At 39.8% G+C, this 61,306-nt stretch overlaps 1 protein-coding gene across 1 annotated transcript; it reads right to left on the minus strand.

Moving 5' to 3' along the window:
* Positions 1-29,106: 29,106 nt before the first annotated feature.
* Positions 29,107-60,464, minus strand: LOC306968080 (alsin-like). Its single transcript, XM_079563346.1, has 39 exons — positions 60,314-60,464; positions 58,125-58,285; positions 56,369-56,578; positions 55,345-55,535; positions 55,031-55,063; positions 54,753-54,947; positions 53,490-53,590; positions 52,989-53,197; positions 51,183-51,270; positions 48,534-48,691; positions 47,929-48,094; positions 47,761-47,857; positions 47,615-47,692; positions 46,401-46,628; positions 45,378-45,549; positions 45,103-45,298; positions 44,925-44,990; positions 44,630-44,786; positions 43,004-43,135; positions 42,687-42,815; positions 40,847-40,917; positions 40,705-40,771; positions 40,345-40,523; positions 40,185-40,250; positions 38,886-38,984; positions 38,646-38,810; positions 37,206-37,317; positions 37,043-37,120; positions 35,123-35,256; positions 34,895-35,050; positions 34,696-34,810; positions 34,475-34,626; positions 33,097-33,201; positions 32,652-32,831; positions 32,347-32,392; positions 32,192-32,253; positions 31,972-32,121; positions 31,803-31,899; positions 29,107-29,494 (listed from the first exon to the last, which is right to left on the minus strand). Exons 1-39 carry the CDS (start codon positions 60,331-60,333, stop codon positions 29,456-29,458), a joined length of 4,860 nt encoding a protein of 1,619 aa, XP_079419472.1. The 5' UTR covers positions 60,334-60,464; the 3' UTR covers positions 29,107-29,455.
* Positions 60,465-61,306: the final 842 nt, after the last annotated feature.

The following is a 61,306-nucleotide window of genomic DNA, read 5'->3' on the forward strand; positions in this document are numbered from 1 at the left end:
TGTCTTGTTTCACAATTACCATGTTTTTTGGCCTATGCTGGAGTGCCATAGAAAAATTATCAAAGGAGTGGTTTCAGTTTTGTTATTATGTTGATCATACAAGCACATTAGATTGAGATTTAGCTTTTACGTCACGTCTTTTCAACTAACATTCAAGGACGCAGCGCCAGATTGAACTGCCTATTCGACCGCTCTGACTCACCTCAGCCAATGTCATGTTTTATTATATTTGTGAGGCTGGAAAAAAGATCGATCATCGAAATAGAGGCTTGCTGCAGTTCTTTCAGGTGTGTCGGTGCCGCAGTAGGCCTATTGTCGCGGGATGTGACTATGTTCAAAACACATGAAGCAAACAGAATAATTATTACTTATGTAACAGTGAGTGGGTGAACAGCGGTGAAAAGGTGGTTTCTGCTGTTGAGTCTATGTGGCCTCAAGACAATGCACACAAACAAAAAGATTTGCATGTTGTAACGGCACATAAAAATCTATCTATCTATCTATCTATCTATCTATCTATCTATCTATCTATCTATCTATCTATCTATCTATCTATCTATCTATCTATCTATCTATCTATCTATCTATCTATCTATCTATCTATCTATCTATCTATCTATCTATAGCTATATCTATCTATCTATCTATCTATCTATCTATCTATCTATCTATCTATCTACTGTATCTATCTATCTACTGTATCTATCTATCTACTGTATCTATCTATCTATCTATCTATCTATCTATCTATCTATCTATCTATCTATCTATCTATCTATCTATCTACTGTATCTATCTATCTACTGTATCTATCTATCTATCTATCTATCTACTGTATCTATCTATCTATCTATCTATCTATCTATCTATCTATCTATCTATCTATCTATCTATCTATCTATCTATCTATCTATCTATCTATCTATCTATCTACTGTATCTATCTATCTATCTATCTATCTATCTATCTATCTATCTATCTATCTATCTATCTATCTATCTACTGTATCTATCTATCTATCTATCTATCCATCCATCCATCCATCCATCCATCCATCCATCCATCCATCCATCCATCCATCCATCCATCCATCCATCCATCCATCCATCCATCCATCCATCCATCCATCCATCCATCCATCCATCCATCTATCTATCTATCTATCTATCTATCTATCTATCTATCTATCTATCTATCTATCTATCTATCTATCTATCTATCTATCTATCTATCTATCTATCTATTTATTTCTTTGTGAAAATGAAGTTGAAATTTATTTTATGCTAGTTGTTCTTTTTATTTCAAGTAACGGTTTACCTCTATCATAATTTTACTTTAGCCGTTAGCATTAGCCGGCAAACACAGCAAATTATGAACGATTCAGATTTTTTTCAGCGTTGACCCTTCACATTTAGGTGAGATCAAAGCCGAAGTTACAAATCATTAATGAATGGACAGACCTTCTAAGATTTTACTTTAGATACAAATTAGTGTCTAAAAGTGTCATGAGCTAAATGCTAATGCAACTCAAATTCAATCAAGTCAGATACACATCCAAAGGCCACTAAACATCATCTTATTATACGTAGATGATAAAGAAACCACAGAAATTATATAAATGCCATGAAACTGAAAAAAATAAAAATAAATTGCCTCTTTGGCAGGCAGCCCTTCCATAAATACTGAAAGTTTCAAACAATATACACAGCATCTTTCAGTCGCTCTTAAGACCTTTGTATTGCATTATGTTAGACCTGCAAGCCAATCCCACTTGCTAATAATCCACTAGCATTTTAAGCAACATACTTTGTCATAAATGCTTTAAGATGTTTCTACATGTTGCTTCTGTGGCAGTAAAAAAAAAAAAAGTGAAAGGGCAGGATAGCAGTAGCTTTGTGATTTCAATTCAGGTTGAATTTGCCTTCAGAAAAGATTATCCAATTCACGGCGGATGGTGTTTTTGTCACGTGACTCACAAAAAAATAATAATTATTATGTCCCCAAATGCCTCACCTCATAAAGGCTTCTTCAGGTAGAGTCATGTTCTCCTAAACCTAGGACAGGCATAAAAAAAATGTTGCAATATGTTTTCCCTCCATCAAACTTCGATTAGACATGCAGATAACAAAAACATTGGCAGTGCATTGTGTGATAGGCCACTTGCGGCAGAGGTGGCAGTTTATAAGTAATGAAGTTTTAAAAGCCTGTAATGTTGAAACCCACAACAGGAATGTGACCCTTTAAATTTGATTCCAAGCGGGTTTGAGAAGCACCTCTTCCAGGAAATATCAAGTGAACCCAACGCTGTCAGTCCTGTCAGTGTCTGTAACCGGACCATTTTAATTTTCTTGAACAACAGCTCAACAGGTTATATTTGCATAATGTTCTCATACAATGGTGATCTTCATCCCGAGCTGTAGATTGTGAGGATGATGGGTGCGTGTTTTTGCCGGTGCAGGAGGCGAGGTGCGAGGTGCGAGGTGTTTTCTGTTTTTGTAGGCGTGAAGCTCAGCCTCATAAAGCCCTGTGTTTGTGTTGTGACCTCATGCTCCTGTCTCTGACTTCAGACCGTCTCCTGCTGTTACACACACAAACACAAGACTGGGCTGTGAGTGTAGGAGCGGGTCCACTGCCTCATAAACATCGCTTTAAGGTTTTGGGAACTGTAACAAGTCCTTTTCAAATGTTACACAAAGAGGTGGAGTGAAAAGCCAAAGCAAACTGCCTGACCGAGAATGAGTCACCGCAAAAGAAAGGCCACACGTTCTAATATTTCGTTGGGCTGCCTTTTTGTTTCAAGGAGCTTCTGCATTGTTAAAAGCGTTATTTTTTTAACCGAGATCTTGTATTGATGATGGGAGAGTGTGATCACAGCACACACAACCAGCACATTCCAAAGATTCTCAATGGGGTTAAGCCGATAATTGTCTCATGCTCCCTGAACCACTCTTTCATAATGTGAGCGCGATGAATCCTGGTGTTCATCTTGGAAAATGCCCGTGCAGGGAGGAAGAAGTCCACTGAGGCAATGTTCAGGTAGTCAGATGTTCTAAGTAAATGGTTTGACTCGAGGAGAAAGTGGCTAAAGTAATAGTAAAAGTGTTCCCTGCTTATTCACTGCTTATTAACATTACACTCTATGATCTTCAGAACACACAACACATGTCATACAGAAGGGTGTGTCCGTCAAGGGAATATTTCCAGGTGTTGGGGGGGAACACATGTCTAAAGAGCTCATACGGATTAAAAGATGTAAACTATTTTCATGTACAATAAGCAAGCAAGTGCTTTAATTTGTACTGTACAATTGCGACTGAACGTGCTGCCATTGTGGGCCGACCTGAGCAGCTTGTTTTTGGAGGTCGGGGAAACCGGACTACTGCCTTCAGTCTCCTCTGATCCTCTGAAACCGTGCAGCGCCTCCTGGGTTTGATCCTGTTTCAGAGCATGGCGTCCTGCACTGGTCACCTCCTCTACCTCCTCTTTCTCCCGCGCATCTTCTCCTCGTTTGTCCCTTTTTTGTTCCCTGTAGCGCCTCCTGTGGCGCCTCTACTGTGCTGCAGGTGTGTGTGTGTGGGGGGGTGGGGGGGGCTCTTGGTGCCTCGTCAGTGTTTCAGAAGAGGAATGTGTGTTTTCAATTACATACTAATCTCTGTTGTCATATATGAAGTCCACTGGATTCATATTATATAAAGAGGGTCTGCAGATGATTTTTAATGTTGACGTTTTTCTATTTTGTGTTTTTATGGAAAGCACTTTGGTCTGCCAAGGTGTAGTTGTAAAGTGCTATAGAAATAAGCTGATTGACTGATGATGTCACAGCATGGTAACAGCATGGTAACAGCGTGGCGACAGAAGCCAAATGACTGTCAATGTTAAGATAAGAAATTTGTTTTGCGTTTTATACACTCAGTCTGGAACATTCAGGGTTCTGGTCAATATGAAACCAACAGGTCCACACAGGTCTATACAAATCATGTACAATAGGTTCCCTCATGGGGCCAGGATGCCTTAAAGGGGGGTATTATGCAAAATCAACTTTTTCAAGCTTTACATCATATTATTATGTCATTCCCTCATTAAAAACATGCCTGAAGTGTTGCCTTGGCACATTCACGTGTTTTTGAGTAATCTGTCAAAACTCTGATGGCAGCCATTTTAGGGACAGGTTTGCCTGAGTCCTCCTAGGAACGCCCCCACCTCCTGGAGACGCCTCCGAGCTTTCGTCACCAGCCGAGTAACCAACCACTGCTCCTCAGCAGAACCCCCTCCCCACTGATGCCATTTTGAGAGAGCAATTTTATACAAGGCAGTTATTCTAATTTACTGCATTTACAGACCAACAGAAGGTTTGGTCATCATTGTAGTGTGATATAGACTGGTGCTATGTGATTGAAAAAAGCATAATACCCCCTCTTTAAAAAGTACTTTCCTGGTTAAAGAAAGGTCAATCAGTGTCGCTGGCTTATCCTACACTGACCTTATTTCAAATGTTAAAACATAAAAATCAAGGCTTGGGAGCCCAAAAAAAAAGGTTTTGATCAAATGTTGACTTAAAAAAAAAGAAAGGAATCATGATTGTTTGGTGATACAGTTGTTATAAAGTCATTGTGAAACTTACTCAGAATGTTTTCTAAATGTCTTTGTGCATCTACACACCATGACCTGCACTGAGGTCATCACGTGTCACATTCAGGGTATGATTCGAGTGTGCGTAAATGACAGAGAGGGGCGACCCATTAGCGGGACGCATTTCCATCGGCACCTGGGTGACAGTGACACCCCTGAGGTCATATCCCGTCGCCATCCCGCGTGTGTTTGGACTGAAGATTGAGTCCGGCATTCCTCAACGGGACGCCAAAGAGCTCACAGCATACCAGTGATGCAACTGTGACAAAAGTGACAAATGCAAATCCAGGGCAATTATAAAGACGGCGAAAGTAACTAGATGTTTCACTCAAGAATTTGAGGAATGTTCTTGGGCTGAGTGTGACCGATTTTTCAGAGGTTTTGCGATTTGTTTTGCAATCGGTGTTTAAGTTCATAAAGACGACGCTCAGAAACACATCCAGAGCGGTAACATTTGGGAAAACTAATACAAACAAGAATCACATGCATTTCAGAGCATTTTTATAGATTCCAGCCACAAGGTTAGTAGGTTCCTTTTGTTGCTGCGACAAATGTACCTATAACTCACCACAGCCTTTGTGATTTTGATTTTCAATTACGATATATCTTGCAGGCCAATTAGTGCTGTGTTTTTTTGGTTAAATATTGAGTTTCTGAGATAACAGGCATGTTCTAAAACCTCTACAATTAGAGTTCCTTTCCTAATTAAAGCAGTACTAAGTAACTTGCTTGCCTTAATAAATCCTTTTCGTAGTCCCTCTGGGGGCAACACAAGTGTTAATGGGATGACTGTGGGGTCTTTCATCTCCCCCTGGTGTCTCTGGCCAGAAAACCACAATTGCAGCTTCCCTGCCTCCGGGTCGGAATCACCAATACACACTAATGGATTCACGAAAAAGAAGCTAACAGGCTAACGGGCAAAACTAACTGCAGGCTAACACCACTTAAACAGTATTTACAGCCAAGTTTGAGGGAGAAAAAAAATGTCTCCATTGTGTAATTGGATGTACAATATCCCTCTCTCCCTTTGTCTTTTCTGTCAGCGTAGTATTTACTCTCACGGACAATTAATGAGTAAAAAACATAACATGCTACGACACCTGCAGTGGCGCTTATGGCCTCTCGGGGCAAGAGTTACTTAGTTCTGCTTTAAACTAACAACAAAGTGGCAAAAGAGCGACAAAACCATGCCAGAAAAGCAACAATAACACAATAAAAAACTAAAGCAAGTCATATAGTTTTAAGTTTTTACAGTTTATTATGTGTTTTGTGTTTCATGTTGCACGATCGAAAAAATCTAGTTGCGAGCCTGTTCATAACCATCGCTAATTAAACAATTCTAATAAAAGCCACAAAAAAGTCACAAAAGGGAATGAAAAACTGATGAAAAAAGCGTCAAAAACACATAAAAAAAAAGAGCTATAAAAAGCTTCAAAATTGTGATAAAAACATGGCGACAATGTGACAAAAAAGTTACAATCAGTTATAAAGGTCTTAGCTTTCAAATGAGGTGTTACTATAAGTTTTTAGATTTGGGTAAAGCCGAACTGGAGAAAATGTGCAAGGTTAACCCCTTAACTCCCACCTGAACCGAGCACATTTTCTCCAGTTTGGCTTTACCCAAATCCAAAAGCTTCTGGAAAAAAGCTGTGAAAATAGCAACAAAACTGAGACAAAAACAATGATGGAAATGTGACAAAAAAGTGAGAAAACATCGACAAAAAAGTGACGAGAAATTGATGAAAAAGTGGCAAAAATGTCACAAGAAATTGACAAAAATTGACGACAAAATGACAAAAAAAATGACAAAAATGTGACAAAAAATGACAAAAAAATGTGACAAAATGTGACAAAAAAATTACAAAAATTTGATAACAATTTGACAAAAAAATGACAAAAATGTGACAAAAAATGACAAAATGACAAAAAAGTTACAAAAATGAGTTGAATACCTGACAAAAAAATTATGGAAAAAAAATCTGATGACGTGAGGAAAAAATCCTCTCGGTTCAGGTGGGAGTTAAGAGGTTAAGAGGTTAATGGAAGTTGTGATAATGTCAGTAATGTTTGTGCTCATACAAGTCAAAGTAGCTCACCAGTATTGTCGGGTAAACACATTACTTGAGCACAGGCGTGTGCTGCTCCTGTCTGTGCAAAGATGAATGCATTTTTAATGAGCCGTGGCGTATAGCGTTTGCCGCTTCCTGGAAATTAACCAGGGAGCTCTTCGTGTGAAATGGAAGACGTCAGACCGAAGACATGACATCGTTCTGTTACAGATGACCAACAACAACCAAAGACACTCATTTGGAGAGCAGATGAAAATCGCAAATATGATACATTAGTTTCTCAGAAGATGCGAGTCATGACTTGGCAACAATAACAAAAACAAACCTCAACGATACACTTCTCCAACGTGATTTACTTAGTTCACTTACATGTCTTTTTAATTCAAATTCTACCTGAGCGTTTATTCACAGTTCTGTTTATTCACCCAAAACTGTCATCAGACGGCAAAGTGAAAAACGTGACGATATCAACTTGTTCAGAGAATTTAATCATGGCTTTAATGGGAAGCACGGTGGACTTCACTGGAGCTCCTATTCCAGAGTCATATTAACAAATTTAATCATGTCGAATAAAGGAGGAACCATGCAGAACCCAGAACTGTATATTCATTTGACCTCATGTAATCAAGTTAGGCCAATTTCGAATAATTTTTTGTCTACAACATCGGCCAAGAGACGATCAGTATCAGCATGGTCTAATCCAATCACTATATTGTTTAATGGCTCTCCCAACTTTTCTATTTAGGGAGACACGTGGCACGCAATCCTAGTTTTCTTCATGCCAGGCCCGTGACTCTGTTTACACATTGAGGCGCCTGTTTAATGATGCTCCAGATCTTTATACTTTACTTTTTGACGTGCGGCTGAAAACTATATAGCGTTCCCGAATACCATCTATGCATTATGTATATTATAGTGCTGCAATATTTAGGAGGTCGACTTAGCAATTCAAGTATGACCTTCTTTGTGGAGACGACAGCTGGGCAATGACCACAATAGATCATGTCAATAAAATCCAACAAGGCGAACCCCGAAATGACAATGCAGTGTCCATTAGTAAAGTGATGAATAACAATACTTAACATGCTATTATTAAGTCAGAAATAATGTGTTCTTCTTGTCATGCATCGTCCTCTCATCACTTGCTCAGTCGTCCATTTAAACGTGATCAATAATGCATTTGTGTAAGATTAGACATTTACAGACTACAGGCGAGCCAGATGTCTGACGGTGCATTCGAGGGAGCTGGGGATTCAGAGACACACACAGATGCCGTTTACTCTGACAACAAGGAGGTGTTGTCAGTAAACTGCCACGTTCGCGTTAGCTTCTTGCCGTGTTAATTGAACGTGTAGCTCGAGTGTTTGCCGCCTGGACTTTGCACCTTAACCTTCTGGACAAGCACCACGCAGTTAGTTTTAGGGCCGTTCCGCTTTTAATATAGCATTTGAATGCAATTAGTATTTACAAATTGTTAAAGGGGCTATATGCAAGTTAGCCATTTTATACTCACTACTGCCACCTCAGGTCATACTTGTAACTGCACCATTTTAGAGTTAGAGTTGTGGTGAATATGTCTGGGCTCATTCTACACCTCAGGACATGGTTGAAACATGTAGGGGAAGGAAAATACTTAATTTCAACATTTTTGAACTCCCTATAGTCCCTTTAAACGGCATTGACAGTGGAACATGTGTGGTGTTTGTTTTAAAGGAATGACAATTCACAAGGCAGTTTATTAAAGGGGGGGTATCATGCAAAATCGAGTTTTTCAAGCTTTACATCATGTTATTATGTCATTCCCTCATTAAAAACATGCCTGAAGTGTTGCCTTGGCACATTCACGTATTTTTGAGTAATCTGTAAAAACTCTGATGGCAGCCATTTTAGGGATAGGTTTGCCTGAGTCCTCCTAGGAACGCCCTCACCTCCTGGAGACGCCTCCAAGCTTTCGTAACCAGCCGAGTAACCAACCACTGCTCCTCAGCAGAGCCCTCTCCCCACTGATGCCACAGACAGCGTGTGGAGGCGGCGTGTCGGAAAGGGTCAGAGGTTCTTAAAGAGACAGGGGCCTATTTCAAGACATTCACTACAGCCATTTTGAGAGAGCAATTTTATACAAGGCAGTTATTCTAATTTACTGCATTTACAGACCAACAGAAGGTTTCGTCATCATTGTAGTGTGATATAGACTGGTGCTATGTGATTGAAAAAAGCAGAATACCACCTCTTTAAATATTGCCACTTTTTCTCTCATCTATGCGTAGCCCTACATGTAAACAGGTGACATTAAATTTGTCTGTACACAGCTACAGCAGTCATGACCGAAAAAGGTCAAAATTGCAGATACAAGCTTCAGAACCCCTGCGCAGGGTGGCGGGGCACTCGTAGAGAGAGTGTGATGAGCTCAGTCATCCGGGAGGAGCCTGGAGTAGAGCTGCTGCTCCTTCACGTCGAGAGGAGCCAGGGCTCAGGCATTTATTCCGGATACCTCCTGTTCTCCTCCCTCAGGAGATTTTCCCGATGCGTCTCATTGGGAGGAGACCCAGGGGAAGACCCAGGGCACACTGAGGGGACCACATCTCTGAGCTGGTCTGGGTCAGAACATCTGGAGGAAGTGTTTGTGGATATATGGAAGTCTGGGCATTTCTGCTCAGCCCCAGAGAAACTGAAGAAAATGGATGAATGAACAGCCACAGCTTTTGGAAGCATACACTGTATACCAGGGGTAGGCAAGCTTGCATTGAGGGGGGCCGATTTTCTTCATCACCAAAACACCAAGGGCCGATCCTCAACATTCTAGCCTAAAGCAAAGAACTCTTTTCTGCAAATGCCATAGTTACATCAGTGGTTCCCAAGTCAGGACCCAACGTTACCCTCGGATGACAGGCCCAAATAACCCAAATATTTGTCATATATCGTACAAAATATTGTGTTTTTATTGAACAAGCAGTAAATATGCCTTTAAAACTGAGATTCCATGCAGTTTCAGATGGAAAATATTGAAAAAAAAAGTTCCCCATAGACTCACGACCAACTGAAAAGGGTTCCACGATCCACTTTAGGGTCCCAACCCACCAGTTGAGAATCACTGTTTTACATGACATACTGTAGGACCAAGTGGGATATTCTGCCAGGGCATTTTTAAAATAGTGACACTATTTCTTGCATGTTTAGAGTGCTGTAAAAGGATCTCTTATTTGCATAATAATGTTTCTCAAAATCATCTTGATTCTGTCCTAGACTCTGGGCTGGAGGGCCAGATTTGGCCCGCGGGCCTGACGTTGCCTACCCCTGCTGAACGCTGTATCTTGCAAATGCATTCAAAATAAATCTTTTTCTTTTCCTATCGATTCTAAGTCATTTGGATGTCCTGATCTTGTGTTTAAGCTGCGTGCGGAGCGGCTTGTGTCTCTGCCGCAGAGACAAAGGTCCATTGTGTCTGTGTCGCTCGCTCAGTGTCTCGTGTGTGAAGTGAAGTTAAGGAGGCGACACTCGACACCACAGACGCTGAATAATGAGCCGATGTCGTGGGAACGCATCGTTAACTCCGTCACAACAGTGGACGAGAGAGACAGGCCTTTTTGTCCAGCCGGGCACCTGTAAAGGTATTGATATTGCAATTAAATATGACATTTATGTTTTAGACGCAAGATTCAGTTCACTGTGCACATTTTAATCTGGCACATAATGTCAGATAATCCAGCTCCAGCTACAGTGTGCACAGAGAACATGGAAACAGTGGTTATTAGGTCTAACTTGTATCTAAAATAGCACTTCAAGAAATTGGGTGAATGGGTTTGGATAAATAATGGACCATTTAGAGGTAGTTTTATCGCTTCCTATACTCATTTATTTAGTAATTACTAATTATTATAATATAATACTAATTATAATTACTAACTAACATCTACCACATCCAGGTACTGACTAAACCCATGTACTTTCTAAAGTTTTACACTTTAACAGTTGTAAGAAATAGAAGGGCTAGAGTTGAGTATTAATCCAATCCAACTTAATGCACAATGTATAATCTTTTATCAAATAGTTATTGCTAGTTAATTGATCATCCTTTTGAAAAATACTTTTATTCATACCTGAAAACATTCTATTATTATTTTACAAAGCACTACTCAACCTCTGTTAATGGATCAGAGCAGAGCTGTATATATGTGACTGGCCTATTGTACAAAAATCAATGCAGGAAGTGCCACACACATAGTTTCACCCAACACCCTTCTCAACCTTCACCTGACTAACTACTCACAGAAAAGTATTTAGGGAAACTATAACAATCTGAATGGTTCATAAAGATTCCTCAATGCAAATCTAAAATGTATTTAAAAAATACATCCAATCACAATAATTCCCCCTAAGAGTTTTAGGAAACGTCCACTCGGGGTCGGTCCCTGATCCAAGAAAGGTTGTGTTGACTTTGGCATTTCATTTGGCAAAGACAGAGCTTTGACAGATGCGCTGGGACATAAAGGACAAGGCCAGGAAGTAAAACCCCATTAAATAAGGTCAGCCTCAGAACAGAGGGACCTCTGATAATGTGGCCATACTCAAGAGACACTGGTTTTCAAATCAATAGCAGATTAAGGCGTCTGTGCGTGACTGAGCGGTGCACGCGCCATCTACAGGCCTCTAGTGTAACAGCCACGGCATTTTGCCAAAGCTCAGCTGCCACTTACAAACAGAGCACCATTGTTTTCAGCCCAATGACAACAACCACAGGAAATGTGTGAAGTATGTTGACGAGGAATATTTGTTTCTTTGCGAGTAGGGTTGTGGAGAAAAACATGAGTTGTAGTTGCAGTGGTGGTAGTAGTAGTACATCATTGTCCCTATAAAAACATTTCCTTTTGTTTTATTTGATGGCTATAGAAACAATGCAGAAAATAGAAACAACTGATGAGGCTGTATTATTGGCAGTGAAACATGTATTACAATGTGAATATGAAGATTATTTATCCCACATGAATGTTAAATATAACACATATCACAATAAAACATCATTAACCTCTTAAGCCCCGCCTTAACCGAGTGTCAATAGGTCTGGGCTCATTCTACACCATAGGACACTTCTGGAACATATAGGGGGAGGAAAATACATACTTTTAACATTTTTAAACTCCATAAAGTCCCTTTAAATAAAAAGACCTAAACCTGTTAAGTTTTACATATAACGTGTCTGGGTTTGAGATCGGCAGAGTCAATGATATTTGAAGTACTTTCACTTCAAGTCATTTTGAACTTTTACTTGAGTAATTATTAGGGCTGTCAATCGATTCATTGTTTTAATCACGATTAATCGCACTTGTGAAATTAGATTAATTAATTGTGGTTGATTTTTCCTCTTATAATTATATTCATTTTTAAGACTTGTCCAACATAAAACACTTACATTTAAAGCATTTGATTATTGATTGCACATTTCACTAACCAATTATTCATAATTATGGGAAAAGTCCAACACCTTCTAACCAGGATCTCTTCAGCCCTTTCTTGGTCGCTCGCCCAAGGCCTAATAAGTCTCATTATAGATACATTTTCTTTGGTGTTGAACATTTTGGACAGAATTGGCAAACTTTTAGGTTCATACAGTAGAGCATAAGGACAAAATGAAGATAATTTTTGTTGAAATAGGATAATTAGTAGATGCATAAGTAGCTTGGAGATTAAAATATAAAGGAGATAAAGATTGGAGACTCCTGGCTTACAATATGTAGTTTATACAAGTGCTTTGTCTGGCAGGTAATGTGCTCAGATACAGAAGTGTGTCTGGTCAAAACATTTGACGCGATTAATTATGTTTTCAATTAATGCCATTTTGACAGCCCTAGTAATTATTATTTGATATGCAAAAGTTTCAGAGGTTTCGTTGCTGACTTTACTGCTATTGCTGATAGAAGCGGTCGTCAGAGAGGAGGTGCAGAGGACGATCATAGTCAAAGAACTTTTGCAAACTGTCCTTCAGTAAAATAATTTCAAAATAAACCTCATTGACTTAAAGGAATAGTTCACCATTTTCCATACTGAGATATGTTCTTACCTGAGCTTAGACGAGTTGATCCGTACCTGTCTGGTCTTTGTGCCCGTGGAAGAGCGTGGTAGCTTCCAACTTCACCCCCGTTTGGAGCCATAGGAATACACTGGGAGAGGCAAAATGCTAACAACATCTTTCGTCTTTTTTGCGTGACTGAGGGCACGCACAAAGACCAGACAGGTATGTATCAACTCGTCTAAGCTCAGGTAAGGACATATCTCAGTATGGAAAAACGGTGAACTATTCCTTTAACCCCTTAACTCCCACCTGAACCGAGCACTTTTTCTCCAGCTTTACCCCAATCTAAAAGCTTCTGGAAAAAAGGTGTGAAAATAGCAACAAAACTGAGACAAAAACAAGGATGAAAATGTGAAAAAAGTAAGAAAAAACTGACGAAAAAGTGACAAAAAAGTGACAAAAAATTGACAAAAAAGTGAGAAAAAATTGACGAAAAATTGACAAAAAAGTGACAAAAAGTGACAAAAAAATCTGATAATGTGAGAAAAAAGATCAATTTAGTTTTGTAGGTCTTAGCTTTCAAATGAGGCGTTACACTGGCCTACAGGATCTGGGTAAAGCTGAACTGGAGAAAATGCTCTCGGTTCAGGCGGGAGTTAAGAGGTTAAGTAAATATTTTGACTGCTCTACCCACCTCTGGACACAAAGCCATATCGGCAAACTGTTGGCGAAAAGCCTAAACGAGAAGCTACATAAGAGTGCATTTTGGTCGTGGGTTTTTGGGTTGTTTTATAGAATCGTAACTGTGAAGTAGAAAAACACCCCGCCAACCAACTTCCTGTTATGCTCCTATATGTTTACACCTTAAATGCTGACTATGTGTGTTTAGGAGCTTCACAGAGAGACATTGGCAAACTTACATTCATCCTTAAATCCCATCCCACGCAGCCAGACCAAACAAGACTACGCAAACATTATGGACGCACAGATGCCTCCTTAGCCCGGACTACATTCCTTCAGACCACTTTCAAATACCCCGACGTGGCCGACAGGAAGCGCAGTTTAGATTAAACGCTGGGTTGTAGACAAGGAGCGGACTGTGAGAGCGAAAGCGAGCAGACTGAGCCCGAACGTCCCCGTGGAGGTCCAGGTGTGGCAGAGTTTTTGAAGGCTCGCGTGCAGGTAAACAAGCTGTCGAATGATGCTGGTGTTCAGCCGAAAACTGCCGAGAAAGTTTGACAAGGGGCTTGTAGGGTCGTCTCGTCACAATTCAAATCTAATTTAGTTCATACATTTACTGACTGCTGCTCGAGAAAAGTGTCACAATAGCAACAAAAATGAGGATGACAATGCAATAAAGGAGCGACAAAGCATGAAAACAAAAGTGACAATAATGTGTGATGAAAACGCAACATAAAGGAGCCACAGAAAAGTGACAAAAATGAGACAAATGTGACAAAAAATGTGATGGAAACCCGACAACAAATAATAATGGAGAAAAAAATGTCAAAAAAGGGATGACAATGCGAGGAAAAAGATCTATTTAGATCAGTTTGGCAGGTCTTAGCTTTTCAAATGAGGCGTTCCTCTGGCCTTTTGGATTTGGCTTTTTGTGACTTTTGTGTTGCTCTTTTGTTGCTCTCGTGCTGCTCTTTTGTCACACGACCTCTCCGACACAGCTGTTCTCTTCAACTTTCCACACTTTAAACATGCAGCGCAAAGTGCTTCACACCAAAACAGTTTGCAACAAGACAACAACCCCCCATTGTCCAACAAATATATTGAAATAATATTAAAAGCTCTAACACACAGTCTTAAAGGGACTAGATGTTGTGTAGAAGTTGGTCATTTTCTACTCATTACTGCCTCCTCAGGTCTCACGCGCAACTGCAGTCTCGGACCCGAATTAACAGCTTTTTGAGTGACAGTGCAGGATTTTAGAGGCAGTTGTGGTGAACAGGTCTGAACTCATTCTACACATTAAGACGTGGCTGGAAGATGTAGGGGGAGGAAAATACATAATTTGAACATTTTTAAACTCTGTCTAGTCGCTTTAAACATTTAGACTCTTTTGTGTTGCCCTTTTTTGTCGCGTTTTAGTCACACATTTTCGCCCTTTTTCATTGCTTTTTACTCACGTTTTTTGTCGCTCTTTTGTTGCATTTTCATCCTTGTTTTAGTGTCATTTTTGTTGCTATTTTTTGACACTTTTTTCAAGAAGCTTTTAGATTCGGGTAAAGCCAAACAGGGGAAAATGTGCTCAGTTCAGGCGGGGGTTAAGAGGTTTAGTTTGAGACTGAGATAAGATTTGCTTAGATTCAGCATTTCGAGAGAAGACTGAAAAATGACCTGTTAAACCCGAACATTTTTGCACATATGAAAGCATGGAGACAGGATATTGAAAGATCTATTAGAGCTGGGTCTTCTTAGTCCTAGTCTTAGTCGCGTGTTTTCCTCCTCAACCTAATACATGCACAATAGGCTTATCCTGCAGCTGGGTACTCTTGATGGTGCATATGACCTCTGCTCCTCACAGATTGTCAACTGGTATGGCCTTGAACAGAGTGGTTCTGATGCAGATGATGAGGTCTACCATATAATTTTGCAGCAGGTAAACACTTTTATCACATCATAAAACATTTAATCTTCATTGGCAGCTGTACCGTCAACACTAAATACGTTGCGGTTTGGTGCGTCAAAGCAATAAAACAGAAACAGCTGCAAGTGCTGAAATATTTGTGTGTCAATCAACAAAGAAAAGAAAAAGGGGAAAAAAAATCACTGTGTTTACCTAGAGCGCCAGTGTAATAGAGAAGACTATGGGGACCCCCAACAGTTTAATGTTAAACCTGTACAATAAACTGGAAAAAGCTTGCTTACATTGAAATAAGGATCACCTGAGATGTCTCAATTCTATGGGAAAAACTGCTAGCTGCCTATGTCAATCGGATTTCCAGTCTAATTCTGTTCTTGTAATGAAAAGTAGGCTATGAGATGTAGGCGAGGTTAAGATGAGTAATTCGTCGTGTTACAAATTCCTGAAAATGCCAGTCTGCAGAGCCAACACAGGAACTCAAAGAATGTCGTGAACAAAAGGCTCCACCGGCAGCAATTATACTATCAACTGCTGAGATTTTATGATCTTAAAGCAGTACTAAGCAACGTGTTTACCTAAATAAATCACTCTGGGGGTAATACAAGTGTTAATTTCTGGTGTCTCTGGCCAGAAAACCATGCTTGCAACTTGACAGTCGGAGCCACCAATACACTAATGAAATCACAAAGAAGAAGCTAGCAGACTTGACTCACAATGGAGATTTTTTTCACTCAAACTTGGCTGTAAATACTGTTTAAGTGGCGCTAGCCCGCAGTTAGCTTTGCCCGTTAGAATGTTAGCTTCTTCTTAGTGATTCTATTAGTGTGTATTGGACCTCCGACCCGGTGCAGGGAAAGTTGCGAGGATGGTTTTCTGGCGAGAGACACCAGGGGGAGATGAAAGACCCCCCAATGAGCCCATTAACACTTGTATTACCCCCAAAGGGACTACGAAAAGGATAAATTAAGATACACAAGTTACTTAGTTCTTCTTCAAAGTCTGGTTTAGACCTAAGATGGACTAAAAGGGGATTTAATCTCCATTGTGTAATTGGATGTACAATATCCCTCTCTCCCTCTGTCTGTTCAGTCAGTGTTGTATTTACTCTCACGGATAATTAATGAGTAAAAAAACGCACCATGCTACGACACCTGCAGTGGTGCTTATGGCCTCAAGGGGCATGAGTTACTTACTTCTGCTTTAAAGGGATATTTCAGGATTTTTGACATAGGGCCTCATTTCCTTGTTATCCAGAGTGTTGTTGATTTCTGGAGATTTTTTTTTTTTGTAATTCATGCAGTCCTTATATTTGAAGAGCTTAGAGGCGCTAGGCTAGTGCAGGTCTATGGTATCAGCTAGCCTGCATTAAAAACAGTCTGATCCGCTCCACAGAGCACCTGAGGCAAATCACTTGCAACGACAGGCTAACCATATAAATGTCTGTGTCGATAGAATAATTTTTGGAATATTACTGACATGAATGACCGCATTTTGAGGGACTATTTTCTAGAAGATCACTGCGTAGCTTACAACCACGAAGCTGATGCTGCTCAAATATAAATGCAAAACAACATAATGATTCTATTAACACAGACATTTATATGGTTAGTCTGGTGTTATAAGTGATTTGCCTCAGGTGCACTGTGGAGTGTGTTAGACTGTTTTTTAATGCAGGCTAGCTGATACCATAGACCTGCACTAGCCTAGCGCCACTAAGCTATTCAAATATAAGAACTGCATGAATTTAAGAAAAAAATATATCCAGAAATCAACAACACTCTGGATAACAAGGAAATCCTGAAATATCCCTTTAACCTCCAGTTTCTGCAGTTTGACTTTACCCAAATCTTAAAGCTTCCTGAAAAAAAGCATCAAAATAGCGATAAAAGCGAGACGTAAACGAGGATGAAAATGGAACGAGGCAACAAAACGTGACCAAAAAAAGCGATGAAAAAGCAGTAAAGAAGTAAAAAAAAAGCAACAAAAACGAGATCACAAAGCGTCTAAAATCTGACAAAAAAGTTAAAACAGTGTGGCAACAAGAAGAGGAAAAAACTAAGATCAGTTTTGTAGGTCTTAGCTTTCAAATAAGATGGTGCTACAGGCCTATATAAGCTCTTGAACTGGGGAAAAATGTGCTTGGTTAAACAGAACTGAGAATCGTTGTTTGTCCTGTGCTATTTGCATGATGCAGGTTAAATTTGCATTGGATTGTTTTCAAGAACCGCCAGTCTGTCTGTCAGTCTACAATCTTTTACGAGACGTCAACTAAATACTTGCATATCAATTCGACCCAGTAAGTTGGAACGAGCCGCTGCCCTAACTCTATCACACGTCGGTATAAGGAGGAGACAGGCAGGAAACGTGACTGTGTTCGTTTTTTGCGCCGACTCCACGTGAGAGTCGCTGGCACAGTCCTGATCCTGCAATTTTTTTTTCACAACAACCCTATTCATCCCACGTTTATAGTCGTCCTTTGGCGATTGAATTTACTGTCCTTGGCACTTGGTTTGTTGTGTGATGTGCCCGGCCAAAGGGGTAGAGTGCCACACGGGTCACGCTTGGGACAGGTACAAAGTAGGTCACAGCGTTTGTCCTGCTTCAACCCTCTCTCGGCACGGGACAGTATCGGTGCGACGAGCGGAAAAGCAAGCTTGATTTAGGGGATTGTTATCATTCTTATAAGTGGGAGAAGGTCAGCTATGCCTTGACTGATTTTTTTTATTTTTTATTTTTTTTTACTTGGGACAGGAAATAAAGAGCCAGCAGACGGGGATGAAGTCAATTAGTTTGGAGTCTTTTTTTTGGTCTGTCTCGTCCTGTACGCACAAGCACGGCTGATGGACCAAAGACAGAGGAAAGAGAGACAGTGAGAGACAGTATGTGAGGGAGAGAGAGAGAGAGAGACGGAGACAATGCCAAGGTGAACTCACTGCCCCGGGACATCGCTGCAGCCGGTGGAGCAGCAGCTGAATTGTGAAGTCAGCCAACTGGATGCTGTGCAAAACAAACAGAAGAAAGACATTATTTGAATAGTACTGTTTATTTCAGAGAGACACTCCCATTGGGTCACAGGGCGCTCAAGGTCGTGACACAAATAAATGCATCACATTGTGCCGGATTCTACTGAAATAAATAATACAGACTTACTTACTTACTTAGAACACACAAAGTTGTTTTCCGCTGCATTATTCCGTCACCCTCTCTGCTTTGTGGTGGAGAGCTTAAGTCAGACGTCTGCAAACATGCTCTGAAATGCATGGGATTCTTGTATTGGTTTAGACGATAAAACATAAATCGCAAATCTTTCTTTCCTTCTTCTTTTCTTCCTTCCTTTCAACCATTCTTCCTTCCTTCCTTTCTTTCTTTCTTTCTTTCTTTCTTTTGTCTACCTTTCTTCTTTCCTTCCTTTCTACCTCCCTTTCTACCATTCTCCATTCTTCTTTTCTTCCTTCCTTCCTTCCTTCCTTCCTTCCTTCCTTCCTTCTTTCCTTTCTTTCTTACTTCCTTTCTACCTTTCTTCCATTCCTTTTTTCCTTCCTTACTTCCTTTCTACTTTTCTTCGTTTCTTCTTTCCTTTCTTTCTTTCTTTCTTTCTTTCTTTCTTTCTTTCTTTCTTTCTTTCTTTCTTTCTTTCTTTCTTTCTTTCTTTCTTTCTTTCTTTCTTTCTTCTGTCTACCTTTCTTCTTTCCTTCCTTCCTTTCCTTTCTTCTATACTTTCTTCCTTCCTTCCTTCCTTTCTTTCGTTCTTTCTTTCTTTCTTTCTTTCTTTCTTTCTTTCTTTCTTTCTTCTGTCTACCTTTCTTCTTTCCTTCCTTCCTTTCCTTTCTTCTATACTTTCTTCCTTCCTTCCTTCCTTTCTTTCGTTCTTTCTTTCTTTCTTTCTTTCTTTCTTTCTTCTGTCTACCTTTCTTCTTTCCTTCCTTCCTTTCTACCATTCTTCTTTTCTTCTTTCTTTCTTTCTTTCTTTCTTTCTTTCTTTCTTTCCGTCCTTCCTTCCTTCTTTCCTTTCTTTCTTACTTCCTTTCTACCTTTCTTCCATTCCTTTTTTCCTTCCTTACTTCCTTTCTTCTTTCCTTCCTTCCTTTCTACCATTCTTCTTTTCTTCTTTCTTTCTTTCTTTCTTTCTTTCTTTCTTTCTTTCTTTTCTCTCCTTTCTTCTATACTTCCTTCCTTCCTTCTTTCCTCCTTTCTTCCTCACTTCTTTACTCCCTTTCTTTGATTTCCAATACCTGTCCAAAGGGAACTTCGAGGCTGCAACAGATAAAACACATTATTCAACACGGCACATTTTAATGCTTACCATAACTTCTACATTTTAAATAAATAATACATACTTACAAAGAACACAGAGTTGTTTTCCACTGCATTATTCATTCACCCTCCCTACTCAGTCAAACCTCTACTATTCTGAAATGCATGGGATTCTTGCATTGGTTTATAGGATAAAACATAAATCTAAAATCTAATCTCAATACTCCGAAACGCACATCGATCGCCAACAAGTCAGTCAAAAGTTATGAGATGTGTGAAGAAAGTGGTGATAAAATCTCCCTTGAGGGTTTGTGCACGAGTTGAGATCGCACCTTTGTTGTTCTTGACATCGTTCCACTATTTGGTTGGCAGATACTGAAATACCAAGTCAAAAAGTCGGTCAATAATATGATTTATGACAATTTGACAATTTGATGTATAATTGTTATAACTGTTAAATAAAGGCAATAAATCTACAGGGACTTTCTTTTTATTTTCAAAATCCCAACACCTGTTCTTTCTTTCTTTCTTTCTTTCTTTCTTTCTTTCTTTCTTTCTTTCTTTCTTTCTTTCTTTCATCCATACTTCCTTTCTTTCCTTTTCTTTTCCTCTCTTCTTTTCTTTCTTTCTTACTTCATTTCTACCTTTTTTCTTTCCTCTTTCTTTTCTTTTCTTTTCTTCCTTCCTTTCTTTCATCCATACTTCCTTTCTTCTTTTCTTTCTTTCTTTCTTTCTTTCTTCTGTTCTTTTCCTCTCTTCTTTTCTTCCTTCCTTTTTTTCATCCATACTTCCTTTCTTTCTTTCTTTCTTTCTTTCTTTCTTTCTTTCTTTCTTTCTTTCTTTCTTTCTTCTTTTCTTCCTTCCTTTCTTTTTTCCATACTTCCTTTCTTCCTTTCTTACTTTCTTTCTTTCTTTCTTGTTTATATAATATAATAATATGATTTATGGCAATTTGACCCAAAGCCATAGGGTCTTATTATCTATAACTGTTATAACTAACTAACTAAATCCGAACACCTGTTTTTTCTTTCTTTCTCTTTCTTTCTTTCTTTCTTTCTTTCTTTCTTTCTTTCTTTCTTTCTTTCTTTCTTTCTTTCTTTCTTTCTTTCTTTCTTTCTTTCTTTCTTTCTTTCTTTCTTTCTTCCATACTTCCTTTCTTCTTTTCTTTCTTTCTTACTTCATTTCTACCTTTTTTTCTTTCCTCTTTCTTTTCTTCTTTTCTTCCTCCCTTTCTTTCGTCCATACTTTCTTTCTTTCTTTCTTTCTTTCTTTCTTTCTTTCTTTCTTCCATACTTCCTTTCTTCTTTTCTTTCTTTCTTACTTCATTTCTACCTTTTTTTCTTTCCTCTTTCTTTTCTTCTTTTCTTCCTCCCTTTCTTTCGTCCATACTTACTTTCTTTCTTTCTTTCTTTCTTTCTTTCTTTCTTTCTTTCTTTCTTTCTTTCTTTCTTTCTTTCTTGTTTATATAATATAATAATATGATTTATGACAATTTGACCCAAAGCCATAGGGTCTTCTTATGCAAAACGGTTATAACTGTTAAATAAAGGCAGTAAATCTACAGGGACTTTCTTTTATTTTCCAAAATCCCAACACCTGTTCCCAATCTTGCCTTCTCCCATTTTCCCCAAGGTAAAAGCATTTGGCCGCTTTCTGCTACTTCACAGCTCCCAATACGGAGCATTTTAACCCAGGTGAGCGACCAAATCTGTCCACAGGCACCTCCACGTAATGAATCACCAACTTAATTTGTTACGAGCTGCAAATGTGGACTTTAAATCACTTTCAGTAAATGCTGGTATGACACGATGTGGAAAAAAAGGCGCAAACAAGTCCATACAAGGTGTCAGTCTGAATGCGGCGTATATATTTACTACAGTTTGGGGAAAACGGCTGCACGTGACTGGATTTTTTCTTCTTTTTTTTTACTCTAAATAAGCTGTCAGGTCCACAGTGTGACATTAACAGCTCCACAACCGGGAAAATAAGAAGTAATTCAATTATGTTTGGCTGGAGCGAAGGGCACGGCCATAAAGCGGCTTCATAATGGGTGGACCGAGGGCGCACTATAGGAGGCCAGTTGGTAATTACAGAGTACTTCATTATTTATACTGAGGTTGTACCCAGTGCCAAACAGAAGGGCTGTGAAATTAATCAAAATTCAATTAGGATTATTGCTCTAATCTATTACCAATGTACTTTATCGAAACAAAGCCACAATAGTGAAGGACGAGGCTGAATTTGTTTTTTTGTCTCTGGAACTACGAGTGTTTACAGGAGCGACAACACTGGAGACTGGCTTCACTGGATCTGGCAACTTAAAGTGCGGAGCTCATTTTGGTTTCTGTTTGAATAATTGTTTCAAAAAACCAAAACGTAAAAAAAAGATTTTAAACATTGGCATTGTTAAAACATCAACAATAGGGTAACAATAGCTATTAGTGCAGGGTTTCTACAGGTAGCAGCAAGGAAATGCTGTTTAATGCCTTTCTTTCTCTCTCTCTTTCTTTCTTTCTTTCTTTCTTTCTTTCTTACGTTCTTTCTTCCTTACTTTCTTTCTTTCTTTTTTTATTTCTTCCTTTCTTTCTTCTATACTTCCTTTCTTCTTTTCTTTCTTTCTTCCTTCCTTCCTTCCTGTATACTTTTCTGTCTTTCTTTCTTTCTTTTTTTCCTTCCTTTCTACCTTTGTTCTTTTCTTTCTTCCTTCCTTCCTTTCTTCCTTCCTTCCTTTCTACCTTTCTTTCTTTCTACCTTTCTGTCTTTCTTTCTTTCTTTCTTTCTTTCTTTCTTTCTTCCGTCCTTCCTTCCTTCCTTCCTTCCTTCCTTCCTTCCTTCCTTCCTTCCTGCCTTTCTACCTTTCTTCTGTCTTCACAAGGGAACTTCTAATGTTTGGCCCTAAGTTCCCGGGGGCTCAGCGAAGAGTGGGCACCTAACAAACTTTCTTGTGGGGCAAGTGAAGCTCAGCATCTGGATCACGCGGAAGAACCAGATGCTGATGCTGACGAGGCTAGTAGGAGTGCGGCTCAGATCCTCTATGGTACTTTGGTGGGGGGACTGGACCGTTGGGGGGGCTGGACCATAATTTTTTACTACAAATATGTGTTTTATATGTTGATTATTGCTAGTTTTCTTTTTTTACTAACATTGAGTGAGTGATGTCTCAATAAACTTTTCTTTCTTTCTTTCTTTCTTTCTTTCTTTCTTTCTTTCTTTCTTTCTTTCTTTCTTTCTTTCTTTCTTTCTTTCTTTCTTTCTTTCTTTCTTTCTTTCTTTCTTTCTTTCTTTCTTTCCTTCTTTCTTTCTTTCTCTCTCCCTTCCTTCCTTACTCTTTCTTTCTTTCTTTCTTTCTTTCTTTCTTTCTTTCTTCCTGTTCTTTCTTTAATTTCTTTCCTTTCATTCTTCCTTACTTCCTTACTCCCTTTCTTTGATTTTCAACACCTGTCCACCATAGGGAACAATAGATAAAACACATTATCCAACAAGGCACATTTTAATGCTTACTTCTACATGTTTAATAATAATAATGCATAAGTCTTATATAGCGCTTTTCAGGGGACACAAAGACGCTTTACAGATGAGACGAACAAAGATGGCAGAGCTATTGTTGGTTGTAGGTGAGCTGAAACATGTGTGTTTTGAGCAGTTTTTTGTAGGTGGCCAGTGAGTCTGAGTTTCTGATGTGGATGGGGAGTGAGTTCCAGAGGGTGTGGGCGGCGATGGCGATGACTTTTATTTCTTATGATATCTGCAAACCTTCCATCGAACAGAAAAATGAGGGGACATTTCAATATTCAAAAGCAACTTACAACTCGCAATGTGTGACTTTCCCTGGAGCAATTATATGAGCTCCAGGGAAAAGCTTTCACCTCCTAGAGACAGTTTTGAATGTGATTACTCAAGTGATTATCCCACTGAGACTTCCTGGTCCAGTGTGTAATTTTAAAATATTGATTATTTGCTAGAGATCAGCTGGACTCCCCATTGGCTTTCACAGAAAATGGAAAGACCATTGCACCAAGAGAAAAAAAAGAGACACAGACCTGATACCTGGGAGCATTCAAAGGAAATCTACAAACTGCTTTACTGACCCAATATTCACAAATAACCTTGTCACGATTCTGTCGCTGCCTTGAAAATTAATGAACCCATATTTTCTCTACGAAAGTGTCGGCCGCCTCCGGCAGTTCTCCCGGACCTGCATCAACACTGAGTCACTCCTCGGCCGGTTTGAACTCACCCCGGCCAAAATAAACCATTTCCGATGTGCCCCTTTCCAAAACACTCACCTGCAGATTTGTATTGATCAAACACTTGAGAGGACAACACGCAACCTCGCCCGGACACAGGTCACTGAGTTTATCTGCGAAATACAAAGAACAAGGGCACCAGATTAATTAGATTAAAAAAAAAAAAAAAAATCGGGGCAGGTACTAGTCATTTTCTCTTGGTGGTTGTTTGACATACAGTAGACTTTTTACTTCTACTTGAGAGGAAATTATTTTGAAGAAACAGAACTCATGAGGAAAACACCAACAAATCTGTGACAAAAGCTTCATGAGGAAATTTGAAAATGAATCAAAGTTGATTTAGCTTGAAATTCAACTAATTTTCTCTTCTTTATCAGATTTTTAAGGTGCATTGTAGATTGGAAATGTATTTTCATGTTCAGTTGTTTCATCTATATCAACAATGAAACGTTCATGTTAAGTTCATCTCAAGTGGTATTTTCATTGTCACCAAGTTATATGTATTTTTACTTTTACTTCACAATGCTGGTCAAACGATCCAGCGTTGCATACGTTTTTCACCAAGAGAGTGTGACTACTACTACTACTACTACTACTACTACTACTACTACTACTACTACTACTACTACTACTACTACTACAAGTACTACTACTACTGCTGCTGCTGCTGCTGCTGTTGTTTTCGTGGCCATTCCATGTGTGAAAATGACCCATGCTCCCTGACCCCTTCTTTCACAATGTGAGCCCGATGAATCCTGGCATTGTCGTCTTGAAATATGCCTGTTCTTTCTTTCTTTCTTTCTTTCTTTCTTTCTTTCTTTCTTTCTTTCTTTCTTTCTTTCTTTCTTTCTTTCTTTCTTTCTTTCTTTCTTTCTTTCTTTTCCCCTTTCCTTCCTTCCTTTCTTTCTTTCTTTCTTTCTTTCTTTCTTTCTTTCTTTCTTTCTTTCTTTCTTTCTTTCTTTCTTTCTTTCTTTCTTTTCCCCTTACCTTTCTTTCTTTCTTTCTTTCTTTCTTTCTTTCTTTCTTTCTTTCTTTCTTTCTTTCTTTCTTTCTTTCTTTCTTTCTTTCTTTCTTTCCTTCCTTCCTTCCTTCCTTCCTTCCTTCCTTCCTTCCTTCCTTCCTACCTTTCTTTCTTTCTTTCTTTCTTTTTTTCTTTCTTGCTTTTCCTCCTTCCTTCCTTCCTTCCTTCCTTCCTTCCTTCCTTCCTTCCTTCCTTCCTTCCTTCCTACCTTTCTTTCTTTCTTTCTTTCTTGCTTTTCCTCCTTCCTTCCTTCCTTCCTTCCTTCCTTCCTTCCTTCCTTCCTTCCTACCTTTCTTTCTTTCTTTCTTTCTTTCTTTCTTTCTTGCTTTTCCTCCTTCCTTCCTTCCTTCCTTCCTTCCTTCCTTCCTTCCTTCCTTCCTTCCTTCCTTCCTTCCTTCCTTCCTTCCTTCCTTCCTTCCTTCCTTCCTTCCTTCCTTCCTTCCTTCCTTCCTTCCTTCCTTCCTTCCTTCCTTCCTTCCTTCCTTCCTTGGGTCAGACAGTAATTACAAAGTAGCTACACAAGGTGAAGGTCTACTAATAGGCTTAGGCTGGTTGTAGCAGCCACTAGGCTACTCATTCTCTTACTGTAATAATGTACACATGCAAAGTACCGTAGGTTGGTCAGTTGGTTACTGGGCTGTGTCATAGTTGTAGATGCTTTTGACAAATACCTGCTTGCGTATCATTATTTAAACCACCATGACTAGACAACAGACATTTCTTGGTGATTTTACTTAACTTCTTCATCGATCATTTGCCTCTCCAAAAGTCCACCTTCCTTGTTTGGTGTCTGGTGTTCGACAGTGGCTAAATTTAGACGAACATCGTGTCCTGAACGTCACTTACTAGTCTTTACAAGTTAATAATTCAGAAAACGGCGCTCGTGTTTCGGCCCAGGTGTGACGCGGTGACATCAGGACGCTTGATCCACGTAGTTGAGGTTTGATAGTTTGGCCCTATCGATGTCTCAATCAATAAAATATGTAAGTAATCACTAATCAGTCACACAAGCTCACACTTGAAAGGATAAGGGACAACAAAGGTAGGGCCAGGGGCTAACTCAGTAAAAAGAACAAGGGCGCCATCTCGTGTTCATTCAATGTAAGTTTTTTTTATTTATTTAACCCCTTAACTCCCACCTGAACCGAGCACATTTTCTCCAGTTTGGCTTTAACCAGTCCAAAAGCTTCTGGGAAAAGGCTGTGAAAATAGCAACAAAACTGAGACGAAAACAATGATGAAAATGTGACAAAAAAGTGACGAAAAATTGATGAAAAAGTGGCAAAAATGTCACAAGAAATGGATAAAAAAATTGACGAAAAAAATGACAGAAATGTAACAAAATGTGACAAAAAATAACAAAAAATATGATAAAAATGTTACAAAAAATGACACAAATTTGATAAAAATTTGATGGATTTTTTTTTTTTTTAAATGTGACAAAAAATGACAAAAAATAGACCAAATATGTGACAAAAATGTGATAAAAAATGGACGAAAAAATGACAAAATGTGATAAAAAATGACAAAAATGTGATAAAAAATGACAAAAATGTGATAAAAAATGACAAAAAAATGACAAAAAAGTTGCAAAAATGAGTTTAATACCAAACTTAAAAAATGATGGAAATTTTTTTTGATGACGTGAGGAAAAAGATCCTCTCGGCTCAGGCGGGAGTTAAGAGGTTAATTGTAAAAATCAAACAAAAACATTATAAACACACACTGATGTTATTAGGTTGTGAATATTTACAATGGGAGAAAAAAGTGAGTACACCGGAATATCTTAAATTTCTGCCTAAATCGCTCACAAAATGTGGTCTGATCTTTATTAAAGCAACACAAATGAATAAACAGTGTCTGCTTAAACTAAAACCAACCAAACATTTACATTTTATCATCTTTTTATTGGCTATAACATGTAAACATTCACAGGACAGGGAGGAATAAGTAAGTACACCCCCTGAATCTCGCTGAACTGCAGCAGTTTTGTAAAGAGGAACGGTCCAAGATTCATCCTGATCGTTGTGCACGTCTAATCTGCAACTACAGGAAACCTCTGGATGAAGTTGTTGCTGCCAAAAGGGATCACTTACTTATTCCACGCTGTTGTGAATGTCTCAGGTTGTCCAGACCCTGAGGCAGAAAAACAGCCCCACATCAGGATCCCCCCTGCACTATACTTCACTGTCAGGGTTAAGGTTTTGATGTTGGTTTCCCTCCACACATGACATTGTGTGTTCCTCCCAAACTATTCAACTTTTGTCAGTCCATAGAATATTTTGCCAGTAGTGCAGTGCCCTTTCGCAAACCAAAGTTGGATACACTTTTTCCTCCCACTGTGGTAGCGCAGCGGTTAGCCCCTCCGCTTCACAGCTAGAAGGTCCTGAGTTCGATTCCCACCAGGACGGGGCCTTTCTGTGTGGAGTTTGACATTGTGAGCCTGATGAATCCTGGCATTGTCATCTTGGCGGCACGGTAGCACAGCAGTTAGTGCTTGTGCTTCACAGCTAGAAGGTCGTTCTGTGTGGAGTTTGCATGTTCTCCCTGTGTCTGCGTAGGTTTCCTCCGGGTACTCCGGTTTCCCCCACCACTAAAAGACATGTGCAATAGGTTCCTAAGATGAACCGTATAACTGTAACATTGTGGAGTGTTTTAAATCTCGTCTTAAACCCCCCTATTCTCTGGCCTTTAACACCGCGTGAGTTGTGTGGTCCTCTGTGTCCTTTATTTCCTTTTATTGTTTTTACAATTTTATTAACTTTTTTATATTTATTTTTTATGATTTTGTTATAAACTATTTTATCTTTTTAGCTGAATGTCTACTTTGGTTTCACTTGATTTTATTATATATGTATTTTTATTCCTATATTGCCGATTTTATGTGCAGCACTTTGAAAACACTTGTTTATACTATAATGTGCTGTATAAATAAAGTGGATTGGATAGGTGAATCCTCCAGCCAGGTGATTCTGACCACCAGCCTGGCTCCACATCATGGAGATGGGTCCCTGGGCAAGGCAAGGCAAGTTTATTTATACCGCGCATTTCGTATACAAGGCAACTCAATGCGCCCGGGCACTGCCGTTGATCACTGCTCCTTTCGGGTTGCCGGCATCGAGGGATGGGTTAAATGCAGAGGACAAACTTCCCTACGGGGACAATAAAATATACAAACAAACAAATAACTTCCCCACAAGGGACCTTTGGCAGCTGTTTCAGTCACTCTACTCCACTACAACTACCCTAACTTAAAAGTGGCTGCCAATCCGTGACATAGGACCCTCGAGCCACCACTAACCACCCACTCTCCACACTCAGACATAGGCTAGGTGGGAGAAGTGTCTTGCCCAAGGACTTAATGACAGCATGAATCGTCTGTCAAAGCTGGAGTTGGAACAGCCGACCTTTGGATCCATGGACGAACTGATAAAGCCACAGTCGCCCCTCACACCTGGTAATATTCCCAAACGCATACGAGGAGATTATATACTATGATTGACTGATGGAAAACTAAGTAAATCAATCTATAGCACTTTACAACTACACTTGGCCGACCAAAGTGCTCTCCATAAAGATACAAGAGAAAACATCTACATTAAATGACGTAAAATGTAAAAATTCAGGCAAATCTCTTTCCCAAAGTCTAAAATCGAAGCGAGCCCCAATATAAACAATTAGAACAGATAAAAAAGACGACACATGGCTTTACACACTCATTAAAATGTAACGCTCTTATCATTTTAATTAATTTTACAATCAGCACTGCAGTTAGAAAAATACAATAAATGTTAGTCACATAATTCAGTCATGTTTGTAACAAGTGCCTCAGAGAAAACTACATTCATTACATGATAAGGAAACATGTGAGTTAGTGGGCTACATTTGTTCAGAAGTGAAATGCCGACGTGTATTGCACTTCGTTGCAGTAGTTTTTAGTTAAACCAAACCATGATTACCAATATACAAATGTGGAGATGCCAAAAACAGATGACAACCCATTATAGAAATAACTCTCGCCCTTTTTGAACATCCAAGCAGACTTTGAATCAGTTTTGAATCAAACTGAATACACCCTTAGTACACACACATTTAATGCTAAAAAAAATAATTCCCATTTGATACATAAATGTCTGAGGTATTGCATAGATCATTATTTCTCAAGTAATGAAAAATATCCATAAAATCTCTTTAGTCCAGTCAACAAATCTCATGTGTGTTTCAACATCAAGCAATCAATTCAAATCTTTTCCTAACGTTGAGCCAAAACAAGTTAAAAAAAAAAAAAAAAAATCAGTTTTCAATGTCCCAAATCAAACACTCAAAACTTTTTAGTGGTCTATTTTTTACAAATTAGTGCAAAATTAAGCAAGAAATCAACAGACGCTAAGATGCTAAATGTGGGGTACAAAATAAATAACCTAGTAACTTTTTCTGAGTCAATTTTGGCACGTGGTACGGCTCATGCTGTTAGTTTTAGTGTATTGGTGGGTGAGCGGTACAGTTGTGTGAAACACCAGCAGGGGGCGGTGCATGCGTACTGCGGATTAAAGTTGAACATTTGTTGCAGTGGCTCCTTTTGTGAACTTGGTCTCTTCTTGCTTGTCGTCAGTGCCTTCTGGTTTTTTGCTGCTACATCATTGACTCATGTTGGATCTGGATGTAACAAGCCTGGACACAAGGACACAAGGCACATTATCCACCCAATTTTCCACCCAATTTTACCAACATTATTGAACTATTGAGGTGATAATGCTTTGCAAATGCTGTGTTTGTGAAGGTAAGGGAAGCATAGTATTGACTGAGCTTGATGTTTTTACTCTTCAGTAAAACACACATAGTAGCTACGATTGCTTTCTACTTGTAGAAGTTGTTCCTCAGATCTAGAGCCAGGATCTCAACCTCTTAAAGCAGTACTAAGTAACGTGTTTACCTTAATAAATCCTTTCCGTAGTTCCTGTGGGGGTAATACAAGTGTTTATGGGATGATTGGAGGGTCTTTCATCTCCCCCTGGTGTCTCTGGCCAGAAAACCATGTTTGCAACTTGACTGCCACCGGTGCGGAGAAAGCAATACACACTAATGGAATCACGAAGAAGAAGCTAACATGCTAACGGGCAAAGCTAACTGCGGGCTAACGTCACTTTAAACAGTATTTACAGCCAAGTTTGAGTGAAAAAAAATATTTTCATTGTATAATTGGATGCACAGTAACCCTCTCTCCCTTCGCCTTTCCTGTCAGCCTCGTATTTACTCTCCAAGACAATTAATAAGTTAAAAAATCGTAACTTGCTACTACACCTGCAGTTGCGCTTATGGCCTCTAGGGGGAAGAGTTACTTAGTACTGCTTTAAGTGCATTTTTTCCAGTTCGGCTTTATCCAATCTAAAAGGTTACAGCCTATAGGCCAGTGTAACGCCTCAGTTGAAAGCTGCAAAATTGAACTTAATGGATCTTTTTCCTCACATTGTTGACGTGTTACCATCACTTTTTTGAGTTATTTATTGTCACTCACTGTCACTTTTTTCTTGCGTTTTCACCCCTTTTTTTGTTGTGTTTTTTTATTTTCCCTTTTTCCTGCTTTTTGTCACTTTTTAGTTTGTTGCTTTTTTGAATTTTTTCGTTTTCATCACATTTTTCATCGCTTTTCATGTTACGTTTTTGTCACTTTTTTTCAAGAAGCTTCGAGACTTCGTCGGTTCAGTTGGGGGTTAAAGGTCCTATACCAGATTTTTTTATTGCAAACAATGAAAGGGGAAGCCACTAAATTAAAATATTAATTGTGGTCCAAACTCATTCATAACTTTACTAACTAATTCGTAGCATCCAAATTCTTTACAGGGACAAGTTTATAGGCAAATTTCACAACATGCAGGGTCACTTTTCAGGGTCACGCTCACAAAAATGCAAGAAAAAAAGCCTTTCATTCCATTTCTAGAAGTAAAATCAGGTGTAGCTCCTTTAAGAGGTTCATAAGGAGCGCCTAAGGCTTTATCCTACAATATGTTTTTGGCTAATAGGGGAAACCTGGGACTTTCTTCTGTGACGGAGAACCATAAGATTGCAAGTTTAAAAAGATCACATTATCTACATGTGTGGTGGTTTCAGAAAGGACCACAGTAACTCCTCTTAAAGGGACTATGAAGAGTTTAAAAATGTCAAATTTATGTATTTTCCTCCCCCTACATGTTCCAACAATGTCCTAATGTGTAGGTCAGACCTGTTCACCACAACTGCCTCTAAAATCCTGCACTATCACTCAAAAAGGTGTTAATTCGGATCCTAAGTGCCATCATGCACAAGCTTAACCTCTTAACTCCCGCCTGAACCAAGAGGATCTTTTTCCTTTCCGTCATTTTTTTGTTGGGTATTCAACTCATTTTTGTCAATTTTTTTTAATCACATTTTTGTCACTTTTTTGGTCATTTTTTTGTTTGTTTTTTTGTCAAATTTTTATCACATTTTTGTCTTTTTTTTTGGTCACATTTTGTCACATTTTTGTCATTTTTTCGTCAATTTTTTGTCAATTTCTTGTGACTTTTTTGACACTTTTTCATCCATTTTTCGCCACTTTTTTGTCAATTTTTTCTTACTTTTTTGTCACATTTCCATCATTGTTTTCGTCTCAGTTTTGTTGCTATTTTCACAGCTTTTTTCCAGAAGGTTTTGGACTGGGGTAAAGCCAAACTGGAGAAAATGTGCTCGGTTCAGGTGGGAGATAAGGGGTTAATATAGAAGGTGCAGTTACACGTATGACCTGAGGTGGCAGTAGTGAGCATAAAATGGCTAACTTGCATCCAGCCCCTTTAAACGCACTGATTTGAATGATTTGACTTGTGCAAGAAAGGGAACAGTCAAATCCTACTCCCTCGAGATGAGCGGAAACATGTCACCAGCAATCATGGCCCTCAACTTCAGGCATTTGTCGATAGGAAAATATCTGGACACTCTTGCAATCGAAATGACACATCACTCTCACCTTCAGCGTCGTGAACATCAGCCCCATCTCTCCGTGCTCCAGATTAGGATCCATCAAATCCTCGATCAGACTGACCTCCGCTCCTAAATTCCTGATCCTGCAGAGGAGGAAACCCGCTTATTCCCAGTGTGTAGTGAGATAACGTCAAAGTAAAGTTACTGAGTCTGACCTGGCTCTGAGCACCACATACAGGAACAGAGGAAACAGGTCGTCCATGGACCACAGGAAACTCTGCTCCACCAAAGGTTTCACTTCCCCCGTCAGCTCCTCGAACGTCCTCTGTATCACAGTCAGTTTGTCCGACGGAGTGAATGTAGTGCTGCGATTCAGTGGGGAGTGTCAGGAGAGAAGATTTATGTGCATTTACATACGACAACGGCGGCAGCTACCTGATCTGTTGGAGTGTCTCTACAGCAGAGACGTAACAGGCGTCTTTACTACTCGACACAATCTGTAATAAAAGAGGACGCAATTACTGATGAGTGCAAAAAAAAAAAAAATGAAATGCTTAAGATTTATCAGTGCACATAGTGTTGTAACCCACTTGTTTTTTCTCCCCAAGAATAGACATCCACACAGGCCAAAATTTCCTACAAAATAAAAATGAGTCAGCAAAACAAAAGGGAAAATAGCTTAGTAGACTTTTATCTTTTGCAATGCTTAGCTAAATCATTGTAAGTGGACAATAACAATGAGGTTATAGCCAGTAGGAAAAGTAGTGTCCATCTTGTTTTGTCTAAGGTGGCCTTTACAAGCCAATATAAGGGCACATAGAGACTATTTTAGATGTATGTTCATTACAAAAGCCTATTTCCTCTGTCTTTTCTCTGTCTTTGTACTAAAACTCACTCGTGCACCCCGAGGAAGCTGAGCAGGGACTGGTCCGGAGACTTGTTGAGCCTGAGGATGCGCTCCCAGTACTTGGCCTCGTCCGACTCCTCCTCAAGGCAGTACAGAGTGAACAGAGGGGGGTAGAGCCTCGGGAGGAGCAGCGGCAGCAGCAGCGAGGAGCAGCTCAACACCACGATACTGAGGGAGACACAAACATAAGGCAGGATCAGTGAGTTAGGGCTGTGGAGATGCAGTTAGACCTTGAGAAAGATGCTTTAATTATAAGGAGCTGTAATTCCCGAAGCCTTCCCGTAAATAGGCTCAAATTACAGCTGAGAGTCTGCGCTTAAATACCATATCATATACTGTGGTGTGACAAACTTTTAATAAACAGACAAAATATCCGTCATGTCCCATTATTTTTGGACCTATACAGTGTCTGTGCTTGTGCCGATAATCTCACCATCGCTCCACGGTGTTTGAGATGAAAGAGTGTCTGCATCTGGTGGGAGTGGCTGGAGGATCTGGGATTATGCTGCCATCTTCTGGCAATCCAGGGAACAGGAACCTACAACAAACAAATCAAGTGGGGAAAAAAAGCAGAAAAGTTACAAGAATAATACCTTATATTTGTTAAGAAAAAAGTATCCGAGGCACAGCTGGATTTAGTGTTTTTTTTTTAAAATATTATTAAATGCCAAAAAACCTTAAAAGGTGCATTAACGCAACTTTTAATGTGGAAAAAAAAGTTGATATTTGTGTGTATTGGACCTCGTAGTGACCCGGCTGTATGAGTGGTCAGCATGGCGCCTTTACTTTCCATCACAGTGGTCTCTAAGACGCTCAAGGATCAATTGTTTTCACTGTTGACAGAGCCTCTCACCAGAAATCCTACAAAACAATTGTTGTAGAGACCACATGATCTAAAGTAAATGCATCTAGCTGACGGCTCATACAGCCACCGGGTCACTCACTACACGATCAAATATACACAAATAGCAACTATTTTTTCCACATAAAAAGTTGCATAATGCACCTTTAAGTTGCCTCGGATGCTGTTTTCTCCACATTTATCTGTTCCTGTCCACATCTCCCAAAGAGCACATAGTACCTACAACGCCTAAGATCCAGTGAGCACCTCCGACTATCCCCGTTTTGTAATACTTTATATTTGTTTACACCAGCGGAGCTCAAAGTGTGGCCCTGAGACCATCTTTTGGTGGCCTTCAAGTTTTTTGTTGAATTAGCAGGTTTTATCTGAGATGGTATGTCTTATTACAAGCTTAATAATTCTACACAATTAAAACCTCAATAACGAACATTTTAATATGAGACAGAGCTGGCATTAAGGTTCCAAGCCTAAGTAAAGGTATGAGGCACGGATTAAACCTCTTTAAATGAAACTTTTCACTGCTTTAACCACTCTTCTGTGTCCCTTCATGCCATATACACTTCAATATGTGGCCCTCAAAAACATTTTTGGACACCTCTGTTTTACAAGACGAGGTAAGAGACGACCTCGCAGCACCTGATTTGCAGTTTTGGTTTCCTCCTCCTGGCAGGGGCCTGAGTTTTATATGAACCGTTCTGGCTTGGGTCGAGTGTCAACATTCTGACCACAAGAGCTAAGAAGAAGCTTCTGTGAATAGAAGCAAAACGTCCTCCACTCAACCAAACCCAGTCCAGTCAACCATTTAAGTTTCACTACAGTGAACACTAGCCTTCACAAACATAGCGGCACCAGGGCCACACATTGGGCTGTTATGATAGTGAAATAAAATGTAGCTGTTACAAAGTCTCCAGCCGAGTGTATGTCATTGTTTCTAATGTTTGAACCTGACCTGACGATGCAGTAGAAGTGGGTGAGATAGGCCTGGACCTCCTGAACGGCCTGTCTGAGGAGTCTCCGGTTCGAGCCCACATACGTCATCCTGTAAGCCGTCACTAGAGTCTCCACCAGCCAGCCCAGAGGGTGCAGCGGGGTCTCACACGCCTGGGACGACACAAACAGGTCAGCGGCAGGAGAACATTTAAAACAGTCAGAGGGAAATATTACACTTACTTTGGCGAGGTATCTGCGGATGTAGTCATAGTTCCCAGTGGTAACGATTTCTTCATGGTGAGGAATCAGCTCCAAACTCTCCAGTATTTTACTCTGAGATTTACTGAGGTCTAGACTGTGCACACAAACACAGGAGCACACATCAAACTAAATGGAAAGAAAAATAGTGGAGAGTACAATTTCTGACGACATGACTCACGTTTGCCTCCGTGTGGTTGTTATGGAAACAGCGATGTTGTCCCAGGCAATAGTCCTCTGACCTTTGGCCGGAGCCTCACAGCCGAGTCGACCCCAACACTCGTCAAATACACAGGTCCATCGTTGAGCTGCAGGCACCACGTACTGCCCCAAGGAGCTGTGTGGATGAGGACAAATAATCCTCAATAAAAGTGTAAAAGAAAAACAATAATCTGTTGAGCAATCTTACAGCAGCTTGTTTCTCTCTTTGCTCTCGGGTTCATCCACAGCGGGTTTAGTGTACGTCCCGGTGACTTTGAGTGAAGACCATTCTCCACTGAACTCCCCGTCCAGGGAGTCACCATTGGCCAAGTGCAGGAGACCCTAAAATAACACATGTTATTGTACCTACACAATATCCCGGTTGTAATCTTAAAGCTTCTCTAACCAGGCTTTGTTTTTCTTGCAGTAGAACACATTTATTTTTGCCACCACAAGCTATATTGTAAAAGCAAATTTGAGAATAAACATCACTCAAAAGTCGGTTTCTGCATCTAAACCTCACTTATCTGTGGCAAATCCATTAGAAAGTCTATGTGAGCACTAAACAGGGTAAAGGCGGCCATCTCTGCTTTTTTTTCTGGCACATATATACGGAAAGTGCATGTGTTTAAATGCATGCACAACACAAATACAGTATATTGAGGCAGAAATGATTGCAATAAAGCAGGGGTAGGGAACCTCCGGTGGACCAGGCCCCCAAGGCATTCATATATAATATAGAATAGGGTACAGCATCAGGGTCAAGTGATTTTACATGATGTATCGCGCGACAGTGACTGACATGATTGACAAGTGCTGCATTATGGCGACTGCTACAAAAAGGAAGGGGGATCTTGAATGCCGCGTATATAGGAAAATTTGACAAATGATTTCTTCTTTGTTGAAGTGAAAGGCCAGTGTGCCTAGTATGTTGTTCATTTTGACATACATACTATTACACTATAATACTATACAACATATTTTAGTTTAGTTTTAGTCTTTTGACTAAAATGTAATTTAATTTTAGTCAAGATTTAGTCCAAAAAACCTTTACAATTTTAGTCTAGTTTTAGTCGACTAAAATTGCACGTCAATTTAGTCGACTAAATTTAATACTAATTTAGTCGACTTTGCATTTATAATATTCATTATAATCATATTTAATCAAGGTCCTCGACCTAATGGAGCTTCTCCCACATGAATAAAGCTCAGAGCTGATCCTGTGGCAGTGAATTTAAATGATATGAGGTTCTTTCAGACTGAATAGAAGTTTGGATGATTTTAGTCTCTCCTCTTCATTTTTATTTAGTCTTATTTTAGTCGACTAAAATATCTGGACATTTTAGTCACAGTTTTAGTCTCATGAAAAACTTTTAATTTAGTTTTAGTCCAATTTTAGTTGTCAAAAATATCACTTTGACTAAAATTCAGACTAAATATTTTAGTCGACGAAATTAACACTGTTTTGTGGGGCTGGCAGTGGTGAAGAAGGCAAATCTCAAGCGCCAATACACCTCGAAACATGCTTAACTCCACAAGCTGAAAGGAAACATGCGTTTGGATAAAATGCATGCACTTCGAGTTTTGGTTTCCCAGCAAGCAGCTTTCACAAGACTGACCCAAAGTTGGAAAACCAGCTTCTTCCTCACTGCCAGCTGACATCAGAGACCTCACAAAAGCCAATAGCCAAATAGCCGTCGCATTAGGTCTGACATGCACAGAAATTATGATCCTTCATACTATCCCTCCTACCTCAGTATTGTATGTCGCTACTTTATAAAAACTGATTTGGCCCTTGGTGGGAAAAAGGTTCCCCACCCCTGCAATAAAGGATAATATTGCAGATGATAATATTACACTGAAGCTGTCCCCCTAATACGTACAAATCACAGGAATCCGCAGTAAATATGAGGTACAATAATACACGATTTACCTGTGGGAAAAAGTTTAGGTATTAAAAAAGTAAAAGTATATTGTTCATCAATCATTTACTGAACAATAATGGATGTAGTACATTGTTACAAGCCTATGTGCAGGAGAAATGAGTTTGGGCCTCCTTTCATGGTTTGAAATGAAGGCGAATAGGGAAGTGTAGTCTCAAGTTGAGAGAGTTGCGTTTGCCAGTTACCTTGCCATTAATGGTCCACTCGTCAGAAAACTCTCCGTGGAAAATTGTATCATCATCAGACATCAGCAAACCTGAACCCTGTCAAAAACACCCAATTAATCCAAGTACCACACTTTGCAACCGCTCAAAACAGACTCAACAAACGGCGACGCTACAATCTTACACTCATCTTGTTGTCCTTGAACGTCCCTTCGAAGTACAGCCCGTGTTGAGTGACCACAGCTGCGTTTCCATGACGCTGATCATCGACCCACATCCCCATGTATTTCTGACCACTGGAAAAACAACACACATAGAGTTTATTTGCTGTTTATGAGGTTTTTCTGATTGTAGTTATTGAGCTACCATGAACAAGCGCAGTGTTTATTAAAGTGTTAAAATATATTTCCCAAGATATTAGTAGCAGAATTAGTTTGAGTATTTGTTGTACTGCGGCGACAGTATTCTTTAAGGCACACAGCGTAACATAACTGTGGCCATAAACACAAAACATGCTCCTACTGACCAGCTCCACACAGAAAATGATATTTTTGCAGCGCGTAATCAAAGAATGGATGTGAATGAGGATCTAACCCTGCGGTGTCCAAACTTTTTTCCTGGGGGGCCGCATACTGAAGCGTGCACGGGGTGAAGGGCCAAAAAGGGCCAAAAATTGGTGGTCAGTGCCACGAAGCCTTTGACAAGCAGAGGTTTAAATTGTGCCCCCTTGATTTATGCTTAAAACCTTCATGCCAGCTCCGTCTCACAATAAAATGTTAGTTGTTAGGTTAGAATTGTGTAGAATTAATACATTTCAAATAAAAAGGACCATCTCCGGTGATGTGTTCTGATTCAGCAAGAAGGCAGAGAAGGCAGACCAAAAATTGCTCTGAGGGCCGCATTTGGCCCCCGGGCTGCACTTTGGACACCCCTGATATAACCCATTCAAATCTCAAATTCTTCTACATCTCCATGGAGGAGAGGTGAGCCAGTCAGAGCAAAGGAACATGTTTGTTTGTTTGTACATTTATGAAGTATTTTTCAATGATGAAAATATCTGTCATAAAATAAATGTATTTCAATTTTATTAATTGGGTAACATTCCATGCGGTGTAGCTTTAACTAATATTCCCAAATACATTAAAGGTTGTTGATCTCCCCATTTAATCTCATCTTTCTAGCACAGTTTGATCAATCATCAATCTTCATTTTAAGTTTTATTTTGGGTGAAAAATTAGATGAACGGAGCTCAGTAATAGTGGCTTATTACTAGCAGTAAAAAAGACATTAAACTCAAGGGACTTAAATAAAGGTGAAAATAAATCTGCACCCGTGGGAGCAACTTCTCGGTTATTGGACGACCCGCTCTAACATCTGAGTCATAGTCGCCTCAGAGTCTACCTCAAAGCCCAGTCTCCAGCAATAAATTCTCATAACATTTTCCAGCCCAAAAAACCCCCCCCACACATTATTTGTTATTTTCTTTCTTGTAAAATATCTGCAAAATGATCAGCAGTTACATCACAGCTGATTAGCCTCCAACATGCCTTTAATCCCTTGAATTTCTTTGAAAAGTCTACAGGGGGAAAACGAACAGAAAATGTGTAGATGTGTGGGCAGTTACCTGGTGATGTCATCGAAGACCCCGTACCCCGTCTTCCTGTCGTGAACCCACTGTCCGATGAAAACGCTGGAGGAGCTGCGCGCCAGCCTCCCGGAGCTGAGCATCCCGTAACCATGACGCTGGCCCTCGAAAAAGCAGCCCTCGTACACCTCCCCCGCGGCATATCTACAGTCACACATCGCCCCGTCTTTATTATTTCCTAGATGACTTTTTTTCAGTGAGGAAAGTCAATGTACTCACTTGAATTTGCCGAAACCGTGGATTTGCCCGTCTTTCCATTGTCCCTGGTAGCAGTCGGCTTTGTTCAGTGCTTTGTTGGGCATTAAGCACTCACCATAACTACAGGAAAAGAGTATTACTAGAAAAATAAAACACATTTATGGGTTGTGTAGAGAGCGGGGGACCATTAAACTATACCAGTCTGGTATAAAAAAAGAGGTTTAGTTACAACTGGTGTAGAAAAAGCAGGTACCGAAAGAAAAATAAAATCTTTATAATCAAGCTTTGATGCATAAGTCGAAAAACCATTGAAAAAAGGGGAAAAACAAGTGGGAAAAATATAGGAACATTCGGGCCAAAATTTGTAGTAGAAGTAGAAGCAGAAGCAGAAGAAGAAGAAGCAGCAGAAGAAGAAGAAGCAGAAGAAGCAGCAGAAGAAGAAGAAGAAGCAGAAGAAGCAGAAGAAGCAGAAGAAGAAGAAGAAGCAGAAGAAGAAGAAGAAGCAGAAGAAGAAGCAGAAGAAGAAGCAGAAGAAGAAGTAGAAGAAGCAGAAGCAGAAGAAGAAGAAGCAGAAGAAGCAGAAGAAGCAGAAGAAGAGGAAGAAGAAGAAGCAGAAGAAGAAGCAGAAGAAGAAGAAGCAGAAGAAGAAGAAGCAGAAGCAGAAGAAGCAGAAGAAGCAGAAGGAGTAGAAGGAGCAGAAGAAGCAGAAGAAGAAGCAGAAGAAGAAGAAGTAGAAGAAGCAGAAGCAGAAGCAGAAGCAGAAGAAGCAGAAGAAGAAGAAGAAGAAGAAGAAGAAGCAGAAGAAGCATCAGAAGAAGATGATATATATTTGGGAAAAAAGAAAATTTTAGAAAAAAAACTTTGAAAAAAGAAGAAAAAATATGGGAATAAATAAATTATTTTGGGAAAATTTTGGGAAAAAAACTTTGAAAAATGTAGAACAAAAAATAGGGGGAAAAAATCGATTTAGGGAAAACATTGGAAAGTGTTTATTCCGCCGTTTTGTAGTTAAAGGTTGTTTCACCTCAAATAAATGGATCAAATGTAAAAGAAACAAAATGTAAGGGAAAAAATTTATTAACTTTATTAATCTGTTTTATGGTTCAATATGACAAATAATTAAGTGTAGGTATCGATCGGAAAAAGCACTGTTCAGGTATTGGTATCGAAAATCAAGTATCGGTATCAAAAAAATGCTAACGGTACTCAGCCCTAGTTGTGTATATCCCAGGCCATGGCGTATTTCCTCTCACTGTACATTACCTTTTACAAAACAACATTTTTTTTTGCCTCACAAATTAAAGATGACATGGTACTAACCCATCCTCCAATCCGTTCTTAAAGTTCCCAGTGTAGGTGCGTCCATCCGGCCACTTCATGGTCCCTCTGCGATAAATATAATATAATACATAAATATAAATATTTTAAAAAGCCAGTGTAATGATGTGACTTTATTGACATCACAACAGCTGCCACAGACCTCCCGTGCACTCGTCCCGCCTGCCAGTTGCCCGTGTACTGCGCGTCTTTGAACCGCCCCTCTCCCGTGAAACTGTAGCTGGCCGTGCGGGTCATCGCTGTTACCCCCGGCGACGACCCCTGACCTCCTCCGCCGAGCACCTGATCCACCGCCTGGTTCAGAGCCCGAAGCCACTTGTTCTGGACGCACGAGTGACGTCAACGAACATATTAAATTACGAAGACTTAGTTTAGTAAAGAATTTCTGCCTGCGTGCCAAAAACATGGTGCACTTTGCCTTTAATGTTGGATATTTGTGGCATGACCCTGATCTGCAACAGTTAATCTTCTGTCTGTTGTGTATGGAGTGTCATTAATGTACCTTTTCTTGTGGTGTGGATGCCACCAGGGTGAAACTCTCCTCTGGACATGTAATTTTAATGGCGTAGCTAAAAGGTTGGAAAGAGCAAGATGTTAAAATGAAAGCAGCAGCAGCATGACGGGTACATATCATAAAAACTCACACGCCGTTGTTGTTTTCAGCTATTGGTTTGACCCAGAGGCAGGTCAGAGGGTAGATGTGATGAGTGGAGAACTGTGGACAGATCAAACAAACACGGTTATTAATGTCACGTGATTTTTTCCTGTTTACCTGAAGAAATACTGGATAAAACCCAAAGGCCAAACCACACTGAGAGCAGAACAACAGCTCCATGTTAGTAACACCATGCAGGAAAAAACACTGATTTGTTTGGTCAAAAAACCCATTGAAAAAAAAAGAATCACCAAAACACTACTTTGTTTAAAGAACTGTAAAGAAGAAAAGTCAAATTACTAAATATTCTTAACCTCTTAACCCCCACCTTCACTGAGCAAATGTTCTCCAGTTCAGCTATACCCAATTCAAGAAGCTATAGGCCAGGGGTAGGCAACCTCAGGCCCGGGGGCCAAATCCGGCCCTCCAGCACAGAACCTCTGGCCCCCAATGTGATTTGGAGAAATCTTATTATGCAAATAAGGGATCAAATATCTGTTAAAGTATTCTAAAAATGTGAGAAAGCATCTTTTGATAATGTATTTGCATGTAAGGTCCTTGCAGAACATCCCACTTGGTCATATATAATGTAAAACAGTGGTTCTCAACTGGTGGGTCGGGACTCAATAGTGGGTCGCCAGCCTACAGGAAACGTTTTTTTCAATATTTTCCATCTGAAACTACACGGAAACACACTGGAGTCTTTTAAAATTAATATTATCGGGTTATTTTGACCATAATTTTCAGTCTTAAAAGCAAATCTACGGCTTGTTCAATAAAAACATGTGGTAAATACAATATTTTATACGATATATGACAAAGTACAGTTTTATTTGGGTCGCAGCTTCTCATTAAGGTAATGGCGGGTCTTGAAGCCGGACCACTTTAGAACCACTGATGTAAAACATTGGCATTTGCACAAAATAGTTCTTAACTTTAGGCTACCTAATGTTTTTTCATGTTTTCGTCATATTTTTTTGGGGGGGGTTTTATCACGTTTTCGTCGCGGTTTTTCCATGTTTTTTTCACATTTTCGTTGTTTTTTTCCTTCTTTTTTTTATTACCATTTTTTCCCCACGTTTTCGTAACTTGCTTCTTTTGTTTCGTTTTTCGTCATGTTTAATTTACATTTTTGCTGCAATTTGTAGCGTTTTTTGGTCAGAATTCATTACATTTTTGCTACGTTTTCATCACGTTTTCGTGGCTTCGTCACAGTTACATTACACAAAAGAACAAAATGCTACCATACAGCTACGACGAAATGCGACGAAAACAACTAAAACTTGACCACAAAAACAAGAAAGACGCTTTGAGGAGTATTGTTGGCCTTAGCTTTCATATGATGCATTACACTGGCACTGGCCTATAGGCTCTTAGGTCAAGTAGGTTTTAGATTTGGGTAATGCCGAACTGGAGAAAATGTGCTTCGTTAAGGTGGGGGTTAAGAGGTTAATAAACTGGGAGAAGGCGCCTCATCTCTCAGTCAAAATACAGAAGCAGGTAACTATCTATTCCACCTAAAGAGACCTAAAGCTTATCAAGCAGGGATTGTGCGACCAAATTTACTTCTTGAACCACACTGCCAGGAGCCACTTCAACAATAGCAACAATGCCTTTAATGATGCAGGAGTGGAAAAAGATCTGGTAAAAAGTGTGCATCATAAAGAAGAGCAAGGTGAAACTGGAGAAACTAAGGCCAAACACACACAGTACTTACAAAACTCTGAGAGGGAATAGCGCCCTGAGTGAAAGATATTGATGCTTGAATATATATATCGATACATTTATTGTTCTAGTGTGAGGTCATTGTCCTGTTGAATCCCTCTTACCTGCGTGTGCACCAGAGCGTCGTTGAACAGAATGAACCAGTGGTTGGAAAAGCGGCCGGCGTTTTGTAAAGTCAGGCTTCTGTTGCTGCTCTCACACACCACGCGGCGGTGAGGGAGACGCAGCACCTCCTGAAAGAACAAGAACTATAATTATGCCACTTTCTTAACCATTAATCTTTATTACAAGCATTAGCTTTCAATGGCTAATGTTACAGCCACTCAGAGCTCTTACACATCTGGGACTCTCGCTCTCTCGGCAGTGAAATTAGGTGTGAGAGAACAATCGTCATTAAGTTATGAAAGCAGTAGAAACTCACAGTAGTTTTTCCTGAGTGGGTTTTCCAAAAGTTCCACGTCATTTCTGCCTCTTTTTTCTTTTTCAGCAGCGACAACGACAGAGACTCGAACTGACCACAGCCCTGATGCAGAGTCTGGTACTCCACAGTGAGCTGAGCGGGAGAAAACACAGTATTAAAGGGACTGTACAGGGTTTAATGTAAAAACTAAGTATTTTCCTCCCCGTACATGTTCCAGCCATGTCCTAATGTGTAGAATGAGCCCAGACCTGTTCACCACAACTGCCTCTAAAATCCTGCACTGTCACTCAAAAAGGTGTTAATTCGGGTCCAAAGTGCCGTCATGCACAAACCAAATATAGAAGGTGCAGTTACACGTATGACCTGAGGTGGCAGTGGTGAGTATAAAATAGCTAACTTGCATCTAGCCCCTTTAAGTATTAGTAAATTCCATTAAGAATATCAACCTTCGAGTCCTAACCTCCACATTAACCGAGCACATTTCCTTTGGTTTGGCTTTTACCCAAATCAAAAAGTGTCGAAATGGCAATAAAAAAGAGGTGAAAACGATGATAAAATGGAGCAAAAGAGCGATAAAAACGTGACAAAAAGCAATGAAAAAGTGACAAAAATCTGACGAAGACACAACAAAAAAGCAATAAAAAAAAAAAAATTCTAAAAAGTGATGGGAAGATCCGTTGAGATGATCTTAGCTTTCAAATGAGGCGTTACTCTGGCCTATAGGCTGTAAGACAGTGTTAATTTTGACAACATATTTGAATGTAGTTTTAATTCTAGTCTTTTGACAAAAATGAAAAAGAATTTTAGTCGAGATTTAGTCAAAAAATTCTCTTCCATTTTAGTTTAGTTTTAGTCGAGTAAAACTGCATGTAAATTTAGTCGACTAAATTTAGTCAACTTTGCATTAATAACAGTTATAATAATTATTCTTAATCAAGGTCCTCTGCTTCATGGAGCTTCTCCCACATGAACAAAGCTCAGAGCTGTTCCTTTGAGGCTGTCCTTGGAAGTTTGGATGATTTAAATCTCGCATTTTCATTTTTATTTAGTCTTTTTTTAGTCGACGAAAATATCACTTTGACTAAATATCTTAGTCTTAACTGTAAGCTTTCAGATCTGGGTAAAGCTGAACTGGAGAAAATGCACTTGTTTAGTAAACTGCAGAGGCCTACTTAACTTTAACTTTTGGATTATACTTACAACAGTGCTGCAATATCATTTTGAAGAATCAATACTCTTGGGTGAGAAAATATGTAACTCTTCCAGCTGTTATTTTAATCTATGAGTGCATTCTTTAGAAATATCAGAATAACAATATTGTGTTTTGTTTGTTGGATCATCATTGAACGACTCTATGGGCTGGATGATCTTTTTTCTCACTTGAATCAATCTCTATTTTTGATTTGATCTTATTGTTTTAAAATTGAAAATAAATGTACAGCTGATTCATGAACATAGACAAGACACACCCTATAAACCTCAGCTCAAACATAAACACTCTCCATTAAATTACTTTAAGGCCTCTTCAGTGACAATAAACGTAAATCTGATCGTGCCATAACCACTAGCACAACTTTACAGCAGTAGAAGGTAAAGAACGAGGCAAAAGTGACATGTTTAAGTTACCACATCGTAGCAGGCAGCCAGCTTGAGCAGGAGGCGGCTGTAGTGGTGCAGCTGCTGCAGAGGCCAGTACAACAGGGAACCCAGATCCACCTCGTCTTTGTCCGAGTCCGAGAAGGACAGCTGACGGAGCTCACTGTGTTTGGAGCCCAAACACTCGCTGCACAGAAACAGCATAGTTGTTTGGTTGTGCTATTCGTAAGATTGTGATGTGCTACAGTCAGAATCAGAATCACTTTAATCATCCCCTTGAAAGGACTCTTTGATTAAAAATGGAAAATATACTAAAAGATCTTACTTTGACAGTTTTTGAAGGGACTGAAATCCACCCATCACTTGAAAGTCCCCGACAATTGAACAAAACCTGACGGGAGGGAAAGAACAATATGCAATTTACTTTCCATACTGAGCTATGTAGACAAAATGATTTACTGAGCGTCCAGCTTTGCAAACAAACTGTATAAATGATATCCTACTGTTTAAAGATGACCAGGAATTGTTCAGTGTGAGTGAGCAGAGGGAGGGAAGTGACATCACAGCTCTGCAGGTCGTGCAGGAAGTAGCTGAGAGCTGTGGAGTGTCGTCCAATCAGGGCGGTCAAAGGAACAAACTTATCACAAACACTGAAGAAGAGACGAGTGGCCGGGTCGCCCAGACATGGATTCACCCCCTCTACAGGACAGAAGGAACACTTCAGTTTTAAATGATAACGTGACGAGAACCTAACCTTTGCTCGGAGCGATCATGTGACCTCTTGTTCGCAGGGGAGTGAGAAGGACTTTAGTGATGATGTTCAACCAACAATAAAACTGTCTTTCCCTCGAGGCCAGTTCATGAACCGCTGAGATGAAGCCCATGATGTTCTGGTCGGAGAGGACGACGCAGCTCTGGCCTCCGCTGTGGACGCTGCTGATGTAACCCATCTGCAGAGACGCACAAAACCAGGACAGGACATAAACACAAATATATCTCCATTTATCTAAACCGGGGCAGGCTTTACACGTCACGGTTTGTTTCTATCATTAGGAGCACGCTTTACTTTTTCATCACATTGGTACAATATGTGATTGCTTCAGTGTTAATGGAAGCCCAGTTACTTAAACCTCTTACCACCCGCCTAAACCAAATGCATTCTGTCCTTTTTGGCTATTATATAGGCCTGTGTAGCACCTCATTTGAATTTTATTTTATTTTTTTCAATTTTGGTCACATTTTTGTTGAGTTTTTGTCACTTTTTTGCTGAATTTTTGTCACATTGTTGTTGAATTTTTGTCACTTTTTGGTTGAGTTTTTGTCACATTTTTGTTGAATTTTTGTCACTTTTTGGTTGAGTTTTTGTCACATTTTTGCTGAATTTTTGTCACATTTTTGTTGAATTTTTGTCACTTTTTGGTTGAGTTTTTGTCACTTTTTGGTTGAGTATTTGTCACTTTTTTGTTGAATTTTTGTCACTTTTTGGATGAGTTTTTGTCACTTTTTGGTTGAGTTTTTGTCACTTTTTGGTTGAGTTTTTGTAATTTTTTTGTTGAGTTTTTGTCACATTTTTGTTGAATTTTTGTCACTTTTTGGATGAGTTTACAATACATCCTTATTTTCTTCTCATTTTTTGTGGCTGTTTTGGTGCTTTTTTCCCAAGAAGCTTTTAGATTAGGGTAAAGCCAAACCGGAGAAAATGGGATCCGTTCAGGTGGGAGTTAAGAGGTTAAAGTGGACATATCATAATATAACTGTGCCTTGAAAACCTGGACTTTTATATGAAAATGTTTGCTCAAACCTCCATGCAGAAAGGCATCAGTGCGGGTCTGACGGTGTAGCTCTCGGACCTGCTTGGTGACTTCCGACATGACTTTTGACTCTGCGGGGGAGTATCGCTTCCCTGTGATCTCGGCTCCTGCTGCTGCCCACAGTACAACAGCACGGGCTGCACACAGTCTCCATCGGCCAACAGCAGAGAGTGGCTCTGTCCCGCTGAAGCGTCCCAAACGCGGATACCCTCAGAGAGCTGCACAAGCCCAGGAAACAAAGACGATCAGATTATAACAAACATAAAACTAGAGATTTACTGATATTTCTTTGTTCATGGTTGATTCTGATAGTTTGGGTCCAATATGTAGGCTATACTACATAAAGAATATGATGTAGAACGATTAACAAAATGACTGTATATTCAATGGACTGCAGCATCAGAAAAGTATAATAAGGGGACACAGTATCAGTAGCAAAGATTTGAGGCATCTGCTCTGGACATAAATCTTTTAATCCAAATATTGCTCGAATCCGGAAGACCAACAGCCAAACACTGTAGAAAATTGTCTCAAACTTCATCTGTAATGAAAAGTAGGGCTGGATACCATTAAATGATACCAGTCTGGTATCGGAAAAAAAAAAGGTTTACAGGTATTGAAAAAATTAAAGTATCGAAATCAGTTACAGAAAATAAATATAAAATCTGTATATTCAATTTGTCGGTCAGAAAAAAAATTATGAAAAAAAAGAAGTGAAACACAAGTTGAAAAAAGAATTGGATAAACAAGTGGAAAAAAACTGGGAAAATTTAAGCCAAAATTTGGGGGGAAAAATGCAGGAAATGGAATAAAAAAGAAAAGAAAAAATAGAGAATTTGAAAAAATAAATAAATACATAAAACAAAACAATAAAATAAAACAAATTGGGGGGGGGGGAAATGGGGAAAAAATTGGGATAATTTGGGCCAAAAATTAGGAAAAAGGGGGGAAATTTAGGGAAAATTTAGAAAAGAAAAAAAAAAAGAACATTTTGGAAGAAATGTGACAGAAATTAAATGGAAGGAAAATGAATAAATTAACATTATATCATAATCTGTTTTATGGTTCTAAATAGGTATCGCAAAAAGTATCGTAAAAAGTATCGTTCAGGTATCAGTATCGAAAACCAAGCAACGTTAAAGTACAAAAAACGGTACTCAGCCCTAATGAACAGTGAACAATTGCTGGCACATAAACCCTTTACCTTGGCCTGTTTCGGAACAGTGACCGGGCTGTTGACGTGACCCAGTTGACCACACATGTTGCTGCCCCACGAGTACACCTTAAACAAACCAAAAAGTTGTTATAAAACACCAGCTCAACAAAAAGTGACTGCAGGTGTGAATGTACCTGACACAGCGCAGTGAGGGCCAGCGAGTGGTGCGACCCGGCGGTCACTTTGATCACCTCTTCCCCGGTCAGAGTCTTGATGCACAGAGGCTGAAGTCTGTGGAGAAAGACAGCGTTGGCTTTAATGTGGTCTACTCTTCTCTGTGTACATTTCTCTTTGTTTTGTACCTGGCCAGTTGATCTCCGTGACCCAGCTGCCCCTCGGAGCCCCTGCCCCAGCTCCACACCTCGGTGTCCAGGCAGGGCAGTCCGTCTCCGGCCTCATCCGATCCCCCTGACCTATGACCTGCGCAGGACGTTCCACAGGGGCAGAGTTGGCGTCGCTGTGGAGACCCTGAGAAGAGTCACATGACCTGATCTTAGTCCGTGTTTTCACTAAACCCCTATATACCAGCGCAAAGAATCAATATTAAACTTTGTGATTCAGTCGATAGTAAGTAAATGAAGTAGTGAATTACAACATTACTGCAGTATATATACTTCAGCGGATCTCAAACTTCTCCCACCAAGTATTACCTCCTGTTATACTTTACAAGAGCTAGAATAACACAATATCTGGACAAAATCAAGTTCGAGTTAAATCCGAAGAGTTTGATGAAGGTGTCTCCAGACTGTGTGATGTATACAAGAGTGTGGGCTGGCGTTTTTCAGAGTGGAAGAAGGAGGTGAAATAAACATTGAGGGTTAAACAAACATAGACATTGACGTTATAGCTGAAACAATGTATTTTTATTGTAGACAAAAGGGCTACCACCTCCTGAATGTCGACTTACCGTGAGTGGGGGTCCCGGGCAGCGATCGTCTCCTGTTTTCAATGTTTTTCTCCCTTATATCCGTGAGACTGCTCGCCACGTAAAGCGACTGACTCTGCTCCCGGAGGCACAGACGCACCTCTTCCGCACAAACGGGCGAGGACGAGTAAGGCCCAAAACTGCAAACAAACGAGTAAAAGACACTTAGTCGAGACTTAGTCAAATTATTCTTTTATCTAGTTCAACAACAACAAAAATCCATGTGAATTCAGTCGACTAAATCTAAAATTAATTTTGTGAACTTAGTTTTACATTGCTGCACTCAAACAAATTCAATCGAGGTCCACGGCTTCATGGAGCTTCTCTCACATGAAGAAGGAGCCAGTGAATTGAAATGATATGAGGTACTTTCAATCTGTGTTCATTTTTATTTAGTTTTTACTGGTCGATATAAAAAAATTAGGGATGCACGATAATATCGGCCGCCGATAATTATCGGCATTTATCGGCATTTTGGCGCCATCCCCGATAAAGCCGATAAAAAAAATTTGGCCGATAATTAGGCCCGATAATTATAAACTCAAATTACATTGAATCTGCGGCTCCAGCTCGCTGCCTTTCTCTCGGCGGCGCCGCCCCGCACGTCCTGCAGCCCGGAGCTGCTGCAGACTCAGGACAGCACATTTACAGCAGCAGATATACGCTCTCCACGGCCGACTTGTGCACGGTTTTAGCAGAAAAATACGACGAGTATTCCAGCAAAACAGCTGTGCAGTGCTCTCCGTGAAGGAAGAGTTTTTCGACTTTTTACATCGAAGTAACTTCAACATTAGCACCGCAACAAAATGAGAAAAAGACGAGGAAATGCGAACCTCTGACCCGCTCACGTAAGTGAGCATTACTGGAACACAGCGGGGCCTGAACACCCATGTATTATCTTAGCATTTCTGATCAAATAAACACAATAGCCCCGCGATTAAAGCGCTATGAACGAGAGAAGTTTTACATTGATGAAATGAGCCACGCAGCTATGGGTTTTTTTTTTTACCACACGAGGCACAAATGCATAAATGAGCCCAATGCAGGATTATATTCCAGCATTGTAAATAAGAATTCATTAGTATGATGTCAACAAAAAGAAAAATACTAGGAATTAAGCAGTGGTAGTAATATTATTATTATTATTTTTATTTTTTTTAAATAAGATGTGACACAGATGAGCAGAGACAGACCTGCTCATGATGGAACTGTAAAAAAAACAGAGCTTTAGAAAAAGGTGGAGACTCAAACCCAAAGTAAAACTCATTATTTGATTTTTATTTATACACTTGTATATTGCTTGGTAGAGTTACTACATTTTGGGGAGAACTGTGAACTGTTACAGCGAGTTCTTGTCACAAAATAAAGTGCAAAGATATATACATAATTATCGGTGTCATTATCGGTTATCGGTATCGGGACATGCGGAATTATCGGTTATCGGTTCAAATTGGCATTATCGTGCATCACTAAAAAAAATATATATATTACTTAAATATTTTAGTGGACAAAATTAACCAAGGATTCCAGTAGTAAATGTACATACCACTCCATAACTGTATTTATGTTGCTATGTTAAAGTCAGATACTGAAAATCATTCTATTCCTAAAAAGAAATCTCCACTCAGGCTGATACAGAGGTTGTGCCTTTTTGCATTAACCTCTTAACCCCCGCCTCGCCGAAAACGAGATGTAAATAAGGGGGGGGGGGGGGAATGACAAAAACACAACAAAAAGGGCAACAAAAAAGATGAAAAAGCAACAAAAAAGTGATGGAAAAAACACGTGCCAAGAACGTGACTAAAACATATGACAAAAAAGTGGCAACAACATGGCAACAATGCAAAAGAAAAATCTTTGTTTTGTAGGTCTTTGCTTTGAAATGAGGCGAAATGAGACTGACCTATAGGCTGTGAACTCTCCTGTCAAGCAGCTTTAAGATTTGAACTGAAGAAAACGTGTTAAATTAAGAGGTTAAAGGAACAGGCCACCGTTTTTCCATACTGAGATATGTTCTTACCTGAGCTTAGACGAGTTGATACGTACCTGTCTGGTCTCTGTGCGTGCCCTCAGTCACGCAAAACAACCAAAGATGTTGTTAGCATTTGGCCTCTCCCAGCATATTCTTATAGCTCCAAACGGGGTTGAAGTTAGAAGCGACCAACCTCTTCCAAGACCAGACAGGTACGTACCAACTCGTCTAAGCTCAGGTAAGAACATATCTCAGTATGGAAGAACACTGGCCTGTTCCTTTAAGGGAAATGACTAGAATTTACCCCAGAACCCAAGATAATTTTGAGAAATATTATTACACAAATCCGGTATCAAACACCTGTGTCCTGGAAATGCTGAAAACACTGTCAATGACTTTAACATGTCCTAGACTCTAGGACCTAGAGGACGCTCCCAACCCCCATATTAGGACATATATGATGAACAACACTTGGATTTTGACAAAGGGATTGGGAGGTTTGCACCCTGGACTTTTGAAAAGGAAGAAAATCGTCCCTCCACTAAATCTACCGTTGTTCTAAAGGATCTAAATAATTGTGTCACTACAAAGGCAGTTTGAATGTATTATTGTGGGGTAATCAGAGCAGAATTTAGTATCATGCACTTGTTTGTTCTTACTGGTTGGTTTGACTTTTAGGCGGGGATTCATCTTTGTAGCTGGAAGAGCACAAATCTGAAGGCGGCGTAGAAGACGTGCAGCTGTCAACTGAAGAGCAAAGGAAGAGGAATCCACTTTAGTGCAGAAAAAAAAAGATGAAATATTCAAGGCGCAAAGAACAAAGTCAGAAGTAAACAATGACGCAACAAAACAGGACGTCTGAGGCTGAACAATAAACCACTTCTTCCTTTCGCGCATAAAGATGGAGTCTTAGATTAAAGGTTTCTGAGGATCATGATCTATGGTGGCCCAGCCCGGACATGCCAGTCGATGTCAAATTACAAATTTCACGTAGCAGGTGCAGTAGTTACAAGGAAAAACAAAAACACAGACATTTTTACTTGATGTTTAGACAATCAATTGCTTCCTACAGTCAACTTATTTCTCCTGATACATACTTTTGCGATGTTGGACAAATTTAACAGAAATAGAGATGCACCGATTTAGCTTGTTTGTTTTCGATACCGATAACAATATTGGGTGTTTGAGTATCTGTCAATATCCAATATTAACCCATACCAAGTGTCTTTCTCTGAGTGAAAAACTGAATTATCCTCTTATTTACATTGTGACATCAATACAGTCTGATCTTTCCTTGAGATCAGAGATGTTATCAATGATCAATTATAGGCTATTTAATAATACACTGTAATGGAAAACATTAAACAAGACTTACTGGACTTTTTTACACTAAATATCCTCGGCTTTATGACACGCAATTTAGATTACATTATTATAAACAACTCACATAAAGTGATCTGATCATTACAAATATGTTAGCTCAGTTCTTTAATTAGCTAAAACACAAGCGCACTTGGAAACTCCAGCAGTAGAAGATTTTATTTGTTTACTTCATGGTGATCTGATCATAGTTTCCGATTTGATTATAGATTAGGGCTGAACGATATGGGCAAAATTCCATATCTCGATATTCATGCCAAATATCTCGTTATCGATACAATTATATATCTATGGGTTAGGTGAAAACCACAAAAGAGTGCACTTTTATTGATGGAAATCTATATCGTTTATACTGCATCTTGCATTTTCGATTTTAATATTCTGAATGTGCATATCTAGATATCAAAACGACAACGATATATTTTGCTTTTGCGATATTGATATCTTGAATGTTCATATTTCGATATCGATATGATAACGATAAATCTTTCACCCGTATTATAGATCCATGCACAGTTTCTGTCCCAGCCTTGATCAGTTGACGTTAGCATTAGTATGCTTCCTCTAGCTTTAGCATTTTTTTTTTCTACTTTCAACAGAGCCCTGGAAAATGCTTTTGTGATTGGATTCTCCAGGTTCTTAGCTTCAAAATGACATACAGCATGCCTATATTGCCTGAAGTTTAGTCAGTGAAAGATGTGTTTTTAGAGGGGCTAGATGCAAATTTTGTACTCACTTTTGAGTGACAGTGCAGGATTTAAGAGGCAGTTGTGGTGAACAGGTCTAGGCTCATTCTCATTCATACTCTGTATAGTCCCTTTAAGGCGTTGAGAGCCAAAACAGGTATCGGTTCAGTATCAGATATTTGTAGCCGATACCCGATATCGTATTTTTTCCACTATCGACTACCAGTATCGGATATCAGAGTATCCCTAAATGGAAGGCATCAGAACTTTTTCGAAAGGCCCATTAATTAAAGAGATTAACCATAAACCTGGTTCAAAAATCTGCTAATTTTGACAGACCTTCCCTGCTTATAAATATATAAAAACACAAATGAATCAGCAAATACAGCAGTCACTGACCTGATGCGCTCATTGACTCCGCGTCGCTGGAGTTGGAAGTGTGAGGTATTTCTATTGAATGAACTGAGAGTTTACGCAGGAGGTTCTGAAGGTCCTGCTCTTTGGAGATCTGGGACTTCTTATTGTGACTCCAATGCAAAAAGGGCTTAGGGCTGAAGTCTGTTTGGTCCGACGATTCATCAAAGTCCAGTTTAGTGCAAAGTGAGTTCCTGTAGTTTTTGAGAATCACAAGGAAACAAAGAAAATGCTTGTTAAAAAACTTATATAGGTATAAAAACGGGGGTCTCTCTGCACCTTCCCAAGAAGCTCCCCAAAGGATTTCTATATTTCGATGAGTCAGTTTATATAATTAAGTTGTTACTTGTAAATGTTTTTTTCTACTCATACATTTTGCACACATTTAGATTAAAAAAAACGAGAGGAAACTATAAAGACTATTTTGTAGAAGCTCCTCAGAGAGAAAAGGGTGGGCGACCATTAAAATAAAATATAAAACTCAACTGTTCAGAGTGGGATTTGCCCTGGGAGGCAGATCCAGGGCTGCTGCTCACTGAACCGCTCCCTGTCGCTTGGCTCCTTCTGGAAACGCTCCTTCGGGGACCCTGGCAAAACAGACCCGTGAATAAAACCTCTTCATTACACTCATATTTACACGCATCTGTGCTAAGGTTACGGCAGGTGTTAACAGCTGCATGTGGTATGAATCCCGGACAAATATTTGCTGATCAGTTTACAAATTTCAATGAATGCACTGAAGAAAAAGAGAAAAAAAAATGGTATAGACGTCCTCAGAACAGTCCAGCCACACGGAGTCCACAGTTTACAAGTTTGGACAAAAACCTGTACTTTTGGCATGAAAATAGTTTGAAATAGCGATGATAGAGCTTGGCAAACATGCCGAACTTCACAGGGAAAAGAATTTGGACAAGTTTGGAGATGGTGTCCAGACTTAATGTGTGAGACTCTGTGTGATGTGTATCAGAGTGTGGGCAGGTGTTTTGAGCACGGAAGAGACAGACTAAATAAGCAGGAATGAAACTAAACATAGGGTATTTTTTGATAAGGGTAAAACATCATAATATAGTTAACATCTTAATCCCCACCCGAACCAAGCTCATTTTCTCCACTTTGGTATAACCCTAAATAGCCACATAAACGAGGATGAAAACAAAACAAAAATTCAACAAAAAGGCGTCACAATCGTGCTGGAAAAAGCTGCAAAAATATGACAAAAAAGTGACAAAAACATGATGAAAACACGACAATAAAGCAACAAAAAATATGCCGGAAAAGTGACGAAAACATGTCAAAAAAGGCTTACAAAAATGTGACAGTTTTGTAGGTTTCAAATAAGGCACTACACTGTTGCTCTCCAGTCAAGAAGCTTTTAGATTTGGGTAAAGCCGAACTGGAGAAAATGCCCTTGTTTCAGGTTGGGGGTAAAGTCCATATAGCTGATTATTTTTTTTTGTCCCTTTGTTTGCTGTCAGTGTCTGTAAAGTTTACATAGTTGTGTCCAAACTCCTTTGTAACTTTCCTCTCACATTTCTAACATCCCAATTCTTCAGTGGACTGAGTTTCTAAACACATTTCACAACTTTCAGGGTCGCGTTTCAGGATTACTGTCACAGTAATGTCTACAAATAGTTCTAGAGCTAAAAAATGCTTTGTGATTCGATACACAATGTCCTTTCACAAATGTTGACTTTCAGAATTTACTGAAAAAACAATTCCACTCCACCACCTAAAATAATAAAGGAATACCTCTCCTGATAGCTCCACTCCCAGAGGACAGTAGTGAGAATCCTCCGCCACTAACGGCTCCACTTTCTCTGCTATAAAACTGTGAGACGTCTGGCGCCGCTCCTTCTTTGTCTTTTCACGAGGCTTCGGAGTATTGTTGCGCTGCTGAGCCAGGCTTCGAACCAGGGCCAGACTGTGGTAGGCCCCGCAAGCCACCTGCGAGAACCACGGTCAGCAAAACGCTACATATTTCATATTCCTGACATTTTATTTGGCTGTGAAGATATTGTGGAATCTACCTGGATCACATGTCTGCCTGCCAAGTGCTCCACCTGGGAACAGACAAAACAAATATTACTCCAACTGAGCAAATTCAGCTCGACATCAGGGGTTCTCAAACTGCGGTAGAAGTGTGCGGGTGGTACACAAGAATATTCAAGTGGTACTTAGTTTCAAGTCTTAGTGTTTTTTAGTCCAATAGTTTACTAGCTGTACATGGGGCCCACTTCATCATACAGGTAACAGATGAATCCGGATCCTGACAAGTCAATGGCTCAGTGACAGAGTGTTTACACACACACACACACGTCATTCAAAGGACAACAAAACCAACCTTCTGAGGTCTGCACACAGGAAATGTTTTCGTGACGAGTCCGAGCTGGCAGCCGCTGCCCCAGGCCCAGAGTTCATTTTGGGCCGACAGGGCAAGACTGTGCTCCCGTCCACAGGCCACATCTACGAGCCGCACTGCAGCCGGAGGCACCACCTCACTGTCCACGACACTGACCAGGCAGGGCTCTGGCACTGCAGCACAACAGAAAAAACAGTTACAATACTACTAGTAGTAGTAGCAGTAGTAGTAGTAGTAGTAGTGGTAGTAGTAAGAGGAATAAGCATGTATTTAAGAATTGATTTTAAAGGGACTATACGGAGTTTAAAAATGTTAAAATTATGTATTTTCCTCCCCCTACATGTTCCAGCCATGTCTTAATGTGGAGAATGAGCCCAGATCTGTTCATCACAACTGCCTCTAAAATCCTGCACTGTCACTCAAAAAGTTGTTACTTTACGTTACGTACGAAGTGCCGTCATGCACAAACTATATAGAAGGTGCTGTTACACTTACGACCTGAGATGGCAGTAGTGAGTATAAAATGGCCAACTTGCATCTAGTCCCTTTAATATAGATTCGTCTGAGGTTATAATGACTTTTCCTGTACAGAATACAAAGAAATTATGATTCTTGAGGATAATATTAAGAAAAGTACTGCTGTTATTCTTGAGAAACTATATAAAAACCTTTAATTACATAATGCAGCAGCCCAAAATGTAGGTAAACATAGTAAGTACATGTACAGTATAATTGCCTCCCGTCACCCATAGAATAAATATTACAACATGACTCATATCAATATTATGATGACACTAAAGGTAAGATTGCATGTCAAATAGAGAATCTACTGGGCAAATATTTCGGTTCTTCCTGATTGTGTCCCATAAGGCCATGCATTTATTTTGCCAATGTAGGTTTTCAGATTCATACAGAACAATTTCAAACAACGATATGAAAAAAAGGATTGTTTGGAGGATTGTTTTCCTCCAAAGCCTTTCCATGATGAAACAGGTGTAAGCCCCACCTGTGCTGCTGGAGCCCACACCACACTGGCCCGCTGTATTCTCGCCCCACATGTAGACGGTGCCCAGCGCGGTCACTGCCCCACAGTGGAAACCCCCCGCAGCGACCCGCACCACGGCCCTCCCCTGCAGCGAGACCTCCGGTACCGGGGCAGCCAGCGGGACACTCAGCGCCCTCCACAGCAGCTCCCCGAACGAATACACCAGACCTCCTGCAAGAACCGACCACAGGAAATAAGGAGAAGTCCAAACTGTCAATGAATGTTATGAAACAACACTGTGGTCAATGCAGGTGAAGGTGGTACGTCAAAACATGGAGCGCAGAGAGAGCGTTCGAGTGTACTTTAGTCTGCGTGCATGCTCTCCCTGCGTCTGGACGGGTTTCCTCCAGGCACAGCAGGCTAATCCTTCAGCTAGATACCGGTCAAGATCCTGGCTCAAGATTTGGAGATGGAGGTTGAAGGTGGAGGTTTACAACACTAAACAGATACAAATATTTTCTAATGCTTTACAGTGCGCTTAATGCATATTGATCTAATTTAGAGGATACCTTTCCAATGGTACAAAACACAACAATAGTGTAAAAAGTGAATGCATGATTACATTGAACATTATCCACCGTTAATCCAATGCCTTTGATTATTTATGTGATTAGCAAACATACATTTGAAGCTCCATACGCAACAACGCCTGTCACAAATTCATATATCAACTTATCATTCAATAAATGACAGATACACAATACAATTTGGGCTCAATATTTATTATCAGTACATTTACTTGCATTTCCCCCTGCCCATTTTTGTAATGTGATATTTTCTTTCACCCAAAGTAAGATGTGTCTCTTGTGTTTCATGTTCATTGTGGAATATTTTAAGATTAAGCACTTTTGAAAAGAGCTTCTCTGTCATTTTTAAGCTTCGGAGATTCTGTGGCATTATATGGTCTTAATATAGTTTCCTGCCTCAATATATTTATTTATTTATTTATGAACATTTTATTAGAGGATCAGCCCCAAGAGATGACTCATCTCGTTTTCATGGGGGTCCTCGAAATGTCCAAGAAAAATAGAACAGAAAACAGCAGAGTAGATGCAATCAAATCAAACAAAATGAAAAGAGCAATAATAATAAAATAAAAACTAAATAATAATAATAAACAAAACCTTAACACACACACTCTCACACACTAGCTCTCATATTTCACCTCCCCACCTATTATTGAAGGAGTACAGTGGTTCCCAAACTGTGTTGTTTATGGTAAATGACCACAACTTATACAGCACCTTCCACCCCCCATTAGGTCCAAAGCGCTCCAAAGTAATGAGCAATGTAATGATCGTATCATATTTTTAGATTTTGTTATCGTGACAAGCCTACATGCAACAACTAATCTGTGTTCATATTCAAGTGTCTGAAGTGGAAACATTTGCAAAACCCTAAGGCAAACAGGAGAAAAAAATGACTTTTATAGATAAACATACACAATATACATTCAGTATGAAATGATTAATCAGTACTTGAGTGTGGATAAGAGATGGTATGAAAAGTGTTGGGCTTCCGTGTGTCCTTTAGCGCTATAAAAGGTTTGATCTCAACCAGCAAAGTAACCAGAGGGTAATTAAAGCCAAAATCCGCTGTAAACCGAAACCCTCTGTAGTCGTCTCCTGCTGTGTTGTGCAAAGTTTCTCCTAATCTGTTTTGATGACAGACCGGAGCGATGTGTAACTCGATCCTGTTCTCTCTCTGCCAGGCTCACCTTGCGAAAGCAGGAGTCCATGGTTCTCTCCCAGGGCGGTCTGGAGGACAGGCCTGGACAGGAGCACCCTCTCTGGGCTCAGCTGCTCACGGTGGGCCCCGGACTGCCACACGTGCAGCAGTCCGCGCTCCGGAGGTGAGGTGGGCCGGTCTACATCACCGCTAAAAATCATACACACATTCATATTTACTATCACAACACTTCAGAGTTCAAACTGGAAGCTGATCTCCACCTGAACACATAGTAGTGGGTTTTCTTTATAATCAAATGAAAGAAGAAGAAGGGCAATCTGACATATTGGGACAACTTAATTTGCTGTAAGATGTGAGAACTGTCAAGTGCATGCCAGTCCCTATATCTAAGGCTAAATTGTTTTTCTCTCTCCTGTCCTGGCATGCCGTCTGTTAAAAGGGAGTGGCTCATTGTGTTAATGTCTAAGCCTATTAACAGTTAGCGACTGGATCGTGCGACAAGGTGAACAAGCAATGTGTACAGTATGTGCTCCCTTGTTATTCACCATTACGTATGGCTGCACGCTATGAGAAAAACTGCAATATTGGATAACTGTCTTGAATGTTGTGATCACAGCATTTCGCCAAATTATATATCTATTAAATAATTGCTTTGTTAACCTCTTAAAGTGATCTGCAAGTTTGCAAAGTGAGGAAAGAGTAAAAATTGAAAGCAAACAATCAAATTCCTCCCGTCTTTAACCAGAAAGCTTTTCAGTTTGCAAAATGAGGAGAGCAGGAACAGAATTTTCAAAAGTAAAAAATCAAGCTCCTCCCCCTCCCATCCTGATTGGACCTGACAGGCTAGTTCACAGGAAAAGCTTGTCTTATTGGTTACTGCAGGAGGATACTAGACTCTGATTAGTTGCTGTGATCCGGGAAGGAGGGACTTTACAAGAAATAATACATATATTAGTATAAACTTTACATCAAAATGAAAGTGGTGGTTTTTGCATGTTTTATAGAATTTGTAACACATTTTATACACATACTATCACTTTAACCCCGAGCTTAACCAAGCACAAATAGTGATGGAAACGAGGATGAAAATGCGGCAAAAAAGCGACAAAAGAGTGACAAAAAACGTGTTAGAAAAGGCACTAAAAAGTGACGAAAACTTGACAAAAAAGCAACAACAAATCTGCCAGAAAAGCAACAAAAATGCAAAAACATTTCCAAAATGTAACAAAAACGCAGTCAATGAGACAACAGTTACTATCAGTTAGTTACTATTTTGTAGGTCAAACACTGTTGCTCTCCAGTCGAGAAACTTTTAGATTTGGGTAAAGCTGAACTCAGTTTAGGCGGGGCATAAGAGGTTAAAGGTGCATTACGCAACTTTTTATGACAAAATGTTTTATTTATTTTTCTGCATAATCTATATCATAGGAACCCAATGGCTACATGTGTTGTCATCATGGCACCTTTACTTTCCATCATGGTGGTCTCTACAACTCGTTTTGTAGGTTTGCTGGTGAGAGGGTCCATCAGCACTGAAAAACTAACAGCAACTCCAAAAAACAATTGATCCTGGAGCCTCATAGAGGCCACTGTGATGGAAAGCAAAGGCAAAATAAAGGCCACTGAGCCATTGAAAGGTCAGATACGCACAAATATATATTCTTTCTTTTCACATAAAAAGTTGCATAATGCACCTTTAAGGTGATAGACTGTAAGTTTGCAAAGTGAGGAGAGAAAGTAAACAATCAATTTCCTCCCCTCTTTAACCAGAAAGCCCTTCTTCGTTTGCAAAATGAGGTGAGCAGGAACAGATTATTCAAAAGTAAACGATCAAGCTCCTCCCCCTCCTCCTGATTGAACCTGACAGGCCGGTTCACAGGAAAAGCTCGTCTCATTGGTCAACGCGGGAGGATACTAGACTCTGATTAGTCGCTGAGATCCGGGAAGGAGGGACTTTACAAAAAATAATATGTATTATTACTGTATTACTGTATTATTACTAACTTAACATTAAAATGCAGGACCACGTGGTGGATTCTGCACATTTTGTAACATTTGCTAAACATTTAGACTTCCAGACTATCACTTTAATGCAATGTTAACAAATCAGGAGAGTGCCAGCAGAGTCAACGACTTTTGGCAGTTGTATCTTAACTTGTCAGGAAGTAGCTTATGCAACATAACAAAACATAGCAGATACATTAGGGGCACATTTACCTCTCCTCAGTCTTTTCCATCACAGTGCACAGATCAACGGGTTTGGTGTAGGCATCTTCTGACAGAGTTGATTTTATTCCCCAGGGTAAATCTCCTTCTTAGCGTATAATCGTTGCTCATAGCTCTTCTGGGGATCCTGGCTGTACTTTTACGCACCTGTCAAAAGTTCACAACACATTACAAGGCTTTTCAGGTATGCAACTCCAACTTTGTGTAGTAGGCAAAGTATTTCCAGCTACAGCATAGAAGCATATTTGTGTCGTGTCACGCCATGAACAGGCAAAATCCTGTATCTAGTCTCCAAAAATACCATGAAAACGTGCGCACGAGTCCCGCGCACTGTAATTAATCTTAGCAAAGCCCATTAGAACAGAAGATTAACTCACGTTTCGTAACATTTTACTTTCTGTAGGTAATCCATAAACCCCACACTGGCTGTAACACAATCATAACTCTGCTAAATGTTGTTTTTAAATACAGCGGCATCTCTTTTGCCTCGACATCGGGCGTGGAGAGGACGTATATTTCAGTGTGGGAAGAGCAGACAGAACTTTGCTAGCTTCCTCACTCTCTCGGCTAAAGATCGAGCTAAACTTACCATTTATCCCCCGCCTGCCGGTGGAATCTACGCAAATGGCTACTCGAGAGAATTCCTATTGTTGTGAAATGCTGTGACAAAAAGGATGTGAGCGTAAATGTGCAGTAATCTGTGCGGCGCCATGAAAAGCAGAAGTTGACAGTTCTGTGTTGTTGTTGTGGGAGGCTGCTCTGACGGGAGCCGCGGAGGGACAAACGCGCGGGGGCTCTCACCTGTGGCTCGCGCGGTAGTAAGAATGTCATCAATATTTAACTAAGCGGTGTGTGTTTTAGGACAGCAAAGGGATGTTAACAGACTGACTCAGACTGAAGGAATGGGCTATGTGTGTAATAATTAAACAAAGCAAAAAAAAAAAAAAAAAAAAAAAAAAAAAGACAAAGTGCTTTCAAACTGCC

Source organism: Gobius niger (genome assembly GCF_951799975.1).
Source record: "Gobius niger genome assembly, chromosome: 9".
NCBI lineage: Eukaryota > Metazoa > Chordata > Actinopteri > Gobiiformes > Gobiidae > Gobius > Gobius niger.

Excerpts from the sequence above, each read along its gene's own strand:
- LOC306968080 (XM_079563346.1), bottom strand. The coding sequence starts at position 60,333 with ATGGAAAAGACTGAGGAGAG. Across the intron at positions 37,121-37,205 it reads TCAAGGACAACAAGATGAGT|GGTTCAGGTTTGCTGATGTC; the intron begins GTAAGATTGTAG and ends TGTTTTTGACAG. Across the intron at positions 32,254-32,346 it reads TTCTTGGGGAGAAAAAACAA|ATTGTGTCGAGTAGTAAAGA; the intron begins GTGGGTTACAAC and ends CTTTTATTACAG.